Source organism: Saccostrea echinata, unplaced genomic scaffold (genome assembly GCF_033153115.1).
Source record: "Saccostrea echinata isolate AGI-Se365-2 ecotype Australia unplaced genomic scaffold, CSIRO_AGI_Sech_v1 ptg000014l, whole genome shotgun sequence".
Taxonomy (NCBI): domain Eukaryota; kingdom Metazoa; phylum Mollusca; class Bivalvia; order Ostreida; family Ostreidae; genus Saccostrea; species Saccostrea echinata.
In genome coordinates, this window is record NW_026889763.1 from 1,578,991 (window position 1) to 1,651,079 (window position 72,089).

At 33.5% G+C, this 72,089-nt stretch overlaps 3 protein-coding genes across 3 annotated transcripts; 2 read left to right on the forward strand and 1 right to left on the reverse strand.

The window, feature by feature from the left end:
- The first annotated feature begins 12,115 nt into the window (after window positions 1-12,115).
- LOC133186972 (aggrecan core protein-like) lies at window positions 12,116-15,312 on the forward strand. The gene is made up of 4 exons (XM_061322350.1): window positions 12,116-12,205; window positions 12,664-12,760; window positions 13,305-13,442; window positions 15,101-15,312. Exons 1-4 carry the CDS (start codon window positions 12,116-12,118, stop codon window positions 15,310-15,312), a joined length of 537 nt encoding a protein of 178 aa, XP_061178334.1.
- A 9,085-nt stretch (window positions 15,313-24,397) lies between these two features.
- LOC133186973 (uncharacterized) lies at window positions 24,398-49,404 on the forward strand. Its single transcript, XM_061322351.1, has 12 exons — window positions 24,398-24,411; window positions 25,132-25,229; window positions 27,607-27,686; window positions 28,155-28,230; window positions 29,731-29,870; window positions 39,223-39,382; window positions 40,437-40,571; window positions 45,041-45,082; window positions 46,907-47,029; window positions 47,505-47,549; window positions 47,930-48,070; window positions 49,312-49,404. The coding sequence occupies exons 1-12, from the start codon at window positions 24,398-24,400 to the stop codon at window positions 49,371-49,373; spliced, it is 1,116 nt and encodes a 371-aa protein (XP_061178335.1). The 3' UTR covers window positions 49,374-49,404.
- Window positions 49,405-58,135: 8,731 nt separating this feature from the next.
- On the reverse strand, window positions 58,136-58,795 carry LOC133186974 (uncharacterized). The gene has a single exon (XM_061322352.1). It carries the CDS (start codon window positions 58,793-58,795, stop codon window positions 58,136-58,138), a length of 660 nt encoding a protein of 219 aa, XP_061178336.1.
- Window positions 58,796-72,089: the final 13,294 nt, after the last annotated feature.

Here is a 72,089-nt window from a genome sequence, read left to right on the forward strand (position 1 = left end):
AAAGTTATGGCCAAGGTTAAAGTTTGGTAAAATTTAAATTTTGCAAAACTAGGTCAAACACCAAGGTCAAGGTCAAAAGGTCAAATATGGTGGTTCCCAAGAAAGGTCTTCTCACAAGGAATTAATACACATGTGAAATATGAAAGCCATAGCTTTAACATATAATGAATATTTTCACACTAAATTTAAAATACAATTGTCGCTCATAAAAAAAGCTGAGAGAAGGGGGCAGGTCCCCTGCATCCCTCCCTTAACAAACCGACCCGAATCATTTCCCTAAATGTTAGTTCACGTGAGTGGAAGTCGGATGCAAGTGAAAAACTTTCCAGAAGTATTTATGGTAAAAATCATTTTTATCAATTTGGAACTTCCCGATCTAGGTATTATTAGTCCAGTGTAGAAAAGATAAATGTTTATGCTCACCTGGAAGGTCACGTGCAGGTGAATATAACATAGTACTTTTTCTTCAATGTTGGATCTAAGCGAATCCGAGAGCCAGGAATTATTCAATGATATGATAATTGTTAACATTTTCTATACTATTTTATGATAACTTTCCCAAACATGCCTTAAAACTTTCTTTTCTACGAAAGCCCGATAGGCTCATTTTTGACAAGATAAAAAAAATAAACTCGTTATAAAGAGTAAGTTATCTCGTTATAAAGAGTAAGTTCTCTCTTTATAACGAGTTAATTATCTCGTTATAACGAGTAAGTTATCTCGTTATAACGAAACTATTATCTCGTTATAACGAGATAATTATCTCGTTATAACGAGTTAGTTATCTCGTTATAACGAGATAATTATCTCGTTATAACGAGTTAGTATCTCGTTATAACGAGTTAGTTATCTCGTTATAACGAGTTAGTTATCTCGTTATAACGAGATAATTATCTCGTTATAACGAGTTAGTATCTCGTTATAACGAGTTAGTTATCTTGTTATAACGAGTTAGTTATCTCGTTATAACGAGTTAGTTATCTCGTTATAACGAGTTAGTTATCTCGTTATAACGAGATAATTATCTCGTTATAACGAGTTAGTATCTTGTTATAACGAGTTAGTTATCTCGTTATAACGAGTTAGTTATCTCGTTATAACGAGATAGTTTTCTCGTTATTTCGAGACTTAATAGCAATATAGGAATAAGAATGGTTGTAGTTTTTAATGCCATTGAATTTTTAGCTAGTCAATATTTGAGATTCACGTCTATTTGGCGGATCCTATGTTTACCACATAGTGACAAAACATCAAATCAGAGTTAACAAAACAAAAAAAAAAAGTTTACAGAGTTTACAAAGCCAGTTCACTTTTATAATCTTTATACTTAGGATTGATCAACAAATAGGCCTAATCTACAAATGTACATGTATATTATCAATACAACATTGAAGCAATGTCGTTAATTATTTTCCTCATCACAATATTTATTATGTATACTTTGCAAGCATATAATTTTTATTTCAAAAAGAGATTGATGATTTTTTGGGGGATGGGGGGGGGGTGGTAATAAATAGAGGATATTCAATGTTTTGTAGTTGATATGGAATTAATTTCACGAGTGGGACAGGATTTTTTTTAATATATTTTCATGAGTGCGAAGCACAAGTGAAAATATCAGAAATCCTGACTCACGATACAATACACATTTCTAGGCATAATTCATGCTTGAAATACACCATAATTAATGCGTATCATATTGTAAACTTTAGATATTAAACGTTCATTCTATACCCAAAAAGGATCACATGTCAAGTGTTTATACTAATGCTGACCTTCACCTTTTATTGTGGCTTCCGTAGAATAAAGAGCTCCAAAAGTTATTTTATTCTACCACATTGATAATAACGCAAAAAATACATATTGTACATGAAATTTCATGCCAAATTGGTAAATTAAAATGTTTCTTTCATTTAATAAACAAAAGAAATATATGAATTATTAAGTGATAAGTATAGTATTAGTTCTTGATATTCATCATATTTATTATTGAGGGGAAGGAGGGATTGATGATAAAAACAACGTGAATTTAGTTTTTTGTCAGACATTGAATTTTGATCTTGCCCATTTAAGACGATAAAATTGAACTGATATTCCTTGTTAGCAAGCAAGGAATTATCAAAATATAAACGTTAAAGCCTAACAAACGGTTTCATATCCACATGATTTATTCGGAATATATAAAATAATGGGATTATTTCTATGCATTTTTATTGCGACAAATATTACGCCAAAATTATCATAATTTTAACAAAGTCAAGAAAGCTTGAACAGGGCAGTTAAATCAGCCAGAGTATAACATTTTTTTTCTGATCTCCTTGTACAAGTTGACAAAATTTTGACGTTATATACATTCCACTTGAAGATGACACTAATTCTATTTTGCAATTTTAAAGTGTAACACAACAACATGAGGCAGTCACAAGTTTCCGTACATTTGTATTCGGTCCTTCCAATAAACAATACTAATCAAAGGCATAACACAAAAAACTAGTATGCTGTTGTTCCATAAAATCTTTATCACGCACACTTCAAACAAATTTGATCTACTCGCTTCTGTATATTTCCCATAAATAATGGTCTATTCTTTACTTAGATATATCAACTCTTTAGATCAATCTCGTTATAAATTATCTCGTTATAACGAGATAACTAACTCGTTATAACGAGATAACGAGATAACTAACTCGTTATAACGCGATAACTAACTCGTTATAACGAGATACTTACTCGTTATTACGAGATAATTATCTCGTTATAACGAGTTAAATATTTTTTTTTGGTTTGTCAAAAATGAGCCTATCCGGCTTTCGTACTTTTCAGAGGCTTTCGTACATTTCAGATCTTTACAATAAGGGAACATTTTATTTTACTGGACCACGTGTATGATATGTAAACCATGTTATCTCTTGATAAAAACGATATCAAGTAAAACGAGAAAAAAAGATTTATGATTAAGCAGTTAAAAATGAAAAGGAAATTTTATAAATATATATATATATATATATATATATATATATATATATATATATATATATATATATATATATATATATATATATATATATATATATATATATATATATATATATATATATATATATATATATATATATATATATATATATATATATATATATATATATATATAGAAGATTTTAAAAAAGATATTTCATAGACACGGTGGAAATGTCTACTCCAAAGCTATTGCGTCTAGGCTATTGCATGACAGTTATATTTTTTAACATTTGAAGTCCTGAAAAAATAAATTGCAGTTAGATGTGATTAAGATGCAGTATTTTGTGCGTTACTTTTTATGAACGTGTATCTTATATTCTTACTAAGATAAAAATATATTGAATTATTTTATGATACTTATTATACAGGTTTTATCCGTTTCGAATAATAGCTTGTCAAGCAGTAGTATTCATTTAGATAAATCTTTTAAATCTTTATCGCTCTTGTTGTTTTTTTCCAGTCTAAAAGGAGTTTGTGATGTAAAAGTGAGAAGCATAAAAATGTTTCCTGTGAAGGAGCACATATTGTCCAATTTGTTTTAATATATTTAAAACAAAGGAAAAAAAAACAACCAAGGCAAAGGAATTAAGAACAAACTAAATATAATAATCATTAATGTAGTATCTTTTGAGTTTTCTATAAATGCACATGCGTGGATCTAGAAATTTATCCTGAGGAGGGGTTCGACACCACCAATCTGATTAAAATCAGATCCTTTGATCCGCTCACATAGATCGCTACACAAGGATCTGAGGAAACCCCATTCAGGGTCAAAGATGAAAATTGCGCTGTAATGCTTTACTTGGGCGTTTGGCAGGACTATCTATGTAGTTCAAATTTTAACTACATTTTGAAAAAAAAAATAGATGAAAAGGAAGGAAGAAATACTTTGGTATTCATGTATTCTTTCTTAAAAGGCTGTCTGATATTATCTTTATCAATATCATACCTTATTCCACATTATATGAAGTTTTCAATTTTGATGCAGAAAACATCTGTAGGTAAAATTTAACTGTTCGTTTGTTCATGTAAAAATTGATCATTCTGTGAGTTTCCTGTATGATTTCATGTTGCGTATTATGTACATTTTTTCACAGAATCTCATTAAAGATTCATTAATTTTATCATATTTTATAACTTACATAAAAGGTTAATTTTTTCGCAGTAATCATGTGAATAATTCAAAAGAAATTCAATACACAAAACTCTGATATGACTCTGTGCATTAATTTAAAAGTGTAATTAAACTACATTCAGTTTATGTTACTCGTGCAGTGTAAAAAACAGCTGAAACACGGTTTTATAATTCAACGAAGAAATTTAGAATAAGATATATACCTGTTTATACATGTACCTAGATAAACGGATTTCAACCGTGTTACCGGCCTTCATCAGTCGTGTTTATTTAAATGCATAGCAACTAACGTTGAACGACGTATTATGACGTCACAATATACATACAATAGAAAGACAACGTCATGAATCAAAATTGCGCGAAAAACATCTGAGAAGATTGCGAGAGTTGCAAAAGTAATCAAATGATACATATATTTGGACTCTAAATAATGTAAAATAAATTATTCCATATGAATAAATATATTCATATATACAATGCACACACGCAAAACTGTTCATATAATGGTTTAGGGGCAATAGTGCTCCCTTTTGTTTATACCAAATAGTATATAAGTATTTAATTTTTTCTTCCATAGATTCTCTCTATATTTCCGATAAATGTCATTATTGTACAGTTTTTCAATACCTATAACACTGTAATCTTTTAATGTGTGAATTTCTGAGTAAAAACGTGCAGCAACTGGGTCATTGGTTTCTCTTCTAATGAGTGAGAGATTTAAGACATGTCTTTGGTATAAAGTCCCACCTGTTTCTCCCACATACACAATCTTTTTACACGTTTTACAAAGAGCACTATTACTTAGTACTTTGGACATCTTCTCATCCGTCTGTAGAATGTTGTTGAGGTGGCGCACTGTAGAGGTTATATTCCTGTTCTTTGGATGGTATGTAGTTACAAGCGGTAATATTGTGGAATCTGATGTGTCACTTTTTGAAGAATTAATAAGTTTTTCTCTGTCGATTTCTATAGCCTTTTTGATTCCGTCCTCAATGATTCCAAAAGGATAGCATTGTTCAAGCAGATATTTTATTAATTCATTCAGAGTTCATCTCTTCTTTTCTTGTCGCTAACAATAGTGCAGATTCCTCTAGCTAAACTGTAAGGGATCGAACGTTTCGTATGACTTGGATGACAGGAACTGAAATGGAGATATTGATGGGTGTCTGTCGGTTTGTAGTATATGTCTGTCGAAAGACACTCTCCATGTTTTGTTATAAGGACGTCCAAAAACGGAATGCTTTGTAAACTTTCGTCCATTGTGAGGATTGTCAGGATCTAGATCGTTCATAATATTTAGATAAACTGCTAGATTTGCATCGCTGTCATTCCAAATGATAAAACAATCGTCAACGTATCTTTTCCAATTGTACTTTGTATTTTCTGAAATCTGTTGGTCAAAGTACTGAGTAGTTTTTTTTCATACATTCTCTCCTCTAGATATCCTAGTGTAAGGGTGGCATAAGTAGGGGCCATCTTTGTACCCATTGTCGTTCCTTTCTTTGTGCATAATGTTTGTCGTTAAAAGAGAAAGTATTAATTTTCAATACTATTTTGCTAGCCTCTAAGATGAAGTCTTTGCTGAAACGCCCATTAATTTTTTGTGGATATTTATCAATCCAGTACTCGAGCGCCTTGAAACCAAGAGAAGTAGTAATATTAGTGTACAAATTACTAACATATATTGTGACTAGCTTGGCATCATGGCTAACTTTTTCAGGAAGATGTTTCAGAAATTCTAGATCATTTTGAACATAACTTTTTACTTCTAAACATGAAATTTTCAGTAATATGTCCATAAAATGACTCAGCCTTTGTGTTAGAGCTTTTGGTCCACCCACGATAGGTCTAAATGTAAGGTCATCTGGATCGCTACTTGTAATATATGCAGAGTTTTGTATTTTGATCGCTTCCTTAATTATTTTAGATTTGTGTATCTTATGAAGTCCATAAAAGGCACTTTCTCTAAAATCAAAATTATTTAAAAAGTCCTCTTCTTTGGCTGTTAAAAAGGAAGTTGTATTGTGGTTTTTTATTAATTTTTTTTTTTATTTTTCGTATTGTCTTTTTATCACTGTTCTTTGATATTTTATCGTAAAACGCGCTGTTATTGAGCATTTGTAATATTTTTGTTTTGTAAAATTCTGCGTTCATAACTACTACTGCTCCACCCTTGTCTGTTTCTTTGATTACGATTGAACTATAGATATACATGTATTTGAAAATAAAAAAATCGGGCAAATAAAAGAGGACGGAATATGTCAATCTTTTAAACACATGAAATAGGGAGATAACGAATAGAATTCAAGCTCAAAGTCCATTAAAACAATACTAATCGGGAGCTTAAGTTATATCAATATGGATAAAACTTTAAGTGCACTTAATATCAGTGCATTTATTAGAGTAAATTAATATAAAGAGGCAATTGGTATAAATATTTCAAAATAAAGACTCCGTGATCGGAAGGTCGTGTGTTCGAATCACGGCCGCGACTGACCTAAGTCGATAAAAAAAGGTAGCAACTGTTCCTTCGCCAAGCGCTCTGCACTTTAAAGTGAAACTTGCGCGTCCTTCGGTTGAGACCTTAAAAACCGAGGTCCGTGTCACGGTAGGCGTTGGCACGATAAAGAACCCTCACTGATCAATGACCCTGAGTGCCGAGTAAAGGTCTAAATTTGAAGCCCTTCACAGGTATATGGTGACGTCTCTATATGAGTGAAAAATTCTCGAACGGGGCGCTAAACAACGTACCATCAATCAATCAATCAAACTGAGGATATCTTAACATGTATGTACAATTTGTCTGCAACATAGCCTCATTAATTTTTCTGATCATATTATCATCATCTTCATCATAATATGTGCAATAAGGATATGTGATGATTTACACCGAAGGACCATAATATGTGAAGTTAGAGGGGGAACACAATATCGTCGGCGACAATAGGTATAGGACGATAATATGCACCGTCACAATCACGCTGCATGATATAGCCTACTAGACACGTCCTTTAGCAAACATTACTGTGGGGCGATAATATCTGCAGGGAGGGTAGGTACATAATATCACGGCTACAATATATACGTGTGTAAACTTCAGCTGCGGGCAATATGAACCGATTGACAACAATGTGTGCAGTGAGGGCAGGTACATATTGTCGCGGACGACAATATGTACAGTAACAGTGACTACTTGTTTTAGGATTGACTTTGACCACTAAGCTTACTTGACTGGAAGATCAACATATGCATCAATTATATACACTGTATAAAATTCATATCAAATGTAATTAATTTCTTGAATTGTAAGAATTTAAATCTTTTATCTTAATTACTAGGTGAACGAAATGGAAATGTGCCAGCTAGGTGAAATCAATATTTCATCTGAAATTCAAGTGGTAGATTTTGGACATTGGAAGACCGATTATTTTTTAACAGGATATAGCATTTTTTGTTGAATTGGTAAATGAAAATCTTGGATCTTAATTACTTTTTAAATGAAATTGAAAATTCTAGCTACAGGTGAAATCGATATTTATTTCAATTCAACTTTATGTGTTCTGGAAATTGGATAGTCGATTAATTAAAAACAGTGTATCATGTTAAAAATAATCATGAGATTTAGTCTGTAATTTTTATGTTCATCTTTTATTACTTGCGATATTCTAGATTTGATATGCACAATGGTGTTTTCACTATCTTTCATCAATATTAGTGCGTCATGAGTCACACAATTATATATAAATAAATATATATATCTTTGTAATACAACTAAAGTTTAAAACCCGATCACTGATTATATTTGAAACGAATTTCCATAAAATTAATTGTTAATGCAAAAGATACCTTTAAATATTTGATAAGAAAAAATCTTAATGTTTTAGAATAAACAATGAATTCTTCAAGCACTGAACATCTTCTTATTACGCAGAGTGGAAAATATTACCTATGAGGGGCAATCAGGTTGCCTAAAAATTGGGTCGGGTCTTCGGATTTTATCTTTTGTTTTCTGTTAATGTAAACATCTACATAACGATCTTCTTATACAAAGTTTTCACCTTGTAAATGCCAATATAGATATATAGATTTGATTGCTTATTCTTCAAAATGTGTACAGAAGATGTTTTATATAAAATATTTATCACAGTGAAAAAATGGTTTTATGAGAAGGTTTGTACACCTAACACAAACCTACTTGTATGAAATTGGGCGCGGATCCAAAACCTTTCTGCATATTGGTGTTTTACGTGTTATTGGCCACTTCTTATTGGCCATTTTCCTAGTATATGTTTATCGTTTAACCAACAAATACTTGTGCTTTGTCTGAAAATATCACAGATTTCCTCTGTCCCTGTAACATTCAAATTTTCGTTTTTGACACATTCGATATTTTCCAAATTTCACACAACGCATTTAGTCTTTACTAAACAGTTGTAAAAGATGCACCATGTAAATTCTCCCGACATATTATATGTAATAGCTCTCCACATGCCCCTTGCTAAAAAAAAATGCCATGCGGTTTTAATACAAACGGGGAGTGACTAAGAAACTTTGACAATGATCGATGCCAACACATTTCCAATTGACTTGTGATAACAACAAACCTCACCAAAATTTAAAAAAAAAAACGGGACTGGACGCTTGGAGAGGGGCGGTTGGGGCAATAAGGAGTTGTGTTATAGTTTGCATTGCAAAAGCTTTAATTTTTTTTTTAATGAGAATTATAATTCAAGTTTTCACTCATATAGAGACGTCATCATATACTGGTGAAGGGCTTCAAATTTACTTAGTACAATGTATACTAGGCACTCGGGACCATTGAGCAGTGAGGGTTCTTTATCGTGTCAACGCCTACCCTGACACGGGAGCTTGGTTTTAAAGGTGTCATCCGAAAGACCCGTGACTTTCACTTCTAGTGCCGGACGCTTGGCGAAGGAACAGTCACTACCTATGATTATGTGTTAGGTTTGACGCGCCTCGGCGAACGAGAATCGAACCCGAGCCTCCTGATCACGAAGCGAATACCCTAACCCCCTGGAAACGAAAGTGTTACACAAATACAGAATCTATAAATTTATGACCTTGACCTTTGGACCTCAAAATCAATAGGATTTTCTTTAGGCCATCGGGAGTTGTGATATAACATTTCATTGCAAAAGTTCAAAAGCATCTCGAGATATCTTCTGGAAACGAAAGTGTTACACAAAGAAATACAGACAGACAGACAGATCGACCGAAAATAATATTTCCCCTTTCAATGAAATTGGAGCGACAAAAATTATTGACTGAGAAGAATTTATGCACCCATGGTTCACTGTCATATGCATTTGTGTAATATAATGAATATTGCATGCATTTGGAGGGAAAATTGAACATTTCATCCCAAGAAAGTTTTTGTAAACCGAAGATGCGCCTGCAATAATTATAAAATGGCAAATAGAACATAGATAACATAATTCACGTTCTGAAATGATGAGCCGCGAAAGTGAAGACGGAAACCATTTATAAATGAGGCTGTATAAAATTAGTGATGACAAATGAACCAGTGATTTTTTGCAATATTATACACTTTAAAAAATCAAGGATTAATTAAGATTGTAAAGGAAGCAATGTATTGGGATGATCAGTGAAATGAATATCGTTTCACCTTTTGTTTCAAAATTGACTAGAAGATTTGATAATACTTTTCTTTCTCTCTGCATTTGCATGCATTATCTTAAAACATTTTGTTGCCATGATCAATGAGGTTAGTACTGGGTCTTTTAATTTTTTAATCCGTATTCTCTTCTCCTAAAGTATTAAATTATATTTTATCTTGAGGTAACATAACTACTTCATTTTTTTTTAAATAACTGCATTGAAAGATCGATCTTTGAATGGAATACTTAAAATTGTTTCATTTTACTTAGGCCGTTTTAAGTGTACTATTGATTATTAAATACGTTTTTACATATACGGACGTAGAAGAGTAATTTGCCTGGACGACAATGATAGTGTAGGGATCTGAAATATTTTTACTACCTTTACTGAAGCTGTAAAATAAAAATAACATGGTAAGAATACTTTGGGTTTTTGTTGCGACATTCTTCATTGAATTCTTAGAGACTATTGTTTTGTCGTCTATGTTGGAGTGGACATACAATAGAAAATATACATTCGATGGCACAAATTCCACAAATGAAATTTCATCAAGGAAGTCCAAAACTGCAATTTTCTGTGCCAGCTTTTGCAGTAAAACAATGACATGTATTGCATTCATGTTCAGTGATGAGTTTCGAACTTGCCGTTTTTTGAATAAGATTTTGACAATTGATGACAAATTACCGCTGACCAACACAAATTGGATTTATTTTGAGAAGAACAGTAAGTAAGCAGCTGTAAATATACATGTATAACAACAATAACATAGCATTAAATCAGCTATTTTGATTAGAATAGTTGTCTTTTTCTCACAGTGAAAGTTACTTGGTCATACACTCATTACCTCGTACACTTTGTTTTAATCTTCATGGAAATTCGCCTGTCACACTTATTCTAACATGCTAGATATAATATCTGACATCTTCAAAGGAAAACGTAATTTTTGCAAAGTTTTAAAGCTGTATCGGATAATAGATTCTTTATATGTGAAAAAAAATCTTGCATACCATTCTATGGAGAAAATTTACATCCATCAAAACATGTTATTTTCTGGTAATTCTTACCTTCAAGCCGAGATACTCACCTTTGAAGAGAAACTTTTTTGCACGAATAAGATTTTTGCAGAAAATTGAGAATTCGGTAATATTTTCTTAACATCTTACGGAATTACATCACAGTCGTAAAAATCAATTTCTTGCTTGAAGTCATTAAATTCTAATTGTATTTGATTTTAATGAAGAATTATTACAGGAGAATGAAATATGGAGATAACGAACAGTATTCAAGCTCAGTGTCTATTTTAACGACACAAATCGAGAGCAGAGCGAACACAGACCTCCAAAAACATCAGAGGTGGGATCAGGTGCCACAGAGGAGTGAGCATCCACTGCCGATCAGTCACACCCACCCGTGTACTCTTTGTCATGATTGGGAAAAACGGAAAAATCCATTAACAAGTAAGTGTGTAAATAATGGCCTTACAATTAGTATGAAAAACGTCAGTCAGCATTTGACTTAATTTTATGCTGTATTTGCTATTTGTATTTTCACTACTGCAAATATTTTAAAGATGAGTAAAGAAAGAGGCTTGGTAGAATATTTACTGGAACCCGCTATGATAATTTTTGCACAGAAGAATATTCTACGAGATATAAGTTTATTGAACTATTCCCATATCATTTTTTTCTGTTTTCTGTCTTTCTCTTATCATCGGAATAATTGATTAATTATATTTATCATAATAAGCATGCATGGAATATAATAAACACTATTTATAAAACATGTACCAGAGGTTTGCAATATATATCCTCCTCTCTTGCTGAACACATATGTAAACACTTGAATTTCAAATGTATGCCACTGTTATATGAAATGATGCATTGATATGGTTTTTTACACTAGAATTAATAGGCGATTTCTACGGAAGCCGGTTGGTGCCAGGTAGAAAAAATATTTAATCTGGCGGCCGCCAGATAACCTTCTCGCGGCCGCGAAATAATTATCTGGCGGCCGCTACATAAATAACTGGCGGTCGCCAGTTAAAAAGATCTGGCGGCCGCCAGATAAGTTATCTGGCGGCCGCCAGAAAGTTATCTGGCGGCGGCCGCCAGATAAAATATTTTTCTACCTGGCACCTACCGGCTTCCGTAGATTTCAGACGCAAAACGCACCGAACCAAATATTAGACAAAAGACTAAATCTCAAAATGAAATATGAAGATAACGAGTAGTAATCAGGCTCAAAAGTCCAACATGAGAAAGGTGACGATAACGATCAGTGATCTATCTGAAAGAAATATATAATCACTACAAATCTGTGGACATGGCATCAAACACAGACCTATGGAAATTCCAGAGGTGGATTCAGGTGCCTAGGAGGAATAAACATCTCCTATTGACCGCTCACAACCATGTGAGGATATAAACGAGAGCTGAGCTAACACAGACCGCTGAAAACATAAGATATGCATGTACGATCACGTGCCACAGAGGAGAAAGCAACTCCTGTTGACTGGTCACACCCACCGTGAGCCTATTGTTTTGATATATAAATCTGGGGAAAAAAACTAGCTCACAAATAGGAAAAAGTTTTAAGAATTCAATATATATATATATATATATATATATATATATATACAGGAGGCACACTAGAACAAGAGTTTGATTGTCCAGAGGCTTGGAAAGAAAACCAGGGATCTTTGTACTGCTTTGTTCATCAGAGAGTTAACTGGACTACTGCTCAGGTATTCATTAGAAAGAATAAATTCTAAATCAAATAGGTTGTCCTTTAAGTAATTTTTTAAATCTCATATGTTTATACATGTACGGTATTTAATTAAGAATCAAATGTTGTTGTTTTTTTCCCTTCAGCATAACTGTTCATCAATGGGAGCTTATCTGATGGCCATAGAATCTGAAGATGAAGACAACTGGATAAATCAACAAACAGAGTATTACAGGAGTAATGGTAATGTATATTTGATCTTTTGAATTCCTCAGTCAATATTTTTTAAATACATAAATAACTCATATTTGTAACAAAACCCCCTTCCCCCTTTAGTAACACTGAATATCTAAATATATACTGAAAGGAAAAAGAAACGCAGGGTGACAAAATATTTGATAATTATTTTACTACTTGAGCGAAAATCATGAAATTTTGTGTGGGAGGTAATTTGGTTACTTTGCACCTAAGTTGGTGTTCAAAATTATTCAATCTTTAAAGGTATGACTTCACATAGAGAAAGTGGTAAAAAACCAAAAGCACGTGCAGGTTGACGATGACAGGTTTGTCAACAAATTTTGTAATACAAGTTGGTACTCTGCAGCTGGGGTATATACACTTTTTTCCCCCTATTTAAAGTCAATTTGAATTTCGTGCAAAAATGGTACAGCTGACAGAAGTTCAATGTTGTCTGGCAATTGCATTGCCTTAGAAAACAAAGATAACAATAGGTTGTTGAAAAGTTTTTTGTGCATTTTCTACCATAAGACATCTTATCGGTTCCCAGAGAAAGAGTGGAAGAGATTTCGACCTACCATGACGAGAACGTCAGCGTATAACGAGGCCTTGTCAAGACAGGGCTATCCATCCTACCACTGGCGTAATCACGACATTACTACCACCAAAACTACGTTTAATGGAGGAGGCAATTACGAGGTCTTCACTTCATCTCCAAAACTGGAAAAAATACCGACTGCGCGAGTTTGTTCTGCAAGCTTGTTGACGGAGGTGCTCGTCTCAAGAGCGTATGCCTATTTTTTGTCGCAAGTTTACCCAATGTAGCCAGGGTATATCATTCCTTTCTAGAAAAAAAACCCACATTAACCTACTCGACTGTGTCCGTACAATTCACCTTTTTCTCCAATTGAACATTTGTGAGACTAACTAAAGTGTAGAATAAGAAGGCCTCGGAATATCCCGGCCCCTCTTGACCAGCTAAGAGCTACCTTGTTGGAATGGTTAGATAATATTTCTTTGTGATATGAGAAAGATAAATGCACCGAAGACCTCCATGCACAGAAGTATTAAGGCTCTGATCGATGCGTAAGAGAGGCATAGAAATAATGACGACATTTTCGATTTCACTTTGGGGGGGGGGGGTACCGTTAAATAATCATGAGTTTCATTTTCTCTTGAATTATTTGTTAATATCAAATGAAATTTTTTTAACATGTTGATTAAAAATATGTCTAAATGTTAGATAACAATTGGAAAATACATTTAGAAAATTATCATTAAATCACATCAAAAAGCCTACCTGCCTTTCAATATTTATTTGTTCAATTAGCTAAGTAACTTATTGAATCATGTGAAGGTATTAACATTATCTTTACATATATTTCGGAAATGGAAGTAACTTTTTCCATATGTTATAATGATGCTTCATTCTAAAGAAAAGAAAATCTTTTTTGTGAATTGTATTTCTACTCGTAAAAATGCTATGAAGGAATCAAGAGTAACACTTTATTTAAGACCAGACAGTTAAATTACAGTAGGTGTCATAATCACGTTCTAAATTTAGGTTCCGGAATGTCTTAAGGAACGTCTCCATATCGAACAGAATAGGGCAGTTTGTCCTACAAAGATTATTGAATATTGACATTATAGTGATTTTATTCGTTTTTTCCTGTTGTTTTTAGAAGAGGTGAGACAAATATGATTTCAAAGGTGTATTCTACTATCTTATTTTTCTGATTTGATTTAATCTTTGCACATACATGTACTAGCTTAATTAAGATTTACAAACTTTTTTTTCTTTTGATGGTAAGTACAACGCAATTGTTTCCCACTTTAGGGGTCAATAATTCAGGAGAAATAAGACACTTTTTCATTTCATGTATTAGCTTCATACGATAAAATTAACAAGACATATTGTAAATTTAATTCGGATTTCCGGGGTTTCGGCGTGGGAACCCTGGGGGGACATAGTTTGTCGAGGTGCGCGTCTGGTGTATCAAAATTGGTACCGTATATGATTTACAGGATTCAAATAATTTAGTACAGGTATTTCTACTAAGCGATCTCTTGTAGTGAGGAATGAAGTTGTATATGACGACAGCTAAATTTAAATATTGAGTGTACAAGCAATCTGAAAGGGACAAGTCAAACTGACATGAGAAAAAAGACTCGCTCTACTAAAGACTCCGATTATTGGACTAGATCATAAGAATGAAGTTGATATCCCCCCCCCCCCAAAAATATTTTCAATTGTCTTTACCTGAAAAAATTATGCATGTAACAAAGATTTTAAGGAAAAGGTAATTTTTTGGTATAGATTGCTGAAAAAAATTACTCATTAAATAGGCATGGGTGGAGACTGGTGGTCGGGAGCAACAGACGCTGATTCAGAGGGAACCTTTTATTGGCAACACTCCAGGGAACAAATTGTATTTGAGAAATGGAATCCTGGTGACCCAAGTGGTGGAACAACTGAAAACTGTGTATTGAAAGTATATCTTGGAAATTGGCAAGATTACCCTTGTTCAATGGAATTTCCCTATATCTGTGAAAAATAACTATAACAAGTCAAACGGTATTCAAACCTTATATGTATGGCGACATTTACAAATTATGCCTATCTTATCAGAAACACTGTTTGATTTTTTAATTATCCAAAAATGTTCCAATTTATGTTTATTTAAGAATATTTATCGGCCTTCAATATTGATAATGAAAATGCTTTTACTCATCATTCTGCTGAAACATTAATGATTTTTCGAAAAGAGAACATATATAAATAAAATAGTCCTGAAATAAAATCCCTTGTAAAACATTTTTGAAATTAAGATAACGCAGTACACTGCTATGTCAAATATCATAAGAAAAATCATTTAATTCATGTAATATAAATATATCTGGGTACAGGTGTTGCGGCTGCATAGCAAACCTTTAGTGATGTGTATGTTTCATAGTTATTTCGTTATTGATCTAAAAGATGTTTACACTTGGTACACCAAATTCTGTGTTTAATTTTAATTACGTGGATAGCGCTTACCTGCTGTATATATTTCCATTGTCTGTTCTAAAAAGAGTGTCTTTAGAATTATTATGATTAAATAGAAGTCTGGTAATACTCAGCATTGAAAGATTTATTTATTACCGGGATTTCGTTACATGATAACTGGAAATGCATAATATTCAGTAATTGCAGAAACCGTATGGTAGAGATAAATATATATATATCCGGATTGTGAGCAACTGTAGTAAAATTAGATAATTTATGACTTCGCAATTAGGGATAATTGTGAAAACATAGCGCGAGGGTAAAATATAATATTTCCATTTCTATTTGTTTTCTCTGTATCTTTGAAAGTAAGTTGACTAGAATATCTTGATCATTCTACCGAAATGCAAATTTCGCAAAGCGATAGGCCAGGATATAAGGAGGCCTGATAGCCATGTAAATCTCGTGCGTATGTCCTAGCGTCTGACGCTGTGTAGGCCTAATATGCATGTAAATCTCGTGCGGCTGTCTTTGTGTTTGACCTCACAGGGCGGGGACTATTAAATTGACATGGGAGACATCGTGTAATTTAAATCTATTAGTCTACATTTTTAAAATTTACTATTTTATTTCACAATGCAATGGAAATATAAGGAATCACTGTCTAGATAGTAGAGTATGCCAGGGACATCAACGATAGTTGGAAACGTGGGATAATTTATGCATAACGGGATTCGCCCGTTATGCAAATTATCCCACGTTTCCAACTATCGTTGATGCCCTGGCATACTCTACTAACTAGACAGTGATTCCTTAAATTAATTGTGCAAGCCAAGAAATGTGTCCTAATTAGAGTAAAATGACGACTAGTCATTATTTGATTACTGAAGAACGGTTTATAATTTTGTTTCATTTTCAGAATTCTAAATTTATACATTTTAAGATATGTTCCTGATCGACGACGATCTTACTGTGACGCTAATAATTTACTGTGGCGGAAATATGGCGCTATTTTTTTAAACTGTGGTGCGAAGAAATTTAACTGTGGCGGGACCGCCACGTTAAAAGGCCAATGGAGAACCCTGCCCTGTGTCAAGTAAAAGATACATTGTACGATTTTTTTTAAAATTAATTTTGTTCACAGAGAATAATCTTATTTTATTGTATTAAGAAAGCTTTTTTAAAATTTTGTAGAATGTTTAGCAATTAAAAATTCACAATTTATAGATGATTTTTTTATTTGCAGTGAACATTTAAAAGAATTCATTGAATTTTCAAATTTTGCATGCTAAGAAAATAGTTAACTTTAGCACATGTTGTTATGTATATTGATATTTTTTTTTAGTTTTTCAAAGAAATGTTCAATAATGTTTTTTCTCAAAACAATTATATACTATGTGCATTCAAGGAAACGGAATGAAATGCTTTCTCCCTCAGAATAAAACAGCTAGACATAATTATCCTAGAGAGATATCTTACAGATAGTAAGAAAAACAAGGAGTCGGTAGTTTGTTTCTAGTAGAAAATCTTAACCATAAAAATATTTGCTTAACTTTTGAACTGTTGAGTGTTTAATTGTGAAGTAATTTGCCTGACATTTGAACAGATTCTTGCTTGTGTATGCAACAAGAATCTTTTCAAATGTCAGGTAAATTACTTAACAATTAAACACTCAACAGTTCAAAGGTTAAGCAAATATTTTCTTGCTTGTGTATGCAACAGGTGTTTTCATACCATTCTCGTACTGGATAAAAACTGTCCAAATACCTCGATCCCCGACGCATTTGTCTGTAAATCAAAAGTTTCATTCAAATCAGGTAATTTAAGTCGGAATGAATCCTACCAGACCTAAAAATGAACGTACCAGCTTTTTTGATGAAGGTTTGGAAAAGTTGTGAATACCGGAAACTTTGTCAGGAGGAGGTCTAAATTCTTCATTTCCCGCACAATGTCCACGACACTCGAGGCTTCCGTATCTAATGAAACACTTGCTTGGTTTTTCAGTCAAATTAGCTGCACGAAGTCTTTGCAGAAGATGCTGAATCACGTCGATGTGTTCCTAAAATGTACGAGTATATACAATTACATCGTAATCAAAGTTATCAACACACTGCATTCCGTCGAAAAGCTTTCACAATAGGCGACTGAAACTTTTGGAAGCTTTTGTCAAGCCCAAGGGCATCAACCTGAATTACAACAAACCAAGTGGTGCTTGAAAAGCTTTGATCTCCTTCGCTGCTTCATCCAGTGGTAGCTGCCAGTATCAAATTTCGTATCATATTTACAGCCAGAGAGTTGCACAAAGATATGATCAGCATTTGGAATAGTTTCTGCATCGAGATCCGTTACATTATTAATTGCACGAAAATTGTTACAAAACCTGTTCGAACCATCTTTCTTTCTAAGGATGACTATCGGAGAACAGTATGGACTTGTCGATGGCTCGATCACAAAAGATTCCATCATCTTCTTAACCTCGTCATCACAGACAAAGCCTCTTGAAATAAACATCAGAGGAAATTTCTTGTTGCGGATAAGCTGGTCATTAGTCAACTTGATATGAACACTGAAATTACTTTTGCATGTTTTGTAGTCCTGCCTTCCGGAGTGGTCCGTTGACATATGTAGCATGATCTACAGAATAGACGTACGTCTACTTAACCCCCCTGCCAATAAAATTCTGCTAGGACTTCGCTGGCTTTCCTGGAAGTACCTAGGTGACGGTCATAATAGTCTCATGGGCGAGAGAAAGAATTCCAGTCCTAAATTTCTTTGGTATAACCAACAACGGTGTAAATCGCTTTACAATCTGATGTTTATCTGCCTGGAAAACACGATAAACAATAGCTTTTTCACTGATGTAGGATACCATGGAGTCCCCATCTTGGCCTACCAAAGAGCGTATCTTGTTTAACGTCTCGTCTTTCACCTCTGCTGCCTTGATGCCGTCATGACAGATATCATCGTCTATGATTTATGGAACACAAAGAAATTTAGTCTTCTTATCTTCATTTCGAGCTTGCTGCCTTGTCACAACTGCATGAGCTTGATTTGGTGTCAAGGTTTTATTTGGATCCTTAATAACAAGGAATACATTAGGTTTTCCAAACACGAAGCGTTCGTTTTTTGTACGAAGTATGGAGTGTCACTTACGCAACATGTGCTTGAATTATAGACTAATCCTCCAGAATGCAAATTTGATTATTTCTTGTAAGCTGAACATCATCTAACTAATACCTGCAAACTACAACGCCGTTACAACCGGTGTCTCTTAGTACTGTCACAAAGTTCATTTAATTTGCCATTACATATCTTCAAGAGATGCTCTTACGTTACATGATGAAGTATTTACAAGGTTCATCGAACTTGATGCCATTGGAAATGTAGACTCATTTGTAAAGAAAGGAAACGATCCACACTTGCCTTGTAATTTCGAGTATCTGATTGACAATATCTTTGTAGTGTTTGGAGATCAAGTCTTCCAAATATCTGTCGGAATTCCCATGGGAACAGCTGCGCCCCGTTATCATCAGACCTATTTTGTATTCATATGAATTTATTTAAAAACTTATACATGAAAAGAAGAAAATACTTGCTGTTTCCTTCAACTCGACGTTCAGATATATCGACGACGTATTATCAACGAACAAGAGTACTTCTTGTTGCATTCTAAATTTTATAATATTAAAGACAAGTGATGAATTATAATTTGATAAATAAGATGCATACAAAAGCTTTAAACATACAATATGAGAAAATTTGAGAAAACATAAACATGATAAACATACCAGATAAATATCTGGATCATCTGGTTCAATAACGTCTTTCTGTGAGTCTGATTGATTGGTTGTACACTGTGCATGTTGTGACTGCTGAGATTCCACATCCTGAATTGAAAGTAAAAAAAATATGTAGAGTTTCAACAAATTTGATCATCATAGTTGGTATATCCAGGGGCACTGTAAGTTAATGTAAATATACTTTTGGAGCATTTATTACATGTTTTACATGCACATGTATAAAATTTTAGAGTTTTATAAACTTCCAATATCCATTGGCAGATGATCTATTTGGGGGGGGGGGGGGGCACTACATTCACCAGTGATAGTTACATGTATATGACCATATGTTGAAATAACCGCATTGTAAGTAATTATATTTACAAAAAGAATAAACATTTAAATTCAATCTTACCTTAAAACATTCCCTTTTAAGAAAAGCAGATCGCATTTTCTTTTGTTTGAAGGACGCGATGTTGTTGGTGCATTTAAGTCAGAGGAAGATTTCTTTCCTGAAAGAGGATTCACTGTCCTAGCAAAATGAATAGTGGGCACTGCATGGGGTAAAAGCGACTTTTCCTTTACCTCCATACCGAAAGACTTCTTTATCATGTATTCCATGGGTAGCAGTGGTGAGTGAAATGTTTCTCGCAGAGAACAGATTGAGGGGTCGGACTGGTGAAGTCTTTTCTTTTAGTTTTAACAAAACTAATCCAATGCCGACGGATATCTGGTCTATCCTCCTTAGGGAATTCGTGTAAGGACACATTATCTTTATGTGTTGATGTGCAGCCCGCTGCAACGCAAAATTTTCCCGTTCTCTTCTTCGACATAGACTTGCTTTTCACTCTCTGTAATTCTGCATGTCACACTTGTGACGTCACTTCCAGTGTATAGCTAATTTCAGTGCAAGGTCTCAGGCGTATACTTAGCTATTTTCAGCAATATTTCTAATTAGCGAGAGAGATAGGAGTTGCGATGCATATCATTTTACTCTTAATTATAATGGCTATCGGACAATGTTAAAATGTAAAAACTACCAAGCCTTTCTTTCAGGTAAGTTTTTTTTTCGTATTTAATTTCTGCCAACTAAAGCAGTTACTGCTATCCGAGTTTTCAGTTATCCGAGCAACGGATCTTTCGTCAGACCCTTAACCCCAGGTATCGTGTCTCAGTAGGTGGTGGCACGATAAAGAACCATCACTGATACGTCATAAGCGCTATATATAGGTCAAAATTTGTAGCACTTAAACAAATGCAGTTGACGTCAATACATGACTGAACAATCCTCGAATGGGACGTTTAATGCTTTGCAGTCAATCAATATATTAATATATGTATTTTCATTTCTTTTTCCAGTTGGGATAGGAAAATACTCTTTATAGCCTAAGATTCAAATAAAATTTTCTTACAAAAATGTGTCCATCCTCTGTTATCCTTGAAATTTTTTCGACTTCGTTCCAGAACCATCGGGTCAATTTTGATCATATCTATATTGGCTCCTAGCAACCTTGGGTGACTGAAATTATTTTGTATAGTTGACGGTCTTCGTAATTTTCAAGGAGATGAAAGTAGAAAAATAAAGAAAACGGCAAAGTGTCTCTTTAGTATATAAGGAGAAAATCATCAAAATCTGCCTTAAATAAGCTGATCATTATTTTTTCTGATAAAGTAACATCCCTTTGTTTTGAAAATTAAAGTATGTTCACGTCTTAGTTTCTGTGTGAAATATAAAAAAATTCAAGCACAAGAATAACAAGGCTACATCGATATTAATCCAATAAATGATTAATTTCATCAATGAAAAATTAACGATAACTATATGAGTTTAATTTCGCCGTATATGTATTTGTCAGAAAAGGTACATAACTCATCTACGCTATGATTGATTGAATTGCTATCAGCGTAATATTCTATTTAATTAGTTAAAACAGTTTTATCAAGTAATAAAAGTTATAAAAAGAAATACTGATTTCAATAATTTGAACACGAGATAAAATAAACGTGTGCTTATTTCTATTATTTTATTTCATTTAGATACGTCTGGTGCAGCAAAATTGGTACCGTATATGATTTACATACAGACTAGATTACTAAGAAACAATATTCAAAAAATAGAATAAAAGTGACAGAAAAAATAATCATAAGCATATCTCCTTACGATGGCATTACATTTTTAAAGAAGGAAATTAAACAGTGGTTACATAACTATAAGATGAAATACTCCATACAAGTCAACGAAGTATTTTTATTAGAATTAAAAGTAACTTATGAATTTGTTTCAAAATTATGAAAAAATATATATCGTTTTCATTTAAGAGTAATCATTTCCGTACATAACTATCAAGTATCTTTCAAGATTCTATTTTACACACTTGAAAGTAAATTTATTGCAGATCTCCTGAACTCTTAATAAATCATAAAAATCCAAATTCATGAAAAGAATAGAATTAGTGGAACGGATAGTTCAAAACATATTTCACGTGGGGAGACAAGTTAATAAGGTCATTATAACAACCATAGAATTTACAAAATGCTGACTTTAAACGAGGCTGTTGAAATCCCTGTAACATCAACGTATCTGTGGGTAACATTAAAAATTGATCGTACTCAGGTCATGCTCTTAAGTATCGAAAAAGTTGGGAGAAATATCACCATATGCAGGTGATAGCGGAATATTACCACTTAAATAAAGTTGACGATGGGAAAGTGAAGTCATCTCGTTTGTCATACAATATAGTATCTTATCGTCTTAAGTCAGTAAAACTTCCAAATATGAAACAGATGTGGCAGACTCTGTATTGTCTTATTTCAAGTTCAATGAGATATATCGAGTTGACATATGAATGAAATAATCATTGTTAATTGATAAAACGTCGTCCATATATCTGATTGTCGTGTTGAAGGCCATTTGGTGACTTTAAATTTTCTAAAAGTTTTCTTTTCTTTTTTTTGAGTTTTGAGAATCCACTAACTTACACAACTTCTAGAATATGCTGTAGCCCAGTAAATGTGAAGTTTCTCCTTTACAGTACATTTGTAGTTTTGTAAGGAGTATGAAACAGGGGCTCGGTAGACCTTTGCTTGACTCTGCAATGTATCTTTGTAAGGATTTTATAAAGTTTATAAATCCAGTACAGGTAGGGTAGATGGAACTCACCTTGTTTGACTGGAATGTTAAAATTATTAAACACTGAAACGTGATTTTGAAGAATTTCATCGTTAGAAAGTGAACTGTGAGTATATATAGGATTTCCAGACTTAGAATTAAAGTTCTAAAATACAGTTATAATATTGAGCCTTACAAACAGAGAGATATTGTTCAAAGCCTTGTCTGGTGGAACCATAATAAATGGTTTATGTAGTCTCTCTAACTCTTTTATCGCCTCCATTTTAGTGAAAACGGACGGTTTAGATGGTTCGCATTTTGCCTTTTAATTTTCTGATTCTTTAATATATTTCTAAAACACTTCATCCATTCTGACAAATTGTTTAGGTCTTTCTTTTTGTATTTAGCCCAACATTTGACATAACCTTCGATAGAATTTACAATATAAATGAAGTGCTGTCGTCAATTCAAAGATCGGGGTTCCCTGCATTTAGTTAAAAAATTCATTAATAATTTTTTGCCCCCCCCCCTCTACCGTTCACGGTCGCTCAGTCGGTAGAGCGCTTGCTCCGTGATCGGGAGGTCGTGAGTTCGAATCTCGGCCCCGACTGACCTAAGTCGATAAAATTGGGTAGCTACTGTTTCTTCGCCATGCGCTCGGCACTTTGAAGTGAAAGATGCGGGTCCTTCGGATGAGACCTTAAAAACCGAGGCCCCGTGTCACGGCAGGCGTTCGCACGATAAAGATCCCTCACTGCTCAATGGCCCTGAGTGCCGGGTAAAAGTCAAAATTTGAAGCCCTTCACCGGTATATGGTGACGTCTCTATATGAGTGAAAAATTCTCGAACATGTCGAATGGGACGTTAAACAACATACAATCAATCAATTCCCCCTTTTTCAGCTCTTCAATTTTTTTATTCAGATATTTCGGATTTCCAACGTTTCGGAATGAGCATCACTGAAGAGACATAAATTGTCGAAATGCGCATCTGGTGCATCAAAATTGGTACCGATCACGATTTACATTTAGAACCTTTAAGGTTTTCATTTTCAACAATATTAATATCACCAGTAATGGCATGTTCAGCGGGACAGTACTTGAAAGAAAGAGAAGAGCAAGAACGCTTAAGAGGATTTTGTTTTAGATTTTTAATATCTAGGCACTGTAGGGTTTTTATAATAATAAGTCTAGAAGCAACAGTTTGAGAATATCTTAGGAAATGCAGGGTGTAGTTTTCAACTTGAAATATGGTGGAATGCAAGACTGAACTTTTTTATGATTAATAATGTTACTTATGTTCACAGCATCTATTCCTTTGTTGGCGAATTAAAGTTTAAGGAACCTATAGTAGACTCGTGGTGGCTTAAAGAGCATATGCTAGGAAACATCCACAATGACAAACAATTGCTTGTATTCTGCAGTTGAAGAATCTAAGTATGGACTTGCTTTAGCTTCTTCAAATGGTCAAATTTAAAATTTTCAAGGACACTTAATATAAGTTTAGTGCGAATGTGATGAAGACCTTATTGTTTATTGACATTAGGTAAAATTGAATCCAAAGAGACACCATGTATATAATTGGTCGATCGTATGATCAATGTCCTTGACTACGCCTAAGTCTAGGTGTATTGTTAAAAAGTCCCATTACATTCACATAAGCGTATTGTGGGCTTGAAAGCTTCCCTATTTTATTTATGTGGTTGTTGCAACCATATGGAAAGGCCATGTCTAGTTTCCTGATCCAGTATTCTTCTCATTGTCTACGAAATGGGGTACTCAAAGTGAGACTATTTGTTGGATGATGCATATTTTTCCCAGGACTCTAACTCTCATGGAAGGAATAGAGTGGTCAGGCAAATTAAAATGTTTATAAAGATGTTGATGGTCAACATTGTTTATTTCCAACCTATGACTCGAATTTTTTTTATTTAGTGAACCTTTTGTTTCCCCAATATATATCAGTCCGTATAGAGTGAGTTCATAACAAAGTAAGTAAATTAATTTGCAAATTTCTGATTGTCAATTCTTCGCCCTACTTACAGACAATGTGCTGCATTTAATTATTCTCTCTTCAGACGGGAATATTGGTTGTTTCATATTCACTTGAATAAATTAAAATCTTATGTATAAACCTCTCTCAGGCAGGTATAATTATTATATCAATATTTTTTTTCAAGCATAAGGAAACTTAGGCAGGTATAATTATTTTTCAAAATCGTTCATTGATTCCCCTTAATAGAAAATCAGTTTTCCTTTCACTGCACTTTCACAAAATGTGTGAATATGATATCCATAAGAAATGTATGTGCTTTATATATGCTTATTTCCTTTGAAATGCTTGATCTTAGTGTCTCTTCTCTACTTATTGAACAGAAATATATGAACCAGAAGTTTGATGGCTCAAACATGACAAGTGAAATAGTGTCCAAGAACTCCAGTAGTGAAATATCATGTGGTATGCACTGTAATAGGATTATGTCCTGTGTATCTTTTTTGTTCAGCTTTAATCTGCAGACATGTCTCCTTCTGGACAAATTAGTGACGACGAACCCTAAGTTACCCTCCGACGGAACATGGTTGTATTTTGTCAAAGCATCGGGTATGTGTTTTCAGTATTTTTAATAAATATACATGTTCTCATCTGGTGCATTTCTAACTTTGGAAATTTCAGCAACTAAGAAATTAATGACCTTGGTCTTCACACATTTACGTAATGATCTGACTGCAATAAGCATAAATTATTTAAAAGAATTTTAAGCAATTATTTCAACTTCAGATCAAGAGAACTTGATGAAACTTTATCAGACTTTGATTGATATTAAATAATATACCTGAAGATGAAATTTGCCCCAATCAATATGAGGGGAATCATTTTTCCCACACCTTCTGGGAATTATCAATTATGATTTTTTCGATTTGAAAAAAGTATACTCCACAATTACTCCACAATTAAATGCTGAAATAAAGTTTTAAAAGTGGAACCTATAGTCTCTGAAAACAAACAATATTCGTTAATAATTTCTAATACTATTTATTGGTAGGTTTTCCAAACGTCTTAAAGCATACTTTTTAGAGCTTAGTGATTACAACATGGGAAGATTTACATTTTACTCAAGCATTTGTATATTTGTATATATATATATATATATATATATATATATATATATATATATATATATATATATATATATATATATACATATATATATATATATATATATATATATATATATATAATGTGATCTATTAATAAAGATGATAGCAAATAAATATAACGATAAACAAATTTATGATTATGATCCAATAATTAAATAAATGTTTTAGTAAACTAACAAATTGATTAATTTGCTAATATAGCATGCAAATTCGACGCATTTTTTTTGTTGAAATTTTCAGAATAGACTTGAAAACAAAACACGACGTGAAAGCCTTGAGCAATGCAATTTAAGAAACTTTACTAATAATGAAATGTGATTGAAAGCTTACAATACGGGGTTGTAAGGTGTCACAGTTGTAATTAAATTATTATTATTATCATTATCGAATACAACCGGTTTTGCAGGTATGTGAGAGCCATATGCGAATGTTTTGTTTTGTACAGGTGAATTTCTATTTTTAGCATTTCTATACGTATGACTGACCAGTGACCTACCATGGATCAATGGATTTCACTATACTAATTTATATGCATGTTTTACTAACTCGTGCACTATATAAAGTAAGAAACCCGCGAAATTCCCCACCCCAAACTTGTGTGCCTTTACGGTAACAGATAACGCAACTATTTGTTATACCTTAGATCGATTTAATCGATGTGTATTATTTATTCCTGACTTTAATACTGGATGCCTGGTAAGATGTTCATTAATCTTGTAATTCATTTACTTGTTAATTATATGTAACGATCTCCTGGCAGTCGTATTAATATCTTAATTACCCTTACTTTTTGTTAATGTTTAAATGTCTTTATGTTTCGTGTTTGTCTTTGTCTTTTATGTTGTATGAGTGTTGTGAGTGTGTTTTTCTATTTTCTAGGTTTTTTTCTGTATCCATAATTAAATTATAAGACCGAACCAGTTTTGTTTTCACTGAAAAAAACAAGACCCTGACCCTGTGACATAAGGATGGATCCAGAAACAATAGAGGCGAGATTGCAAGTTCAGTGTGAAAATTAAAAAAAATGAAAAAAAGAGAAAAAAGTCAAATAAATAAAAGATGTTTCGTCGGGGAATGGTTGACTCCACAGAAATTGCGATAGTCTTTTCAATTATTATTGACTGCTAAATGAGTCTATGCTTTTGTATAATAGTTGATTTCTTAACGTTCCGAGTCCTGAAAGGGTTTAATTAGTGTAGATGGGATTAAGACGCAGTATTTTGTGCGTTATTTTGATGAATTATTTTTAAAATACTAATTAAGTATTTTTTTCCGTTTCGAAAAACAGATAGATATGTACTAGTATTCATTTTGATAAATCTTTCAAATATTTATCTTGTTTGTTATGTTTCAACGGTCTAATTAAAAGATGGAAGGCATGTAAAAGTTAGAAGCATTAACCAAAATTATTTAAAGCCAAATGTGTCTTTATATTTTCCAATAAATAAATTATCTAATTACTTAATTAATCAATTAATAAAACAAAAATCACAAATAAACAAACAAAACTATAAATCAATAATAATGTAGTTTCTTTTGATTTTTATGAATGACTATTACTTGCAAATATGATTTTTTTTTTATGATTTGCTTTCCTTTCACCACTTGAAGTTGTAATGAAAAAAATGTATCAATTGTTTTAACCTTTTCCCCCTGTTACCTGTTGTTTTCATTATTGCTGAGAACCAGGTGTCTGTTTCACCAAAAGTCCCGGTCGTAGCTCTACGCAGGCGTACATTCGGGAATCTAAACTTAATTTTTGTCAATGACCTCAGAATCATTGCATTAAAATTCTAAAGTTGTTTTATGCTTTATTGCAGAATGTCCTATATCATGGGAGATGAATGGGAAAAACAAATATTGCTTTGTGAAAAATTCACTTCCTTGGACGTCTGCCAAGGTGTGTCTTTTTTGAAACAAATATTTTCTGAAGCAGTGTAACTACTGCAAGTATGAGGTGGTATCTTATTATATGCATATCTATTTATTCATTATCGAGCCTTTGATGATATGATTTTCCACAAAAAACTAAATATTTGAAAAATTTTTACAAGAAACGTACCCTTTCGAAAAAAAATATATGCATGAATTTTAAAGGGGTGTGTGCTTGGCCGTTTTAGTAAGTTTGTCTGAAATATTTCTGAAAAAAGTGTAGTGTTATATTCAATGAGATTATAGGTCATGTGTTTCATTCAAGAAAAAGAGAGTTAATGGATTTGATTTGTTTTCAGATCTTATGGTAAAATGATTGATAACAAAATAACAAAAATTTGAAAAACATAGTAATTCAAATAGTTTTCTTCTCGGATATCTGAATACTCCATGTTATCTTTAGAAAAGATATGTTCCTTTTACTTTATCATTTCAGGATAGCTGTATTTCGATGGGAGCACATCTTCTTGCAATAGAAACTGAAGCTGAACAAACCTGGATTAATGTCAAAGGTACGGTTTCATGCCCAATTGAAGCACTATAATTTTTTCACTGTATAAATTAATGGAATATAGATAGAAATAAGTATTATGAAAATTTTCTAGACTGGCAGAATTTAAGAACCTAAAACATAATGTACAATATATACATAGTGTATGTTTTAATGGGTAACAGCTAAATTCGACACCTCTTGGAAATCCACGGTCAACCAACACGGAAGAGAAGTTTGAAGATGCTTTACCGATGGGTGTCAATTTCAACTAAGGCGTCGGTTGACCATGGTTTTACGAGGGGCAAATTTCAATGTTACCCCCTAAAACATGAACCATTCGTTTTATTATAGTGAATGTTTTATTGATATATGATGAAAATTTTTAAAAAGTTGAAGATTGAAGACAATTTTGAATGGCTTTAAAACTCTCCACTTCCATTTTTCTAAAAAATAAAGCTGAAAAAGATCACTGACCCCTTTTCCGTTCTTTTTAATACTCAGTGTCTTTTATCATCTTAAATTTTGTTATTTCTGCATTTCCAAGTATTTAAGTATTATTTTGGTCTGTGGTTTGTTGTTTTCAATCAACCCTTATATCGTATACAAGATCTGATCCCTTCAAATGCACAACTGACGTGTGAAATCTACGGCAAACCGCACGTTATGTTGAATGTTGCTAAGTGTATTGCTAATACTGATGTTACATTAAATAAATATTGCTTGTAGTTGAGTGTAGCAATAAAAATGTTCACCCCCAAGAAATCTTATTGTCAACCGAGGTGTAGTCGAGATTGACAATCGTTTTCAAAGGGTGAAAATTTTCCATTTTACACTTGCGTACATGCAATATTTATTATATTATACTAAATGTTTTATAAAACTACATGTTCATATAACAGTGAACCGTGCGCGCATAAATTTTGCGTAGTCAATATCTTTTGGAATATCAACCGTCTTCAAGCAATGTTGACTGTTATTACGTTTTATCATGGTGGGGTGGCTAGTTTTCACCATTCAGAGGGTAATAGTATTTTTTACCAAATGTTCCTCGGGGGATCAGATTCAAAATAAAAATTGTCGACGGATTTTTCCGTTATTTCCCGATCATGACAGGGAGCACACGGCGGGTGTTACCGGTCGGCAAGGGATGCTCACTCCTCCATGGCACCTGATCCCACCTCTGATGTTTGGAGGTCCGTGTTTGCTCTGCTCCTATTTTGTATTGTATAATGGACTTTTGAGATTGAATACTGTTCGTTATCTCCATATATTTCATTCAACAAATTTACATGGAAGCATAATATGACGAATTGTTAAATGCATCTAAACCAATTCGATTTTAGTATTTTACATGAAAGTTTAATAACATAGAATACCATCATACAAGAGAGTTTTTTGTATTTTAACTTTCCCCAATCTATGTTTTAATAACTACATTATGAAAATAATTTATACTCACATTTTTCCTTGTCTTTCAGTGATGTACAAATATTTATACCCTCTTATATAAATATTTCAGCCTCTGGTTACGCATGGTGGATCGGGGGAACAGATACAAATTCAGAAAACACATATTACTGGGAACACACTAATGATATGATGAACTTCTCAAACTGGGATGATGGTCAACCTAATGGGGCCCAAGATGAAAATTGCGCAGTAATGCTTTACTGGGGCGGTTGGCAGGATTACCCATGTAGTTCAAATTTTAACTATATCTGCGAAAAATAAAATGAATACAGTGAACTTTGGAGCTTTGAATAATATAAAGTGTATGTATTAAATTATTTCTAAGGAGAATGTCTAACACTTACTTTATTATACCTATTCCACATTTTAATAGGGATGAAAATAATTTCAATTTGATGCAGGAAGCAGCTATGGATAAAATTCAACTTTTTTGTTCATGTGCAAATAACTTTTCTGTATGACTGCTGGATACAAAGATTTTTTTTGGGTTTTTTTTTTACGACTATTCCATCAAATATTCATTTATTTTATCATATTTAATCACTTACGTAAAAGGATCATTTTTTGAATCATAGTTTTGAATATCCTGAATCGATATATTAATCATGTCTATAATAAAAAAAATAACAGTATAAAGAACTATGACTATTCATGCAGTAATTTAAAATGCCTAGATTTTTACACAAATCAGCTTCTGCATAGGAAAATCAGCATTTAAAAACTAGAATAATTAAAAAAAAAGAAAGGTAACAAAACGTGATCTTATTCGTATATCTTATGGCACAAATCGTTTAAAACAATACGTCATTTTTTTATCTCTCCATTCATAAAAGTTGTGTTCATGGTTGAATATATTTATCTTGAATTAATCATAACACTGTTAAATTTTGAAGATTAATCTCCTTTTCGCTACTACTACGATATCCATGAAAAAAGCCAATACGTGTGATAACAAATTTGCACAGTTGATTCACAATATAATTCATTAATAATGTTACATTAAATTTTTTAGCAACATATTTCAGCTGTTTAATATCTCTCTCAGAATTGTAATGTTCTGTTTGCATTAGAAATTTAATTCACACCTATTACTCATTAAATGAGTATAATATACTACATTGAATTCGATGATAAAAACAAAAAAGGGGGGAACCATTATCTAAAATCATAATCAGAAGTGGAAAATCTTGTACTTAAACTGGTTTATATCCTGTATTGCCTTTTTGATTAGTTCCAATTGCAGATATGTGTCTGGAACGTTAATAATTGTTACTTTGGTGCAATTAAACTAATGCAGTCAGATGCTGCTTAAAGCGACTCTATGATAGACTATAATCTATAAAGGATATGACATTCCTCCATCGTGATCAATAAACATTTTCCCATTCTTGAAGTTTCTACTGTAGATTTGCAAACTTTAATTATTCATTGAAATCGAATTGCACTCTGGCTTTACACAGAATCATTATTGAATGATCCCTGTGATGTTCACTGTTATCGTCGAGGACAGAGTTCTGAAAATCAAATCACCCAGTTCTGATATGGAATATGCCCAGATCACTCATTCAAAACCCTAAGATGATAAATCATTTTTTATATTTCATACCTCTGCAAGTCTTTCATTACTGCAACATGTCGATAATAATTGCTGTTAAAAACTCAACTTATATGACAGTCAAAGTCTACAAGTAAAAAAAAATCTATAATTTCTTGCATAATTTAAATCTGGATCTTCTCTTTGAAAATTCAACCTTTCTCAGAAAAGCTGTTACTTTCCTTCAATAACTGCTAGTACATGTATATAGTTGTATGGTTTACTGATATATTTGTAAGATCATATAGATCTGTCACTAGTCAAAAATAAACCAGCATGAAAATATGATTCTTATTTATTTGTCATCCATTGAAATGACATGCTTATTACGTTTATATTTATAAAGCATATTATCTTCCCCCGCTTTTGCGAAAGCCAGGAGACATTAAATCTCAGTTATCTGTCTTTCCCTCTGTCTGTCTGACAGTCTGTCTGTCACAAAAAATAACCTTGATCATAATTTTAATGCGAAAATATAGGGCTTTCATATTTCACATGTACATATCCTGTGACAAGACATTTCCAAATATACTCTGATTTTTGACCCTGTGACCTTGACCTTGAAGCTTAACCTACTTTTCAAAATTTTCAACATTGGTTATAACTTCTGAATGAGAAAAGATAAGGATTTCATATTTGATTCAAGGTCACAGGGTCAAAAATCAGAGTATATTTGAAAATGTCTTGTCACAGGATATGTACATGTGACTCGTGCATCACCTGTGACAAGTTGTTTCCAAACATTCTATGATTTTTGACCCTGTGATCTTGACTTTCAAGTCTGACCTACATCGGTGATAACTTCTGAATGAGAGATTATAGGGTGTTCATATTTGACAAGTGCATGACCTGTGTCAAAAAATTTCCGAGTGTGCTATGATATTCGAGCCCTTGACGTTGATGTTGGCCTCATTTTCAAACATTTTATCATTGCTTCTAACTTTTGAAGGAGCGAAGATAGGGCATTCGTATTTGACACGTACATTGCCTGTGACAAGAATTTTTTCAGCAAATGTACCATGATTTTTAATCCCCGTGACCTTGACCTTGAAGTTTGACTTAATTTTCAAAAAAATTTAACATTGCTGATATCTTTCATTGAGATAATATTTGACATGTTAATTACCTGTTTTAAGAACTTTCCGAATGTACTCTGGTTTTTGACCTCGTGACCTTGACATTAAAGTTTAACCTACAGTAAAGCAATGACTTGGATACCGGGTATATGATAAAACTACTTTCCATATTATAGGGATTTTTAAGGCGTGGCGCTTTATTATGTTTTCTTCATAGTCTGATGAATTTTGTATCAACTATGTTTATGGTAAAAAATGAATAAAATAGAATAAAATTGTTCTCTTGTAAATGTTTCATTGTAATTTACATACTTTTTCATGGATTATATTGATTGATTGTTTGTTTTACGTCCCTTACAAGAATTGTGCACGAATAAGAGACGTTACCAATAAAATACAGATGAAAGGCTTCAAATTTGGACCTTAACACGACCTTCAAGAATGTTGAATAGTGAAAGTTCTTTGTCCTACCAACGTGATATTGGACCTTTAAGCTACCCCAATCGGTACTTCGATATATATATATCAAATATATACAATGTATAAAATTCATTTTTAATGCAGTTGATTTTTTAACTTTTAGAATGGAAATCTTTTATCTTCATTACTACCTAAATGAAATTGAAATATTTTGAACCAGGTGAAATCGATATTCATCTGAAATTCAAGTTGAAGGATTCTGGATATTGGGTGACCGTATATCTATAAATAGTACATTCCAGTGTTTCAGGTTTAAAATAACTAAAGGATTTGGTATGTAATCCTTATGCTCACCTTTTATTACTTTTAATATTATAGATTTCATATACACAATGGTGTTCTTTCAATCACTCATTAATATCGGTGCATTACTATATATATATATATATATATATATATATATATATATATATATATATATATATATATATATATATATATATATATATATATATATATATATATATATATATATATATATATATGTCTTTGGGAGGGGGGGGGTGCCGAGTTGAAGGCCACAGCAAGTGTCCTTTTCTTCTCATTTAGATGTTTTGAATACATTCTGATTCATAGAAATCTAAACACAGGTCAGCTGGTAAGCTGTTCCCATCGGAATTCCAACAGTTTATTGGAAGACCTGGATCTCCAAAGAAGCGAATCGCAAACATTGTCATACGTTTTTAAGATTCATTTCTATGGAAAATAAATATTTGAAGGATTTATAAAAAAAAAAAGTGTACTATTCTTTTTAGATTCATTTCTCAATGAACAAGACATATTTCTTTGAAAGCCTTCATTTTTAAAGATTGTGCAATTTGTTTTCTACATTTTTTTTTCTCAATGAGGAAAATAATTTATGAAAGCTTTCATAAGAAAATCCTATTAAAAAATATACAGCTATCTTAATTGGAATTTTCGACCTTTATTCCACTGATTTAATTATTGTTTATCACGGATAAGGATTTCCATAACATTTCAAACGATATGAATAAAAAATTTGACTTGTTTTCATGTAAATTTGCCATTGCTTTCAAACGCGAGAGGGAGTTGCAAATATGAGAGTATGTGTCAAGAAATTACCCGAGTGTGACGTATACTTTGAATTTGAAGGTGTAATACCTGTATCTCATCACATTATTAACAGCAAGCAACGAAAACGCCATATATATCATGATTAACTCTTCTAAATCCTTCGAACAGCTCTTGTATGTCTGTATCTTTTTAACGTTGGTACTTAGATATCTAAGCCTTATCATGAAATATATGGAGATAACGAACAGTATTCAAGCTCAAAAGTCCATTTAACATTACAAAATAGGTGCAGAGCAAACACGGACCTCCAAAACATCAGAGGTGGGACCAGGTGCCATGGAGGAGTGAGCATCCCCTGCCAACCGGTCACACCCGCATAAATCATGCTGAAATACATGATCTGCAATCAATTTTAAAAAGAACTGCTAAAACACAGTAGCGGAAATAAAAGTAATTGAATATTTCTTTGTCAATCATAATCGTCAAGAGCGGATCAGTTAGTACAGGGACAATCTAGTGTGGGAAAGTTTACAAGTCCTACTTCTGCTGGTCATATCCAGGACCTTGAAATAGGTTATTGCTATACCTTTGCCAAACCCAAGATATTAGCAATTAAAACCTCGGTCTTCGATGATACCTCAAAATCGAGACTGTTTATCACTGTAGGCAATGTTCTTATACTTTCGAACACTACATTGATCCTAAAGCATAAAAGTCTGCTCTGTTTATATTGTGACAAGTTTATTAAAATGAAAATTTATTCTCTGCTGGTTTGATTTGTATTTTTGAACACTAGTTTTTGTTCTTAAATAAGTAAATCTAAAACTTTCACACTCTATGTGGAAACAATTCAAGGTTTATTTAATGGATAGTTACAGTATTATTCCGATTGTTTACTACAGCGGTTGACCCAAGAAACATCAATAAAATTCCTAATCGCAACTTCTCGGTCCTATCCGACAAATGATTAAAACAACCTTAAAAGTGTTACGAGGCATCCATGACCAGTCTGATTTTCGTAAATATTGAAATAAATGTAGGAAGACCTCTTTTCTGTAGAATCCGTGGCTAAACTTCATTGAATGTATGACATAACCATAAATCCACTACAGAAGGGATAATTGATTATGTCTAACCAATCCTTTAATGGACAGAAAGTGACTCCAATTTTGTACAAAAACATACATGTGATTTAAACATTCCAAGCAAGCAATATTTACATTCCATGAAGGCCCAAGTAGAGGCTATTTTAAAAATCCACTCATTGCTGATAGAAAGACATAGGTTATATACTTATTATTCAGCTTGTTATACCAAAACACTTCACATTTTACGTTTATTTCATGCATATATTTTCCTAACATAGTAACCAATTTGTGACTCTTCATGGACTTTTTTTGTTAATTTTTATTTATTATTATTATTATTATTTTTTTTTTTACATTTTTATATGTATGTATAACTGTCGTCCTGTTGTATGAGAAAGCTTAGAACGATAAAAAAGGACGATGCCCAATGCACCTCTCACAGCATTTTGAAAGATGTACTGCATATATTTTTAAATAAATAAAACTGTATCCCATAATCACGCTGTTGATGCTATATCCAAGACATTCTATTGAGTCATTTTTTCAATTTAGTTTCAAATCAAATCTGGACCATTACTTAACCGAACAAAAATAAACCGAAATATAGGTATGTTAAATTTAAATTATTTAAAACAATAGCTGATTTCCCATAACATCACCACTCAACTGAATAATAGAATTATGTCTTATTAGCTTTAGATCAAAGGATCGAGGGGAAAAAAATTAATCTGTTTGCATTTAAAATATTATAAATAAAAGGTTATTTTAACTTCTTGACATTCTCTCTCTCTCTCTCTCTCTCTCTCTCTTGAAAGAGATATTTCATTGCACTTCCATTATATATGAAAAAATGAAAAATAAAATGCACATACCAGCCATTCCAGGATTCGAACCCATTATCAGGTAAAAGAATATTCGTAATATCCACCTGCTTAACCACTAGATTAATTTCGAAACTGATAGAATATGCTATCTTATGTACACTTTTTGCATTTCGCATGAGTAATAATTTTATTCATTTTTTATGGGTTTTTTTAAGTATGCCTTTTTGAAACAAAAATGGGAAATGACGGTTTTGAAGAAAATTCCTGCCTCTGTATGCGTATAACAAATTCATTCTGTTTCAAGGAGGCAATTTTTCAGAACATTAGGGATTCTTTATTTTAAAAAAAGACAGAAATCTGACATATTTTGTTGTGTGACTGAATTGTATTTCATGAAATGACAAATTAGAAGCCGATATGAGTTTCCAAATATTGTTCTACATTGTTCCATACAATTTTTTTTAAAATCAATGCTTAAATTTTCTAAAGTTAAAAGACATTGAACACACTTTTTCTGAAAGGGTTGGATGTAAATTTTGTAATATTTGCAACACAGGAAAGATTAAAGATGAATTTCATTTTCTACTCAGATGCCAAAAATACAATAAAAATATGTTAACTTTTGAAAGGAACTTGATGAATTTTTTCAAGAAAAAATATCAAATATGTTAAATACTAAAAAGTTAAACTTTGCTTTAATTGCAAATATCCAGAAATACTGAAATGATTGTATGTTGTTTTACGTTCCATTCGAGGATTTTTCACTAAGATAGAGACGTCACCATATACCGGTGAAGGGTTCCAAATTTAGACCTTTACTTGGAACTCAGGGCCATTAAACGGTACTTCGGTTTTAAGGTCTCATCCGAAAGACCCGAGGCTTTCACTTCTAGTGTCGGGCGCTTGGCAAAGGAACAACCACTACCTATGTTTATGCCTTAGGTTTGTCAAACGAGAATCAACCTAGGCTTCCCGATCACGAGGCACCACAAGGCTACCGTGACCGGTCTAGAAATACTGAAATTAACACACTCAATTAATAACAAATGTAATTTAACTAGAAATGATTGTGTTACATTATTATTGCACAAATGATTGTATGATTTATGCATATCTTCACCTATGGAAGTTTTGAAACATTGTATAAAATGTATGATTTATGATTCTTATATGTTGGGCCTTTGCCAATTACTGTATTGTGTTTGTACCAATAAAATATTTATATTTGTAAAATAAGTCAGCTAAAATGAGCAAATTAAATTGTATTTACCTCCTAAGACCTGTTATGATGAACATTTAGATTTTTTTAAATTGGTTTTGCGCAATTTTACAGAGATATGAAAACAGTCGTTATCAAGTACTTTGTTTTTAAATTATTACATTTTGACCCGCTCCGTTATATCATGATCATTTTTGCAGTTTTGCATTTTGAATAAGTTTGAAATATATCATTATACCTTTGGATTTTCAAATCAAACCATTCAAATTTTTTGTTATAATACGTCTACCAAATTTGGATATTATATGACGTTGTAAAAAAAAAGTTATGACAGTCCGCGAACTTTTCAAACACCTTTCGTACATATATGTCTATACATGTTCATCATTGATACCTAGGCCTTATCTTCAATCATGCTGAAAAAAACAGGACATTATCTGCAATTGATTTTAAGGGAGCCGACTGGGGTTTCATTGTGTGAAAACTACTATAGAGAAACTCTTTAATTTTATACCCTATATACCTTACATTGACTTCAGTATACATGCCAAGTTTAGTGAAAATCTACCGTCTGGTTATTTTTCAGGGACCGTCTCAAAATACGGGTACATTTACTATAGGATTATATAGGAAAATACCATTTTTTCGCACTTCGGAGCAAATTATACAAATACTACTATAGACTTTTTGCTCAAATTTTATTATTTGATTGGTAATACTATATTGTACATTCTGTGCAAGAAACACAAAATTCTACCGTCTGGTTTCCAGAGGAGGCATCTCAAAATGTAAAAATTCATGATATTTTCCTGTTTTTATGGCGTAAAACAAAACATGACAGATACCACAGATTTACATAAAAAATAGTAACAATGATTGCTATATTCTCAATTTCCTATGTTTAAAATTCCAAGAGCATACATTTTATACTTTTTATTTTATGGCATAATTTAATGACCCCGCTTAAAGAACTTCGGTTATTCATAACGTCAAAAACACACTATTATGACGTCTTTCTACCCATCATTTGAAAAATCGTTAAAAAAAATCAGTTAATTAAAAACGTAATTAGATTTTTTGACCTCATATTTCCTAAATTTGTTATTTTTTATAAATTATGTAAAACTAGTTGCTTTAAAAGAGTAAATACGCTTTATTTTACTATGCTGCGCGAAGTATTGCGCAATGAAAACCCCAGTCGGCCCCCTCAAATAGAATTGCTTAAACACAATAGAATAATTAATAGTAAGTGAAATATTTCTTTGTCAATCATAATCGCCAAGAACGGATCAGTTAGTACAGTGACAATGCAGTGTGGGAACATTTTAAGATTCTAAGGTGACCTGGGATTATGGACTTAATGCCTTTTGAATCCGATGTGTAGGCGGATCACCTGGCTTGTGTCAGAGACGCATTTCTGAAGTGAAACGTTAGTGCATGATCACTTCTATATTGTATAAAAGAATTTCTATTAACATACGATAGGTCATACCTTAGATAACATAGTCTGTTTGGTCCCTGTCTTATATAGATTAAAGCCAGGAACAAATCATGCAGGGATTTGTCTCATTTCGTGGTGTTCTAGTGACAATTTCACTGATTTCATTGATAATATCCTCTGCGAAGGCTTTAACCCCTCCTATCCTTGTTTCCCTTGGGACGAGTAAGAGATACTTCGTATATATATATATATATATATATATATATATATATATATATATATATATATATATATATATATATATATATATATATATATATATATATATATATATATATATATATGTTCACACAAACAAAAATTAAAATTATAATAATTATATAATTTAATTATGTTATAATTATATGTTATTGTATTAATTAAATGGTTTTTTCAAATAGTTGTAAAATGCTTAGCACTTGATTATTCACAATTTATTAATGCTTAACATTTATTGCATACGAACATTTAAAACCATCTATTGAATTTCTAAATTTGCATGCTACGAAAATAGCTAACATTATTTAAAACCCAATATTCTGTATATTGATTTTTATTTATTTTTCTTTTCAAATAAATAGTCAATAATTTATTTTCTAGAAACAATTACTATGTGTATTCAAGGCAACTAAATAAATTTCTTTAGACTTTAGAATAAAAAAATGAAACATAATTATCCTAGACAGAGTGTATGAGTCTTAATATTTAACACATAACTATAATGATTAATATTTCAATGTTATAGCATAGGTTTAGAAAGCCATTGAAAACAATCATTTTTTTCCAAATCAAAGCCTGTGTAGATAAGATAAACAACTGTGCAAACTATGGGAGAACTTCCTGTCTTCACCCTTACGAGGAGTGGGCCCGAGATAACTGTCCTCTATATTGTGGAATATGCAATGGTACGTATATATAACAAGAGCACCGCAAAACGGAGCATCCCCTGGAAAAAAAGCATATATTTCCCGATATGATTTATTAGTTCCGTTTGGCACGAACTCACCCACCCACAAGCGCGTTACTATATCCCTCCACGCCCGCGTGGCGCAGTGGTTTGAGCGTTTGCTCTAAAGTCAGAGAGTAAGGATCCTAACGTCGCGGGCTCGAATCCCACTGCGGGACCCTGGAGACCGGTTCTTCGGATAAGACCGTATAAACCTAGGTCCTGTGTTGCAGTAGGTGCTGGCACGAAAAAGATCCCTCACTGCTCAATGGCCCTGCGTGCCGAGTATAGGTCTAAAATTTGCAGCCCTCCACGGCAAGTAGTGGCGTCTCAATATGAGTGAAACATTCTCAAAAGGGACATTAAACAAACAAATATCCCGTCCAGACCTTCACGGTAGCTCAGTCGGTAGAACGCTCGCTCCGTGATCGGAAAGTCGTGGGTTCAAACCCCATCTGCGACTGACATAAGTCGATAAAAACAAGGTAGTGACTGTTCCTTCGCCAGATGCTCGGCACTTTGAAGTGAAAGTTGCGGGTCTTTCGAGTGAGACCTTAAAAACCAAGGCCCCGTGTAACGACAGGCTCCCTCACTGCTGAATGGCCCTGAGTGTCGAGTAAAGGTCTAAACAGGAAGCCCTTCACAGGAATATGGTGACGTCTCTCAATGATCGAGTGAAAAATTCTAGAACGGGAAGTAAAGCAACATACATGCATACAATCAATCAATCAATCAATCAATCAATATTCCCTCCAACTTCGTTGCAAGAGGATAACAAGCACTTCACTTTAAATATATATCAAATGAATATTTTATAGCTTAATTTTATTATTTTAAATGCAATCCAGAAACTAAGAATTTCGCACATATTATAGAATAGAGTAATTGTTGCATTTTATAATAACTCAGAACAACTTTTCTCTGAAATTTGTGAGCACTTAATTCAATTTAGAAAAAAAAGATGTTAAAGAGCATGGGATAGAAGTTAATGAAATCTTTTACAATAATTCCAGGACCCCCCACAACCGAAACTCCCTGTGCTGACACTAGAGATGACTGCGATACTTATGGAAAGAATATCTGTCAGGATGTGAAGTACGCTCCCTGGGTACTGGATAACTGTCGCTATTACTGCAGACAGTGCACTGGTAAGTATTTAATTACTTCATAGTGTCAGTATTATATCACTGTAGACAGTGTACAGGTTCGTATGATATCACTGCAGACAATGTACATGTACTGGTTCGAATGATATCACTGCAAACAGTGTACTGGTTCAAATGATATTACTGCAGGCAGTCTACAGGTTCGTATGATATCACTGCAGACAGTCTACAGGTTCGTATGATATCACTGCAGACAGTGTACTGGTTCAAATGATATTACTGCAGACAGTGCACTGGTAAGTATTGTATTACTTCATAGTGTACAAGGTAGTACACGTAGTACACGTATTAAATCACTGCAGACAATCTACAGGTTCGTATGATATCACTGCAGGCAGTCTACAGGTTCGTATGATATCACTGCAGACAGTCTACAGGTTCGTATGATATCACTGCACACAGTCTACAGGTTCGTATGATATCACTGCAGGCAGTCTACAGGTTCGTATGATATCACTGCACACAGTCTACAGGTTCGTATGATATCACTGCACACAGTCTACAGGTTCGTATGATATCACTGCACGCAGTCTACAGGTTCGTATGATATCACTGCAAGAAGTCTACAGGTTCATATGATATCACTGCACACAGTCTACAGGTTCATATGATATCACTGCAGACAGTCTACAGGTTCGTATGATATCACTGCACACAGTCTACAGGTTCGTATGATATCACTGCACGCAGTCTACAGGTTCGTATGATATCACTGCACACAGTCTACAGGTTCGTATGATATCACTGCACACAGTCTACAGGTTCGTATGATATCACTGCACACAGTCTACAGGTTCGTATGATATCACTGCACACAGTCTACAGGTTCGTATGATATCACTGCAGGCAGTCTACAGGTTCGTATGATATCACTGCACACAGTCTACAGGTTCATATGATATCACTGGAGCCAGTCTACAGGTTCGTATGATATCACTGCAGGCAGTCTACAGGTTCATATGATATCACTGCAGACAGTCTACAGGTTCATATGATATCACTGCAGGCAGTCTACAGGTTCATATGATTTCACTGCAGACAGTCTACAGGTTCATATGATATCACTGCAGACTGTCTACAGGTTCGTATGATATCACTGCAGACAGTCTACAGATTCATATGATATCACTGCTAGTCAGTATATTGGTTCGTATGATATCACGTTAGTAGAATATCACTGCAGAATTGAAAAAGGTTAATATGATACCACTGCAGACACTGCACCGGTTAATATGTAACACTGCAGAAAGTATATAGAATAATACCACTGCAAACAATGTAAAGGTCAGAATGATATCATTATAAAAATGTGACATCAATGCAGAAAACCATCGTTGTTGTAATCATTTGTGCACAAAGGTATGTTACGTGTAAATAAAGAGCTGGATATTAAGTGATATTAAATGCATCTTTTACATTTATTTGACATAAAGCATTTACGCTGATATGAGTCGGAAATTTGCTGACAAGTGATATACGAAATCGACGCATCGTTTTAAAACATATATTCAATATATTTTTAGTTATTAACTATCTACTTTTTTCAATAAAATTACACTCGGAAATAAAAAAAAAATTCAAAAAATTCTAATCCTTTGCAAAAGTTTTCTGAAATAGATATTTAAACGATGCTAGAATATTTATTTATATTATTTATTAGTAAGAGATAAAAATTTTAGGTATTATCTTTGAAAGTAAACTCTCTTTTATCTCGCATATTAAAATGCTTAAAGAAAAATGTACAAAGGCATTAGATGTATTAAAAGTTATTGCAAATAAAAATGGGGGGGTGGGGGGGGGGCAGATAAAAATACTCTTTTAAAACTCTATCGATCTTTAGTTAGATCTAAATTAGAATATGGTTGCATTGTATATGGTTCGGCAAGAACTTCATACATGAAAGCTCTTGACGCAGTCCATTATCAAGGCCTTCGATTGTGCTTAGGAGCTTTTCGAACTTCTCCTGTAAATAGTCTATATGTCGAAGCAAATGAGCCACCGCTGGATTTAAGAAGTATCAAACCCACCTTACAATATATTCTCAAATTAAAAGCAAATATTAATAATCCTGCTTACGATTGTGTTTTTTCATCCGCAGTACGAAAAACTTATATGATAAAAGTAAAACATGTATAAAACCTATTGGTCTAAGATCTAGAAAACATATCAGGGATTCTGACCTACCTTTGGACATTATAAAACCTACAAATTTCTCTGAAATACCGCCATGGAAATTAATTAAACCAAATGTAGACCATCTCTAACTGAATTTAAGAAATTAGAAACCAATTCTTTTGTTTTTAAACAGAAATAAGCCGAAATAAAACAATCTAAAAATTCTACAGTCGAAATTTATACAGATGGTTCTAAAGACATCAATAAAGTAGCAGCGGCTGTAGTGAATAAAAATGTTTTTTTTTCCTTTAAGGCTTCCAAACGAAGCTACAATATTTACAGCAGAAGCAAAAGCCATACAGCTTCAATTTGGATATATTCAATCTTCTAGAGACAACTCTTTTACAATATTGTCGGACTCGCTTTCTTTCTTGTAATCTAAACAAAATATGAACATCGATCAACCATACATTTTAGATATATTAATTTAGTACTACCATTTCACTCAACAAGGTAAAGTAGTTGACTTTTGTTGGATTCCAAGTCATATTGGCATCATTCGAAACACTAAGGCTGATAGTGCTGCAAAATTGGCACTTCAGTACGACATTACCTTTTTTAAAATTCCTTATACTGACCTTATACTGACCTAAATATATTGTGAAACTGTGTAAATTCTCTTTGGCAAATATATTGGGAATTTTGTGATACGAGTAAATTATATGCAATAGAAAACAGTTGACAAATCATCTAACTTCGGCCTGAAACGTCAGGACGAAGTGATTATTTCAAGAATAACACATGCATACTTATTAAATTGAGAACTTCAGCCAGAATGTATATCCTGTGACTATCCGCTTACTTACTATAAATCATATTCTTTTAGAATGTTCTGATTTTCCGTCTATTCGAAGTAGACTTTTCAATAATGTACGAACGATGCGTGAACTCTTTACAAATGTTAATGTTAATACAATTTTAGATTATTTACATGAAACTGATTTTTAAAAGTAAAATCTAAAGGTACACAATGTAATTAAGTTTGTTGATAAACACAGAGAAAGTTTTATTTTAAACTGTTAAAATATTTTTAAATTTTTAAGTCCGTCGGAAGGGACGTTAAATGGTGCCCCGTGTCAAGGATTGCAATCCCCTTGGCACGCAAAAGATCGTTTCTCTGGTTTTCGGAAAAGAATAGGCTCACTGGGGAACCCAAAAAATCTTTCAAAACCGGTCATATTAAATTAATTTTCCGCCAAAATATGGCTGAAATATTGCCGACTCGGCGTTAAACCCTAATCAATCAATCAATCAATCATAAATCCTCAAAACAATGTATATTATGAACAGGATAAAAACACAGATCTCTGGAATCACCAGAGATGGGATCAGGTGCTAATGAGAAGTAAGCATCCCCTGTCGACGGTCACACCAATCATGAGCCTTCTTTGTTGATTTGGTAAACGGAGTCATTCACAGACAAAATAAGTTTATATGTATAGAATAATGGCCAATAATTGGTATGAAGCATGTCAGTGAAAATACGACAATTGAGGTCATTATATAGAACAAAGAATCTACGAAATGCTTACTTTATTCAGGAGAGCTGACGACGGAAAAACAAAAACACTGTTTGAATTCCCGGCTTTGGACATATGATTGATTGTATATTGTTTAACGTCCCATTCGAGAATTTTTCACTCATATAGAGACGCCACCATATACCGGTGAAGGGCTTCAATTTTTGACCTTTACTCGGCACTCAGGGCCATTGAGCAGTGAGGGATCTTTATCATTCCAACGCCTGGCGTGACAGGGGCCTCAGTTTTTAAGGTCTCATTCGAAGGACCCACAACTTTCACTTCAAAGTGCCGAGCGCATGGCGAAGGAACAGTTGCTACCCATTTTTTTTTTTATCGACTTAGGTCAGTCGCGGCCGAGATTTGAACTCACGACCTCCCGATCACGGAGCCAGCGCTCTACCACCTGAGCTACCGTGAACGGTGGCTTTGGATATAAATTTTGCCTTTAAATTAACCGATCTATTTTTGTATTCTGACAAAACAGGGTTAACTTAAGGCCTCTAATATGGAACAAAAAATCTTTCTGTAGTTTTCATTTAGATGTATAGACAAAATTAAATCAATTATATAAGTTTTGATTATGGTTTTTTTCTGAAATCATGAATATTCAGTCATAGACAGGCACAAATAATAAGTGTGTGTTTTTATATTCTTACCTTTTTTTGTTTTAAGAATTCATTTATATATGAATGCCTTATTTTCATACATTGTTAGATTTATTTGGAAGAACTTTGTTGCATTTTTGGTTTGCAGATGGACAGCTAGCAGTTGCAGACTCCAAGACAACAACACTGCGTGAGTACATTCAAACTCATAGTCATCCAATGCCTATAAAATGGCTCGACAACACATCGTAAGTACTGTCATGTTGTAAATTTTGAATTTACCGGGTGGCAGTAAAAACAAAATTTACAAGTTGTAAATTTTGTATTTACTGCCACCCGGTAAATTCAAAATTTACAACATGACAGTACATTCAAATTGATGACTATCTAATGAATATCAAAAACCAAGAATATTTAGTTCCATCCTTAAACATACAATTTTAATTTATCTTAGTCTCACTTTATCTGATTATTGATCTACCCCATTAGAACTGTAAGCATTATTCTGTAGTAAGAACCTTTTTTACTGCGCTTAATATTTTTATCCTGCGTATATATAGCCATTTTTAGTGATTATTATTAAAGTACAGGGAATTAATTTTGATACATAAATCAGGATCAGCATAAGCAAAATAAACACCAGCATCCAGCTAACATCAGGATCAGTATTTAAAAAATAGCACTACCAGGATTAGTATGAGCAAATAAAGCATAGAACTAGCACTTACCTACTTTAACGAGGTTCGCTCCTGAGCTTTTGAGCAGATTCTTATCTTAACCTATATTTCAAAAATTCTGTTTAATGTTTTAATTCTTACAATAAATTTGGATTCTACAATGCCAATTTAACTATATTCAGTTAAAACTCCATGATTAAATTCCATACCAAAATTGTGGCGGAAGGTTTTTTTTTAGAAGAAAATGATCATTTTTTCTCTTTCGAAGTATTTAAAGTATGTTAAGTTTGGATTCTTATTTTTAAATGCAGGCTGCACACATAGTTATTTTGTGTAGGGGACTGTTTTGTACTGGTACTAAATTATCTATTAAATAAACTGTCATGAATTCTATCATCATATTTGATAAATATAGCAAATATATTGTGGAAATGAAGAAAAAAAATAGCCCTAATTTAAGCTTAAAATTAGCACTATTTTAGTAATATCTAAAAATTAACATCACAGACCCCCATTTTTAATTTCCTTTTCTGAATATATACGATACTTTTAACCATTCTTCTTAAATTCAGTAAAATGTCATTACTTTCAAATGATTTTTTTGCTTGTTAAATTTTAATGCCAGAAAAATGAGAATGTTTGAGTGCAAAAAGGTCAAATAATTGAACATGCGGAGTAATTCGAAAATTTCTTCGTTGTTACAAATTTTAATGTGTCTATTTAAGATGAAATAAGAATGTGTTTGTTCACCAAAATTTATTTGAAAAAAAATATTGAAGGAAAAACTTTTAAAATTGATCTATGTGTAAGACGTATTTACAGTGCAAAAAGGTCAAACTAAATGCTCTGTAGCGCCAAAAGAAGCGCATTGACCCCCATTTTTTGTTTTGATTTTTAATAAAGCTATGTGTATAAATCCTAAAAATATACTTGATAAAAAATTCTCATTACTTTTGATGGCAGGATCCAACCTCCTTAAATCAGCATTGACCTACTAGCATCGAAAAATCGACAATTTTCAATCAGTAAAAAAATGAAAATAGATGAAGTACACTAATTTAATCATACGAAATATCAATATAATAAAATATAATGATAAAATAATTACATGTAGTATTTTAATGCTTTAAATTGTAATACTTAAATGCAGTTAATTACTACCGCTAGCATGATGCTACTTCTTGTAGCACTGACCCAGTTTTGAAACAGCAAAGGTAGTATCAGGACAAGGATCGCAATAAGGATAAATAGAATTGAGCACTGTTGTAGTCTATATCGGGAATTATAAAATTAAGCATATCATTAATCTTTTTGTAATGATCTATTCAATGTTTTAGCCCCTCCTCCTTGTGTTAATAAACTTGGAAACTGTGAAAGATACGGTAAAGATGTCTGTAACAACCCATTGTATGCTCCCTGGGCAAAGGACAATTGCCGCTATTTCTGCAGACAGTGCACAAGTGAGTATGGAAAAGCAATGGGAGTTAAAATATGATTTCCGTTGCAGTAAATCGTGTTAATAGGTAAAACGTTTTCAAATAAGAAGAAAAAAATATATATTTTAAGTGGACTTATTGTAAAAACACTTATTTTCGCCGGGGTTTAATTTTCGTTGTGTTCATAGTATAAGAGGCTCAGTCTTTCCAGGAAATGTTAAATTTTGAAAATTAAAATAATTTTTCTCTCCTTAAGCCATGGAATCAGATACCAATGAAAAAAATCTTTCTTCCCCGATCCTTAACTGGATCCCACGAAAAAAGTATTGTTAGAGTACTTTTTGAGAGTAAATATTCGGTGTGTACATTTTCTGAAACATTGTGATCCTCATTGTGAAGTAAATATATTCTGTGTTAACTCAGTATATGTTTTGCCACTGTGGAATAGCGTGTTAACCCTAGTGTGTTCAGATTTTCTGATTGTTACATTTTTTCCCAGGGGAGCAGTTGGATATTGCAGACTCAAAAACTACCACCACCACTGGTAGGTGCATTTGTATTTAAGAAAATATATAGGTTCTTCTAGCACAAATATTAACACCACAAAAGCTAAATATCGGGCATTCGTTGAATGCTTGCTAAAGGAATAATTATATCTGGTCAAGCTGCAATTGAAAGCAGCACAGATGGGTCATGCTAAATTATGTTCCATATTTCAGATATATTTGCCTTCGCCTCTGGAACAACTTTCTGTTTACTAGTAAATTAAATAACCTCTGATTCTTTAATTGTTCTTAATGTTTAACGTTCCTATTTAGTGCACTAAAAAGCAACGTTATATATTAAGGACACTTAAAGAATCAGACGTCATTTAATTTACTAGTAAGGAAGATGCAGGTTTTTAATAAAAACTTTTCTTTCAAGTTCGTCCTACACCAGGATTGGCCTGTGTAGATATGGTACCTCACTGTGATGTATATGGTGACAGTGTTTGTACCAGTGCCGATTACCGATCCTGGGCAGAAGCAAACTGTCGTGCTTATTGCAAGATCTGCACGCCATCTGGTGAGCAAGATTGTAAACACATTTGTTTTTTTTTTTTGTTTTTTTTTTTTTTTAGATTTTAAATGTCTTTAATCAGAATTAAGAAGAATTATACGGCAATATTGATAACAGCTTGAGTTTACGAAGACAACGGTTACATATAAGCCTTTAATGAGAAAAACAATTTGGATGTAAAATTTTATGAGCAAAAGGAAAAATTATACCAACATCAAGTCAGTTAAACAATTTAGCTTAGAATTTTACTTTTGTAATGGTAGAACTTTTCCTTTAAGGTGGTCCGATCCCCAGGTTCTGAAAATCAGCTTTTAAGTAATTGAAAATGCTCACAAAAATTTTTCTGATTTCATAGAGCAACGTAAATTTACCCATGGTATTTCTTCAAAGTTCATCATTATAATTAATCATATTATATAGGGAAAATTATCAAATTTCAAATATATTTTCAGGAAAAGCGAATAAAAATGCCAGCTATGCATTTTCTATATGAAAATTGATCAACAAATATATTTTAGGATAAAAAAATATAGGTATTCAGGCATTTGGAGAATTTTTTTTTTCTTTTTTATGCTTATACAATATTTTATTTCTTCTATTTACTTCATTTTTTTTATGTAATACATAGTGTAAAAAGCTTTTGCTTTTATTGCTAGACTTCACATATCAGTCTTATTTCATATCCTGCTAATAAACATTGGTATCTCATGACAGATTAAAGGAAATTCAATTTCTCTAAAAATGAATTAATTTTTATTTCTTTTCATGGGGTAAAAATGTCAACTTTTTACAAGACCATTTCTAAGACATCAAAGAACCTTGAATCATATTGAGATGCATAAAATGAAAATTGTTGCACGAAAAAATCTCAATTTCAAGCTTCATTTTGAGACTTTTTAAATATTAGAATAATAAATTTAAGTTATCCTTCCTGGCTGAGGATCAGATATCCTTAAATCCACTATCATTTTGAAAGCATTTAAAATCTAAAGTGAAAATATGTTAATTAATTACAAGATCGAAGTCATTTATCAAAACTTTGTCATTTTTTAATGTTACCCCCCTCCCCCTTCCATCTTCTTATCAATCCTCAAGGACAATATCTGCAATTGAAAAATGTGTTAAGAATCGTGTATTGCATACTAGTATTTGTATAGATATATTTTAACAGCAGTATTATTTTTTCAGTCATTTAAGTTGATCCTTTTCTTTGTTTTTCAATCATTATGATATTGAATGTTTTTCAGCAAGTGCAAAGCAAATTGACGGATTCCAGATGGTTCCAGCGGGAAAAAGAGGAGTGGAATGATAATACGAAGCCAAGTCATACACTATGTTCAAGATGGGGGTTCATACAATTAAAAACCTATATTTATAATCAAGCTGTTCTGACAAATTTCAAATTTGTCTAATAGTACTAAGAGTGAAACTTTCTCAAATTTTCGCGTTTTCACCCGAAACTTTCGCAATATGCATCAAGAATCTTTCTAGATCAATGAGGCAATACAAAATTTCACTTTATATATATATATATATATATATATATATATATATATATATATATATATATATATATATATATATATATATATATATATATATATATATATATATATATATATATACTCAAGAAATAAGATTTTGTTTTGATTGCTACTTTGAGACAATGGATGGATCAAATACAACGATTCTTCTTTGTAATATGCTAAAATATATCTTAGAGGGTACGTATCATAAACACAGTATCTATATATACCACCTAAAATTATGGTACAGGCATGCGTTCATGTTCAAAACATGTCAATACAATGATTATGGAAAATTTTAAAATGTTTAGTACATCTAGTTTATAATATGATGCTAATATGCTTTGCCAGCAAGGTAAAACCTCTCAGCGTAGTGTTATACAAATAATCCTTGGTCAATGTTGATGTTAATGAATCATGCTTTTAGGAAATGATGTAATATGGAGATGAAAATGTTTACTCATTGCAATTTAAATATTCTTTCTTGATGAATGTCAAACACAGCCGAGCTTGGTGAGTTGCATCGTCGGATACCCAAGGGTGATCTTGTCTTTTACTATTTAGTATGATGAGTAAAAGACGATATCACCTGTGGGTATCCGTCAATGAGTAGAAGATAATCTCAACCATGTGTATCCATTGATTAGTTGAAGATTATCCGTTGGTATCCGTCGAAAGATTAATTAAAAACGAGATCATCTGTGGGTTTCCGTCTAACGATGAAAAAAAGACGAGAGCATCTGTTGGTATCCGTCGATGAATAAAAGGAGACATCACCCGTGGGTTTCCGTCTACCAATGATAAAAAAGACGAGATCACCTTTGGGTATCCGTCCATAAGTAAAAGGCGACATCACCCGTGGATGTCCTCCGATGAGTCAAACACGAGATCACTTGTTGGTGTCCGTCGATGAGCACTAGTAAAAGATCAATTCACCTTTGGGTATCCGTCGATGAATAAAAGAAATCATCCGTGGGTATCCGTCTGAGGTTGAGTAAAAGACGAGATCAACAACAGGTATCCTCCCAATGATGATAAAATACAAGACACCCGTAGGTATCTTGTATTTTATCTGATTGATTATCTGTTTGATGACGAGTAAAAGACAAGATCACCTATGGGTGTCTGCCCAACGATGAGTAAAAGTCGAAATCATCCGTGGGTATTCGTCCAACGATCAACAAAAGTCGAAATCATCCACGGTTCCTTTTAACGATGGATGAAAGACGAAATCACCACTAGATGAGGAGTAAAAGACGAAATCATCGATGGGTATTCGTCTGTCATTAGTGAAAGACCCATCCATGTGTATTCGTCTGATGTTGAGTAAAAGACATCATAAACTGCTGGTATCCGCCCAACAACGAGTAAAAGACGAGATCGTCCGTTGGTATACGTCGATGAATAAAAGGCGAGATCACCTTTGGTAAGATCATCTGTGATCATCTGTGGGTATTCGTCAATGAGTATCTGTCCGTCGATAATTTAAGTAAAAGTCGAGATCACCCGTGGATGTCTGTCTGACTGTGAGTAAAGGACGAGATCATTTGTGAATATCCGGCCGTCGATGAGTTAAAGTCGAGATCTTCCATGGGTATCATTCCGACGACAAATAAAAGACGAGATCATCAGTGGGTATCCTCCCAACGATAAGGAAAAGACGAGATCGTCAATGAATATCCGTCCGTCGATAATTGTCGAGATCACCCGTGCGTATCCGTCAAACGATAAGCAAGAGACGAGGTCACTCGTGGGTTTCCGTCCGACGGTCAGTAGAAGAAGAGGTCACTGGTGGGTATCTGTCCATAAATTAAGGACGAGAACATCCATGGGTATCCGTCCGACGATGTCAATATAAACATCTGAGGTGAGGGTAGGTAAATATTGTCGCTTGCTACATTAAGTAGAGATAATATACCCTTATAAACCTCTCGTTGTTGACTGCTTTATTTAGATTTTACTAGTATGGATTTCGCCTTATATTAGCTGTTAATTTTTAGAACTGCGATTATTCTTATTGAAAGAAATATGTACAAGCATGGAAAGACATAGAAGAATAAAATTATGATTCAATGTTTCAAAAAGAGAACTTGTTAATTCTTGTCAATATTAAAAGAAATCATATCACATATACATTTTACCGGTATATTGCTGAGCAGGAAATTTTTTGAAAGAAATTAGTTAAAGTTTACTCAAAGGACAAAACATAATCTTTATGCAGTTAGATTTAAAAATTTGCATAAACAGTACATAATGCAAAAGATTTCCTTTTAAAAATTATATAACAACGAAGTTTGTTTCATTGCATATTGTGTATATGTGTACTTTGGCAAATAATGTAATCTGGTCGGCTATTGTTTGAAACTTGTTGAAGTTCCTTTAGAAACAAAATAAAAGAGGTCGAAATGCTGGTAGACTGAACAGATAGTCGCCCGCGTGGCACAGTGGTTAGAGCGTCTGCTCTAGAGTCGCGGAGTAAGGAGTTGATCCTTAAGTTGCGGGTTCGAATCCCACTGTGGGACGTGGAGACCGGTCCTTCGGATGAGACCGTAGGTCCCGTGTCGCAGTAGGTGCTGGCACGAAAAAGATCCCTCGCTGCTCAATGGCCGTAAGTGCCGAGTATAGGACAAAATTTGCAGCTCTCCACCGGCAAGTGGTGGCGTCTCCATGTGAGTGAAAAATTCTCGAGAGGGACGTTAAACAACATACAAACAAACAAACAAAACTGAACAGATATTCTATACAAAATAATTCCCATTCTAACGAGGTCGTCCATGATATTTTCATATTTTGTAATGCGTGGGTGTAAAGAAAATCTAAATTTATTGTCAGGTACAACGTAAAACATGTCATAATTTTTTTGGGATCAAATAGATCTCGATTTTACATATTCTATTATATATTGAAAATAAATATTTCATTACCATGTTAAAAACACTCATTGTTGAGACAGCAATACGGGTAAAATTGATTTAAAAAATTTAAATGCTTTTCTCTTTATTAATAAAGAGAAATAAAAATTTAAATATGATTTCCACTTTTCTTTTAAATTCTCTCAGGTTCACAAATGGTTTATAGGACATGACTATGGTTTAAACAGAAATAACGAGACTTTCCGTTCCTTTTATTTGATTTATTTGTGAATTCCCATCCTTAATTACATGTTAAATAAGTCAAAAACATATTTTTAAATACAAAGTTATTACAAAATTATTAGGCCATTATTTAAACATGTATTGTCTACGGATTTTTCCGTTTACTCGATCATGGCAATGAGCACACGGCGGGTGTGACCTGTAGACAGGGGATGCTTACTCCTCCATGGCACCTGATCCCAACATTGATGTTTTTTAGAGGGAGGCCGGTGTTTGCTTTGCTCCCGATTTGTATTGTTTCAATGGAGTTTTGACCTGGATTACTGGTTGTTATCTCCATATTTGTATATGGTTGGGCGTTCCTTATAATAAGAATATGCACACGAAATATAATCATGTTCAGTACAATGTGACGTGATTAAAAAAATCTAGTTAAAAATAGTAAAGTGGTTACTGTGAATTTAGAAGATTCAGGAAAAAGAGTAAAACTGGTTTTAAAATTATTCATCTTCCCCGTCTGTGCTTGTGCAGTTGTCAATTAATGCAGTATTCGATTGGAGAAATAGTTTTTTATTAGTCAAAGCTTTAGAAGGAGTAAATTACATCATATTGAAGGGTCGTGTTTAGGTTAGATTTCCTTCTGTTGATGAGTATTTCTTCCAGGAAACAGTGATTTGTAAGACTAGTCTTAATTCTAGAAGTACATCCATCCTTTTATAAACACATCTGCACTACACTGTGTACAGTTTATGAATGAGCCCTGTCCATTCACCTGAAGTTTTCTTTAATAACACACAGACAGACAGACAGACAGACAGATAGATAGATATAAAATACTTAAAATGAAGAAGAAAAACCTCAGTAAAGCTTTAGGCCTTTCATTCTATCTTCAGAATATATTCCTTCTTTTTTATGTCTTTCTCCTATCAATCATGCAACTCTTTCTCTCTTTTGTGTATGTATATTGTGTAACATGTATATGACTATATATAAATGTTTAAATTTAATTTACAATGTACTTTCTTCTTGCCCCATGAGGGCCCTTAATTGGTAAATAAACAAATTGAATTGAATTGAATATATATATATATATATATATATATATATATATATATATATATATATATATATATATATAAAGCACATTTTACAACAACTCTTAAACTAACATAACTGCCCTAAGTGAAGAAATATTAATATAGAAAGCACAAAGAAATTCACTCTTATAAGGATACCCACTTCCGCCCCAGCCCGAGGTTGAACTCTCGACCTACGGAATCTGTCTCCTAGCAGTACAGGAACAGCGCGCTAGACCGCTCGGCTATCTAGGCAAGTCAAAAACTTGCTTTCGATGCCGATGGAATTCTCGCGGCGCTGCCCTGGTCATAGAGACTGGAAGTGAGATACAGTTATTTGGACATCAGTTTTATTAGAGGATCGTTACCAATACACGTTGTAATGAAATTAATTTTTATTTATAAAGCACATTTTACAACAACTCTTAAACTAACATAACTGCCCTAAGTGAAGAAATATTAATATATAATAATATTAATTAGGGAAGTTAAGTTAGTTTAAGAGTTGTTGTAAAATGTGCTTTATAAATAAAAATTAATTTCATTACAACGTGTATTGGTAACGATCCTCTAATAAAACTAATGTCCAAATAACTGTATCTCACTTCCATTCTCTATGACCGTGTAGTGTAGGGCAGCGCCGCGAGAATTCCATCGGCATCGAAAGCAAGTTTTTTGACTTGCCTAGATAGCCGAGCGGTCTAGCGCGCTGTTCCTGTACTGCTAGGAGACAGCTTCCGTAGGTCGAGAGTTCAACCCCGGGCTGGGGCGGAAGTGGGTATCCTTATAAAAGTGAATTTCTTTGTGCTTTCTATATATATATATATATATATATATATATATATATTCATTCTGGAGTCTTTCTATTTTTTGACATATTCTTTGTTTATAACCTGTAAACTGATAACAGATATAAGAATATCAGGAAGATCAGGAAGGATTTTTATTTTCTGTTCTGAATAATTGTGTTTTCTTTAAGGAAGTATGGCTTCCCGTTCAAGCAGCTTTTAATTCTATTTTTTAAAAAAAATTTTCTCGACAGTTTTTATGCACTATATTAGGAATAAAGGATGATTGTGTATTTTTTTGAGGGGGGGGGGGTGTTTTGTCTTGTTTTTTCTGTTTGTTTGTTTTGTTTGTTTGTTTTGTTTTGGTCTTTTGTGATAGGAGATGATTTTATCTTGAAATGTAAGTTCATATTCACAGTATGTTTAGAGGATATTTTAAGAACGTTAACATGGATAGGACATGCACTGACCTAAGTTCAATACATGTACATAATAACTTTTTGCATTACAGATTTATTTCTGGAGTGCAAAGCCTCAGACCTCATATTGGTAGGGTATTTAGATTTAAAAGATTTTTTAAAAAATATTTTGTCAAATCTTGTATGATAATTTAGCCAGCGATGACGTAAACTGTTCCAGCAAAGTCATGACAATACCTCGATTTAACCTCATAAGTATAAAGTAAACATGGTAATATTTATGAGTTGACAGTGCCGATTTTTCTTAATCTAGAAGGCTTGCGATTAATGGAAACATATTAAAAGAACTTGGATACAGATTTGAATTAAAATTTTCTATGATTTTCAGTATATTATCATGACTTATGTATTGCTAGAGCATTTCACATCGAAATATAACAAAAGCGTGTTCAGGAACTCCTTTTATCTGGGATTTATTAAAACTACGAATTTCGGGAAGCGTTTGATTGACACATATCTTTGCACTTACACAAAGTAAACGATACCTTTATACCTAAGAAAAGTAGAAATTTTGTTGTGTATTTCTGAAAAATATTAAAACTATATTAAGAAGAGTGTCGTTGTCATTGAATTCTCAGAATATTCATTTGTCAATTCATTAAACTAATTTTTTTGAATAAAAAAAAATACACTGTAGAATTAAATTTTAGATTGTAAACAATGCAGCTGTGTCCAGGCCCCTTCAACGGTCTGTTTACTATACCTCTTTAGAAAGTGTGAGTATTTTGACGAATGGAATCACTGGGGATTTTTAATTCGTCATTTTTTCCATGTTTCCACACCGTTAACCTATCTGCACTTACTTTAAAATTAGATTTTATTGAACCATGCAAAAGACATACGTCCCATAAGTAACTACCATACATACATGTGTATATACAATTTATGTATCACATATATGAACAACGAGTCTTTTTGTGAGCAGCTAGCGGTTAGCATCCCTATCTCATCTCTATAGCCCTTTGACTTTCATTTTTGGAAAGTCCTGGTCGTTTCCATATTACACTTTTTTTTTCAATCGTGGTCGAAAAGTTTTTCGAGTAGAAAATGCTTCCCAAATCATGCATAATTATTTATGTAGACATAATCAGATTAGCAAAAAAAAAAAAAAAAAAAAAAAAAAAAACGTAATTGATTATACCTGTCCAAATCCTGGAATTTGCCATTGCTCGGCCTTACTGCAACAAAAAGTGGTGGTGATGGTGGTTTGGGGGGGGGGGGGGGGGGCAGCCAGCATAAAGGGAAATTTACTATAGCAAAATACTATACTCAGGGCCCCCGCGTTCTACGGGATTGCCTCAATCTAATGCCATACTTAGGGGACCGTGACGGCCATATCATGCATTTGATTCTGAGAGGGAGGGAGGGCCTGGCAAAATATTTCGATTCAGATGTTTATTAATTTTCATGCCAGTAAAGGACAGATTGATTTTTTCAAGATGATCAAGGACAGATTATTTATTTTCTTTTTTAAGCAAAAGAAAAAAAATTACAACAAAGACTCCAAAACTCTATTTCGTGAGAGGGAATAGCATCGGACAGATTATTTATTTATTTATTTTCTTACCTGTCGGGGACAGATTATTAATTTTCAACATTTTCGAGGACAGATGATTATTTCAGTCTCCAAAATCTGCCAGACCCCCCTCCGCCCCCTCCCCCGATTCAAATGGCCGTCCCTTTAGAAGAATTCGGTCACTGATTTTTTCCATCGTGAACGCAGTGGATTTGGGAAGGGTGAAACATAAACTCTGGGTTTCTCTTTGCATTACCTGCATAGCACTTGAAACATTTCGGAATTTAAAACTCCCTCTTCGATTGCTATACGGGCCACCGTTGAGTAAATATAAATAAACGAGCAAAAGACGACTGACAGGGGTTCTGAGTGTGTGTACTTGAATAGATACGAAAAAACAAGGAAGTAATTTTTCCGGTGAGATGAGAAATCGGGGATTACGACTTGACAAGTCAAAGTTTACGTGAGATAAAGAATATACAGTAAATTAATTTGGATGTGTTCATAGAAATAGCAAACAATACGAATTTTCCATAGCAGTTCGAGTGATCTCTATCCTGTTGACAAGTACCTGCACAGGTGTGATAAATAGCGACACGGATAGGTGAGTGTGTAATAGACTCTCTGTTCGAGCCTTTTTAATGTTAATTTCATTTCCTGATGGATAGATTACTGTGTGTATACAATAATATTGAAGAGCAAGGCAAACTTTTTTGGGGGTGGGGGGATACATGTATGTTTATACACAGGGTTGTCCCGAAGAATTGAAATAGAAGGGGACGTTAAAAAAGTAGAAGGGGTCTGGGGTTCCTCTCCTAATGGAGAGTTTAAGGTGAATACCAAAATAACCGGGAAATTACATTATTATGGGGGATGGGGGATTCCCTGGCCCCTGGATCTTAGGTACAACCCTGATACATACTAGAGCTACGTATCTGTTCAACTGTCTGTTTTCACAGTGTTCGTTACATGTTTTACGGGATGAACTTGTCCGTCCAATTCTAATTCTGGGCCAACCGTGAGTTTTCCTCTTATTGTTGAACCCACATTCATAAAACCTCCAATAAGCCAACACGCGTTATAGTTTTAGTACTTTTATATAGAATCAGCATAGAATATACTTTTACATGAGTTTGGAATGTATCAGCACCGAACGTCTGATTCCAACTGACTATAATTTTTAACAACAAAACATACATACTGGACAAAGATATGACAAAATAAAGGGATTAACAAGAACGTATAAAGAAATCAAGTATCAACAATTATTGAGCGACTGGTGACATTTTAGCGGCATGTATATAATAGAATTAAAGAAGATGAAAGATTAAGTGACAATAAATATAAACAGAAATCAATTAGGGGATTAACTGTCCATGTCAGACTGCCTCAGGTAGGATTAAAGCTGTGCGGAATTTATAGAATTTATCACATTTGCCGAAATATACGAAAAGTTTTTATAACAATTTACACATAGTCCGAAAAGTTAATTTACACAGTAATTTATAATTAGTCCGAAAAGTCGTATTTTACACCGTAACACATGCTCCGCCTTCGCGTAAAACACGTCCTCGTGTTTTGATTTTTTTTTTCAATAAAACTGGCCTCTTCTTGGTCTTCCCTGATGTCTACGTGGTTGATATCGTTGTTTATTTTCCACAAACAAGGCGAGCAAATGATCCTTTTCATTTTCCAATGTTCGGATGGTCTGTAGCAGGGCTTTGTTTTCTTCCCTTAACTGTTTGGTTGTTTTCACAGCTTCTGCCTGAATTTGCATTACATACTGATTATGTTCCTTTCCGATCTCGTTCAATTTCCTCTGCATTAAGTCCATAATCACTCTGTCACCGTGCGCGTCGTCTTCCAATTTGCGAATTTTCTCACGATAGATGTTATCATTAGAATTGTTAGATTGTTCTTGCATCTTCTTTTTCATAACCATATTTTGATTTTGAAGTTTTTTGATTTCAGATTCGGCTTTTGTTAATTCGGCCGTCAAACTCCTTTTCTCTTTATTTGCATTGCATATTTGAATTTTTAGATTTTTCAGCTCAGTTCGTAGAACACACGAATTATCACATATTGAACGAAACTGACTGTCCCGAAGAGAACTGAATGGCAATTCTCGCAGAATTCGTTTATTTTCGAGATACTTGCACAGTCGTTTCATGTCTCGAGTGTTTTTCCTGCTAGCAACCGGTCCTTTGCCCTTACTTTTTGGCTTTGATTCTTTAATCTGCGTGAAGCACATCCTAGAATAATGTCCAATTCTTTGACATCTGTAGCACTTCTGGTTAAACGCGAAACATAAAACGTTAGGGTGTACGTTTCCACACCTTCCGCACACTGGATGCTGACACGAAGGGAAGTTGAACTTCTTCTGTCTCCACTGCGGTCGGAAAGAATATTCCATGGCTGGTCCTAATACGTGTACGTCTGCTTCATCTGTATCAGCACTGTCAAAATCTGGGGAAACTCGCTTTCTGGCTCTTGTAGAGGTCCAGGATCTGACTACTACAAAGTATATGTAGCAGCCCCGGGTGTCATTACCCTTAGGTTTCTCCCACCAAGTTTTACGGGATGAACTTGTCCGTCCAATTCTAATTCTGGGCCAACCGTGAGTTTTCCTCTTATTGTTGAACCCACATTCATAAAACCTCCAATAAGCCAACACGCGTTATAGTTTTAGTACTTTTATATAGAATCAGCATAGAATATACTTTTACATGAGTTTGGAATGTATCAGCACCGAACGTCTGATTCCAACTGACTATAATTTTTAACAACAAAACATACATACTGGACAAAGATATGACAAAATAAAGGGATTAACAAGAACGTATAAAGAAATCAAGTATCAACAATTATTGAGCGACTGGTGACATTTTAGCGGCATGTATATAATAGAATTAAAGAAGATGAAAGATTAAGTGACAATAAATATAAACAGAAATCAATTAGGGGATTAACTGTCCATGTCAGACTGCCTCAGGTAGGATTAAAGCTGTGCGGAATTTATAGAATTTATCACATTTGCCGAAATATACGAAAAGTTTTTATAACAATTTACACATAGTCCGAAAAGTTAATTTACACAGTAATTTATAATTAGTCCGAAAAGTCGTATTTTACACCGTAACACATGCTTTGATATATGGGTTCAGAGGCAATGAGTCCCATTTTAGAATTTCTCTGAAAATAATCCAGACCGATGATAAGTGTTATCACCTGACAAAGATAACACAAGAAAGTTGGTGTCTACTTTCACTGTGATGTGTTTTGATATGTGTGTATGTGTAATGCCTACAGTTTCATGCATGTTAATTAAACCAAACTATTAACAGTGCAGAAGCTGAATGTGGTAGATATACATGTAAATACATGCAGTGAACACGTTTGGTCCACAGGGGTTCGGTTTCAGGGTGGTGTATTATGTGCATTGTGTGTTTTTCTATGTCTGTCTAAATATGTACTGATTATATAAATAAAAATCGAAATTCGCTGAAAATCGCAGTCCAAAAAAGAAATCGTATTTCAATGTACATAAAAAAGAGACTTGGACCTATATTAATATATGCGACAACCCTCGATGGTATAAAATACTAACATCCTTAAATTCGGAAAGAGGGTCTAAGATGGTGTCCTTATATAAAGTTCATCTTTGATTGAAAGTAGCTTTCTATAAGGCCTGGAGATCTGCATTCTCTGATTGGTGCCCCTTTTCTCGTTCCTCAGCAATGATAAAAAAATCTTCCAAAGTCCCAACGTTTCTTTCTCTTCCATGATCTTAAGAATTGATTTTTATTTTTGATTTTATTTTAATTTGAGAATTTCAAATGCAAATAAACCACATTGATACAAATTTCTTTAAATAAACGTTTATAATGATGATTATATGCATAACTTCCGTAAATATTGATTAGTAGGCTTAATTATTTACAAAGCTTGCACCAGTTATACAGGTACCTGTAAAAGAGCACTTGTATAAAACTATGTCAATACAAATCAGCCATGTTACTTTGTATAAATACATGCACTATACTCCCTTAGCCGGCTAAAAATTTTCCTTATCACAATTAAAAATCATTTGAAAAAAATAATTTCCGTCCGTTGATTCCCAAGTTTGACAAATTCTGAGCCAGATCCGGGAGCTATTTTTATTCGTATTTATTTCCTTTATAGATTATATCTCCTGTATATTAATATAAATCTGTACCAGTGCATTGGAATAAAACAAAGCAAGCATTGCTGATTAATCGTGCATGTTGGTCAGGCAGTTTTCGTTCCTGGTAGCGAGATCAAAGGGTTAAGGCTCGAAGACTTTTTATGTATACTGTCTCATTTTCTTTCTTTCTGTTACAAACGCAAGCGTACATGTTTGTGCAGTGTATTATCATTTTTGTAAAATCCTATACTTACACAAATGTATATAATTTTTACTTTTTATGTGAATCTTAGTTGTTGTGAAAACGGAGGACCAAATCTCTTTCATCCACTTCATACAATAGGCCCTCCATTTGTGCTCAGATGGTAATACATAATTTTTTATACATAGACAGATTCTGAGATTTGCATACGGTTATTCCCTAAATACACACACTTCAGGATAAGTTGAATGAGTTTTAGTTCCCCAATCGGAAAGTACACAATTTTTCTTTGTCATAAGAGGTTATATGTTGAGTTGCTCAGTAAACCTGTAATGGGTATTACGCGAATCTCGAGGACTTGTATTTATTATTACGGAATATAAGCAAGCTTTTAATTCTAAGGAGACAAGAGCTTTCATTTGACAGTTTGATGTTCTCTCTAGTGATACGTACGTAATTATATAGATATAAGTTATATAACATTATTTTTCATTATAGTTTTCTTTTGTATAATCATGATAATATTGTACTTGGAAAGAATAAGGACGAATAAGCAAAGAAAATGCCTATAGTTGGAACCCTCCCCCCCCCCCCCCCAAATGATATTTTCTTCCATAACTAGACGTTTACTGTACATATGTATATATCATTTTATATAAAAATGTGTTTTCTGGAAAATCTAAACAACATGATAACAATTTCATTAGTATTGAAGGTATTCAATTATGAAACTTTATTTATAACACTTCAAATTAGTCAATACTATTTTTTTCCTAGTACAGTTGTAGTATAATACAATTTTTCCTAAATGTATGTTCTCCGCTCCATTATTTTAAAAGTAGATTTTTTTCAGATACTATGGAACAAGGACCACTATCAATGAAAGTACAGTTTTACGACAAAATATTCGTATCTTTGGTGAAAATAGCTTAAGTACAGTAACAGTGTTTTTCAAGGATCACAAGCAGGATTTAAATGCCACTACGTGTTTTGGGTTGCGTGGCTTAGTGATGAAGTGGCGGTCTCCTTGATAAAAACTGATAAAAATGTTATCTCCCAAAGTGAACGGGAAGTATATCGCCAATGAATTTCTTTCATTTGTTCTATAATTTTTGCCGACAGAATTTGCAGTAGAAGAGTAATCTTTGGTATAATTTCATAGCCAGTACTATTAATGAATTATGAAATCATAACATTTTAAGTAACTTCAAGAACTTAATTACAATTCAGGCGCTTCTATGGTTAATACGTAGGCCCCGTTTTACAAAAGAACTTTCGACTAAGCTAAAGATATAATTTTGTAAACAAGTTTCTTATTTACTTTAATACAAAAATAGTCTTAATCTTTTTGAAAATAAAGAATTTAGAAGATATCACATGTATATCGTATATCTATATATAATATTTATGCAGACATTTTCTAATAGATTCAAACAAATGTCCGTTCGGGATTTTTTTTTTTTTTTGGGGGGGGGGGGGACTTGCAAAAGAAAATAGAAATTAACAACTTGCCACTACCTGAAAAGTCATATGCTGAAATAAAACCTATTTTGTGGGAGGGGAATGGGGTAGGACAAGCCACTTTTCTAAATCTATTTTCTTTAGATATATGACTCTCCTCATCATTTTACGAGGGGATGGGGCGGGGGGCGGAAGAGCAGGTCATTTTCTTTACATGGACATTTTATAAGTGAATATCCAAGGGTGATCCGGACCTCCCCCCTCCTTATGCGACCCCACAAGCTCTCTAGATCCGCGCATGACGTATTAGAGTAGCGTGACTTATTACTGTCATTAAAGAACGTTAAAAACTTTGAAAAATTACACAGCAGCAACAACTTGCCTTAAACACGCAAACCATGTCAACAAACTGGCGAGCCCTTTATGCAGACTCCAAAATAAGGATAAATGTTTTGTTAACATTATTGTTTTAAAGTTCCCATGTACTTATTATTGGGTGCATGTGTCCGATGTGAACAATTGATGCTTCAAAATAAGTATACTTTTCAATTAAACATCTTCTGATTTCATGCCTTTTATCGTAGGTTTAAATCTTGTCGTTTTATTTTTCAAAGCCACAATTTAAAGAAACAGTTCATAAAGCAGTTTCTGGAACGAGGAAGTAGATATGTGATATACCCACTACCTGTACACTAAAATTACCCCACGTGTGTATGGCTATCAAATCACATATAATAATTTTAGTTTCTTTTTTCTTCAATGTTCACAAAGACATTTTAGAGGTGTAAAAACATTTATTTATCTTCATTTTTTTGTTAATCGTAATACAATGTGCACTTTAAACCTTAGATTAGTTAACAACAACATTGAATGTTTATTTCCCCCCAAATCTGTTTAAAATGAATTTCCAAACAATCCTTTAATATGAAAGTTATACACCGAGGTTTGGTTACGTAATATATAAGTAATATAAGTAGCAATTGAATTCGTTTGTTACCCCAAAAAGTCACGTGATGTTTATCATATTTCGCAAATCATACCTATTCTTTGCAACAAGAATCTTTTATACTGATTGCATGCTATGAAAACCAATCACACGAGAAAAAAATTAAGGTGAAATACACAAAGTGCAGCGATATTGAGGTATACTTCCCTGCAGAGAGTACAGTGTGTAATTGACTGTCGACCAATGTCAGTGTACAAACGAGGCCAAAATAAGAAAAAAAAATATGTATAGCCTTTTCGGATCCGAACATTTAACATAGGGTAGGTAGGTAGGAATTTAAAGTAGAAAGGAAGGGGAAAAAATTTCAAATTCAGATACATGTATATCTTTGTGCAAAATTTTATATTTTTATCATCAGTGTGATTTACTAAAGCAATCATGATCATCAAAAAGCGATCTGTAACTGTCAAATTTTCTCTTGACAGTAATATTTCCCGTTTAAATGTCAAATTTATATTTTGGAAATATTTGGTTTGTTAAATCTCAATCACAAAACACACTTTTTGCCTCTGAAGGAATTCAAAGGAACTGAGTACGTTTTTATAAAAAAAAAAATCCCGATGAAAATAGGCATGAACCTATTCAAATTAGGAGAACAAAAATAAAGGAAAGGGGGAATAAAATATTCTTCGGAAAGCTTTCTGTAACTTTTGTGGGTCGATCGGCTAGGGTCAAACAAATGATATTTTGATTTAGGCCTGATAAGGTGGCCGTCATTTACAACTTTATCCATGTGTGGCCTAAAAACTATACTTAGCCGATTCCAAGGTTTGTTAACCGCAACCTTTGCCTGAATGGTGGTGGGCATATATAGATGGGAAAGATTTTAGTCTTCCTTCTTCGCCGTTGTATGGGGGCATGATTTCCCACAGTATACAAATTTTTGAAATTTCGTCCAACCAGACGCTACGACATTCCATTTCTCCACCATGATAAAGACATGCTTTGTCCCCGCCTCATTCCTTTTGTCTCTGGTTCACTCTACTCCTCACAAACTCTTGGCATATATATATCACCCTCTGGTTTTCACCGTCGTGATTATTTGGGGAATTAGCTGTGTCTGATGTGAGTAAATCACAATCACAGTATAAATCTAAAAAGACAGAATCAAATCTGTAGAATTACAATGAACTTTATTGCTTTAGACCAGATCGGAAAGTGATTTTTCAATATAAATCAATATCAATCAATTATAGTTATAGATAAGTTTAAACTTTAGATTTAAACTTTTAATGTAACATATATATCGTGCCTTTGAAAAGGTCGGGATTGTTTCAATAAATACTTGACTTCTGTTGGTAAAAAAAAATCTCACACATTGATATCTTTAAATAACACATGTTGAGAAGAGGAGTGTACATGTAAACGTCGTTTTGGGTAGAAAATGGAGAATTACAGGTATATCTCGCAATTATTCAAACATGATAAGTCTTGCACTTAACAGTGTGTTTGACTTGTAGATAAAAAAAATGTGTACATTTATTGAGCACCAGATTACAAAGTATAAGACCATAAAACACATATTTGGTACAGTGAAACCTTTTTTTTTTGGTCAATTTCAACGCTGTATTCTTTATTTTAGACTAATTAATTGTTTATTAATTAACGCCGAGTCGGCAGTATTTCAGTCATAGACCGCGGTCCTTTATATTTTGAAAGTAAAAATATATTTCGTTTTTTTTTTTTTTATTTTGCGACGTTAACTTTGTTGTTCAAATGAAAGAAAATAATTCCTTTGCAAACCTATATCTTTTATTTCTTAAAAAACAATTTTCGAAGTGCTCGGTGTTGAAAGCTACCGGTAACCGGTGAAAAAAATTTGGATCCACCACCAGCTGATACAATCGAGCGCGTTTTTTAGTAAACTGAACCAGGAAGTGCACGAGTTCCATGAATGGAACAGCAGTGCAAAAGTACGAAAACAGTACATATCTATCTTATTTTTATTTATATACAAATTTACACGTGACTTTCATTCGGATCGCTGCCTTTTTCCTGCAAACGCTTGGGATATTTTAGACATATGAGCTCTTTTAAGCCTGAACAAAACATTATTTTTATAACAATTTTGATTTTTAATAGAACTTAACTAGCCCCTCATCCTTAAAAAAAATAATGAACAAAAATAAGGGGGGAAATTTAGATTTTTAATTTTTTATATGATTGAGATTTTGAGATCAGCATGTAAATATAGCGTATTTACAAGCTTGTTTCGATATTGGTTGATCAAGTGCCTGTGTTATGAAATGTTTTGTGATAAGTGTATTTCATTAAATAGTAATAAGATTTATTTTCATATATTCAAATATATCATACACGTTATTCTGTGTAATATCTTCTGAAGTTTATTTAGCTACTTGGTTTGGAATTGGTGCAGGCTGGAGTAAATATTATTCTCACTTGATATTCGACCACATTATATTTTGCATGTTTTGTAGGAACTGTATACACTAGTAATTCTATGCAGAGAAGATCATATTTGAGGAAATAAGAAAACATTTATCAATCGACATCAAATTAAAAAATGAAATCCATGAGCTTTTCAATGCTATACTAGCTTGTTAGAAACAAGTCACTGCTGATAGTATTTTTAGGTATAAAGACGTATTGATAAAGCCGGAGTTAAAAATTCTCACTGCGACGTGAAACTAAGTTGTTAACGTAATCAGCGATTGTTAGATATTTTGCTTGCTGCACAACAGCAACACAAGAAAGTACAAAATATCAGTAAAAAAGGTTTATTATACATTCGTTTTAAGTAAAACGGCTTGATTTGAAAAGAAGTACACATATGCATGCTATAAAGAATTAGTATAATTTAGACTAAAAGTAATTTGTTAAAATATGAATGGTTGTTACACATTAAACAATTGTTAATGTTTGGAAAAAATAAAAATAAAAATCATATTTGAATTTAAAATTTTAATCAACAATGTACATGATGTACGAGACAAGTGCTTTAAGGTTCTTTGATCCTCTGATAAGAGAGGTAACTCTCACAGGAATAAATAACCATTATTCCCGTTAAAAATATTAAAGTTAAAAGGCAAATTCTTCAAAGTTTGCACTGTAACTGCACGCTAAAACTCTTCTCATATCAATTATTAAGTGAAATTATTTCAAAAAATTATTAGCATTAAAGCAACACTTTATAGAATGATTGGAAGGACCTTAAACATAGTAACCTAAGAATACTGAGCCACCAGGAAGGACAAAAACAAAACAAAACAAAACAAAACAAAACAAAAAAAAAAAAAAAAACAACAACACGGCAATGGATACAAGCTTCACCTTTTATTCCGTTTGTGAAGAATTTTAACGACGTGGTACCTCTTCTTCAAATCCTTCCTATATTTTTTTTCGACTGTTAATAAATTAATAAAACACAAATTAAAAATGGGTGCATTTCTATATACGTCCAAGTGATAACCAAACCCTTTAGATGGCGTGTGCTCGACATTGTTTTATCACTATGACACAGTAAATATCATTAAACGAATTGTTTTCTTTTGCTTTTAGTTACCAAGTCCTCGTGATAAATTGATGAGCTTTGGAGGGAAAACCATGGCGTTCACTTCAGAAGATAAATGAAATAAAAACAAAAATGGGCAATGAGTAGGATTTATGCCATCCAGCAAGGATCTACAAGAAACTTTTTGATTAACACGTGAAAACTATGCCCACTTCATCGGAAATCTCCTTCACAATATCCTTTACCATATTGTTTTTAAATCTATTTCTGTTGTGCACAACCATAAGCGGATTTAATTACACAGAGCCTCCAGACAGCCCAATTGAACTCAATAGGCGTGGTCAAGTGGAGGCAACATCGTGTGGATTAAGATCAGACTCGGACTGTGTGTCTTCTTCTGGTTGCAGAAGCGGGCGAATACAAATTTCAGGTGCGGAATATGTACTCAAAAATATTTTATCAAACTGTACCGAAGACAGTATCCCGAACGGTCTACCTAGCAGTGCCGAAGATGGGAATGGTAAAATACGAATAACGTCGACCAATAGGGCTGATTGTGTAAACATCGACAAAAGCGTGGGTAGCACAGACAATCCTGGTGTATCGTTCTGGATTTATACTGAATCACGACAACCGTGGTACTTATAACTAGTTCTTTTTTTACTTTTAAGCGAGTATTTGTAGCATACTAAAACAGCACTCGACACACCTCGGCCGATTCGTACCTCATCTATCATTTGATGAAGGTGCCGGAATCAGCCGAGGTTTGCTGAATGACTAAAACACTCCCAGTCTGAATGGATCCAGGAATTTCATAACGGGGGAGGGGGGAGGTGCAGTAGAAGGCAGAGGGTCGGGAGCTGCATTGAAGCCCCCAGTGGGTCCAAGGCAAAGCCCTGGTGGGGGTAGGGGTGAAGTCCCCGGAAACTGACGAATTCTAATAAATAAGAGGTGTTTTTCCCTAGCTGCAGAACTGTAGCTCTTAGTCCGAAATATCTGACGTTTTCCTGGCTGTTTTGGCTCACCTCGACAAAGTCGAGATGAGCTTATGCTATACCCCCGGCGTCGGCGTTAGCGTCGGCGTCCCAGTTAAAGTTTTAGGAGCAAGTCCATTCCCAAGTAACTATAAGCCCTATCTGGACCAAACTTGCATGGATGATGCATCTAGAGATGGACACTAATTACCACACTTGCTTCTGATGCTGGATCTGACCTAGATTTTCCACATGAGTGAGCAGGTTTAAGTTTTTGGAGCAGGTTTGTTCCCAAGTAATTATAAGCCCTACCTGGACCAAACTTTCATGGATGATGCATCTAGAGATGGGCACTACCACACTTGCTTCTGATGCTGGATCTGACCTAGATTTTCCACATGAGTGACCAGGTTAAAGTTTTTGGAGCAGGTCCATTCCCAAGAAACTATAAGCCCTACCTAGTCCAAACTTTCATGGATGATGCATCTAGGGATGGACACTACCACACTTGCTTCTGATGCTGGATCTGACCTAGATTTTCCACATGAGTGACCAGGTAAAGTTTTTGGAGCAGGTCCATTCCCAAGTACATGTAACTATAAGCCCTACTTGGACCAAACTTAATTGGATGATGCATCTAGAGATGGACACTACCACATTTGCTTCTGATGCTGAATTTGACCTAGATTTTCCATATGAGTGACCAGGTTTAAGTTTTTGGAGCAGGTCCATTCCCAAGTAACTATAAGACCTACTTGGACTAAACTTTCATGGATGATGCATCTAGGGATGGACACTACCACACTTGCTTTGGATGCTGGATCTGACCTAGATTTTCCACATGAGTGAGCAGGATAAAGTTTTTGGAGTAGGTCTGTTCCCAAGTAACTATAAGACCTACTTGGACCAAACTTGATTGGATGATGCATCTAGAGATGGACACTAGCACACTTGCTTCTGATGCTGGATCGGACCTAGATTTTTCACATGAGTAACCAGGTTTAAGTTTTTGGAGCAGGTCCATTCCCAAGTAACTATAAGCCCTACCTGGACCAAACTTTCATGGATGATGCATCTAGGGATGTACAGTATCCGCCATTAATAAGATTTTAGTACAATTCTCTTTTCTGCTTAAACTTTCAGTAAGGCGTGACATTCTTGGCAATACATAATTAGCGTCTCTCAAATGGTGACCTAGATTCTCATTGGTTAAGAAAGTAATAACATTAGCAACAGTACTTTAGATTGTTGTAAACAAACGATGAGATGACAAAAGCCACGCTTTTTTACTGTAAGAAATGATGTAATTGGTTCCTTGCGTCACTCGTTGATGTCTGACTCCTTTTAATCCCATGTGTATTTCACCCATGAATGAAAAGCTGTGTAAATTTCAGTACTGTTGAGCTAATCTGGCAACCAGTGAGAATCTAGGTCACTATTTGAGAGATGCTAATTATGTATAGCCGAGAATTTCACGTTTTGCTGAAAGTTCAAGCAGAAAAGAAAATTGTACTAGTTTATGTAATGCATAGTGAGTGATTTTTGTTAAGTTCCCGCTCTGAGGATGCCATATAGTGAACAGTCTGTCAAATTTCATGGGTCCGAAGCATATTTTCTTTCCCCTTGACCAAGTCGAGCTCAAACTTTACCCATAGAGTGCCCATGGGTAAAGAGTTTGCAGTGACCTTACACAAACTTTCTAGATCAAAGGTCAAGGTAAAAAAAAACTTCTTTGTGTTAATTCCCTTCAGGAGCATTTTCTTTCCCCTTTGCCGAGTCCGGCTCAAACTTCACCCATAGAGTGCCCTTGGGTAGAAAGTATGCAGTGTTCTTGAACTAATATTCTAGATCAAAGGTAATTTCTTTGTATAGAGCACATTTTCTCTCCCCTTGGCCCAGTTTAGCTCAAAATTCACCTATAGAGTGCCCATGGGTAGAGGGTGTGCAGTTACCTTGAACTAATTTTGTAGATCCAAGGTCAAGTCAAATAAACTTCGCTGTGTAAATTCCTTGTCCGGAGCATATTCCCTCTTCCCTTGGCCCAGTTGGGAAATATTGATTGTATTATGTTGCATCTCTTACATATTATCATTTCTGTACAAGTTTTTAAATTATTTTTCTGCTGCTTTAAGTCTTAGTAGTCAATGAATCAATGAAATTCTTTATTGAATCAATATATACAAAATTTTGTTTTCCCCTTTTACTTAAATACCCCCCCCCCCCCCAGAAAAAGGGGAAAAAAAGAAAAAAAATGTGAATAGTTCTAGGGAGGGGATCCACACTTACCCAACCCCCCTCTAGATCTGCCCTTGAACAGGAAAGGAGTAAATGTATAGCTGGAATTGAACCCTTAGAACCCCCTGCATCACTAGTCAGTTCCCATGGCAAAGTGGAAGGCAGTTATTTAGCAGTTTCTTAACCTTAACAGTTGAACCATCTTAGCAGTTTATAAGCAGTTTCTAAACCTTCTCTGCACTGCTTATGGCATGTTGGGCCCACAATAAACCTTTGAATAAAATAGGCAGTTTTCTAAGCCTTAACAGTTGTTAGGCAGTTTTGCGCAGTTCGTTAGCAGTTCATAGGCAGTTCTTAAGCAGTTATTTTGGTAAGATTTTTCAGGATTGGTTGCTCCTTAGATATAACTGTTTAGGTACTGCTTATTAAACTGTGAAGCTACTGTTTTTGTAATGCTTAGTTAACTGTTAGACAACTGCTTAATATGTACTGATAATAACTAGCTGTGAAACAATCTCATTTTGAGGACATGCACATATTTCCTAAAAACCGTAATTTTTAACAGAAATAATATGATCCATTAATTGGGCCAATTTTAAACATACAATTTATATAACTCATAATACTACAAATGTTAAAACAATCCACATTATGAAAATTAATTAATCCATGTACTTGTAATTTGGGTTAAGTTATCGATATCGACAATTTCAATATCTATATATAAAGAAGGTACATTTTTTTTTCTAAAACATAAGTTGTGGTTAAATAAAAAGATTTTCAGCTTATTGTAGTTAAATGGAATTGAGTCAGTGATTCTTAAAAGGTGCACTGGAAATATAATATGAGACATACCATATAATTACATTGAAATTGGGATGATTCAAGCAGTACAATTATAATTGTTAATTAATTACCTCACTTATTTAAGAACACTTAAAAAATATAGTGTACGTACCAGATATTATATGTCTGCATCATAATTTCAATTAAAACTTTGTTGCCAGCAGGCCCCCTCTTCATGACTCTGTTTCCTTTTGTCCATGAACCTACACAACATGGCAGCCAAAATTCAATTTTGGCAGTCAGTTGTTTGGTTCCTGTTGTGTATATTTATTGATCATTGAGGCCAACATTGTACTTTATCTTGATCCCAATCAAATTGAATATTTACTGCTAAGGAAACTGCTTACATACTGCTAACAAAACTGTTCTTTCCCCCAGTAGGGGTAAAGCTTAAACATACTGCTAAGGAAACTGCTTACTGCTTAGAAAACTGCTTATGAAAACTGTTTACTCCCCAGGCATTAGCAGTTATGAAACAACAGTAAAAATCAAACTGCCTGAAACTGCTTGAAAACTGCTTGAAATTCATAAAACTGCTGAAGTACTGCTCAATAACTGCCTATATAGGCAGTTCATTTTTCCATGGGTTGCTCTATCAACTGATCTACCCAGGCTGATATCCACAGCCAAAACCATTACAATAAGTTAAACAATCATAATAACACGTACAAGATGTTTTCTTTGACAGTTATCTGTTTGAAGTTGGTGGTGTGCAAGTTAAAATATCGTCATTATATGGAATTGCTATTAGAGGATCTAATTCAAGAACAGTAGATGTGGTGGAAAACAAAAAGTGGAGACATGTGTATATAAGGGTAAGATCAATTGATTTTTGAAAAAGTGATATATATGAAAAGTAATATATATATATATAAAACACTAAAAACCAACAACACTGTATATCCTAAGTGTTGCAGCTACAAAATACTGAATTTGTCTTGTCAAATGGACTGCATATATCTCATCAGTTGTAAAGTTTGTTCCAAACAGTACGTTGGGGAAACGGGAGATCTCCGCAGGAGAATCAATAATCACCGTTCTACCATTAGGACCAAAAAACTCAATGTACTCATTGGGGAACATTTCAACCTTGAAGGTCACAAATGGGAGGATATGACAGTAGTGGTTATTGACCATAATCCAAGATGGACAGACGCTCAGAGAAAAGGCAAGGAAAAGTTCTG

Coding starts and splice junctions, on each gene's coding strand:
- LOC133186972 (XM_061322350.1), top strand. CDS start 12,116: ATGGCATCAAACACAGACCTATGGAAATTCCAGAGGTGGATTCAGGTG. Junction 12,206..12,663: donor TATTGACCGCTCACAACCAT/GTGAGGATATAA, acceptor TTTTCCCTTCAG/CATAACTGTTCATCAATGGG. Junction 12,761..13,304: donor AGAGTATTACAGGAGTAATG/GTAATGTATATT, acceptor ATCGGTTCCCAG/AGAAAGAGTGGAAGAGATTT.
- LOC133186974 (XM_061322352.1), bottom strand. CDS start 58,795: ATGTGCTTCACGCAGATTAAAGAATCAAAGCCAAAAAGTAAGGGCAAA.
- LOC133186973 (XM_061322351.1), top strand. Junction 29,871..39,222: donor CCCAAGATGAAAATTGCGCA/GTAATGCTTTAC, acceptor TCAATGTTATAG/CATAGGTTTAGAAAGCCATT. Junction 48,071..49,311: donor CAAGATCTGCACGCCATCTG/GTGAGCAAGATT, acceptor AATGTTTTTCAG/CAAGTGCAAAGCAAATTGAC.